Raw genomic sequence first — 72,089 nt, 5'->3', positions numbered from 1 at the left:
AGGTCGTAGGCATGGTAAGAATATTTAAGCATATCATAAACATATACATATGTAGGTAGTTAAAAAGAATCATCAGATATTTGCAATGCGCAACTAACTTTAGTGTTCTATTAAAAAAAATCTAAAGGCCTAAGAGACAAGTTGATTGATTTTTAGGATTTATATTGGAGTGGAGAGAAAGTAGAAAATAGGAATATAATGTAAATTGAAAGAAAAGAATTGCGTAAAGAATTCATTCATTACTCATTAGTTACTGTCATTGTCATGTATATATACAACCCAAGTAAACCTAAGTAAACCTAAATGGAGTGAATCAGGCTAACAACTTTCCTATAAACTCTCCATTAATTAGGTGAGTGAATAATTGATCAATATCAGATTTACAAATCATAATAATTAAAGAAGAGGCAGGCTAACAACTTTCCTATAAACTCTCCACTAAGTAGGTGAGTGAATAATGAGTCAATCTCAGATTTACAAATCATAATAATTAAAGAAAATTAAATTCTAATTATTCTTATTATTGATATCCTCGCGCAAGTTGTATGGTCTGAATGAGAGATGCAATTTGGATAGTAAGTAATCGAACTGAGGACGAAGCATGGGTTTGGTTAGAATATCAGCAAGTTGATCATCGGTAGAAACAAAGGATACGCGAAACTTGCCATGTTGAACATTTTCTCGGACAAAGTGGTATACTAAGGCTATATGTTTCATCCGAGAGTGAAATACAGGATTATCACTAAGATGGGTAGCACCGAGATTGTCACAATAGATGACTGGATTGGTTGTTGGAGTGTGGCCAAGTTCGGTGAGTAGGGAAATGACCCATAGCAGCTCACTCATCGTGTCAGCCAAGGCTTTATATTCTGCTTTTGTGGACGATCGAGCAATAGAACATTGTTTTCGAGAGCTCCAAAAGATGGGTGTGCTGCCAATATATAGTAGGTAGCCAGTGGTAGAAATATAATCATCCTTGTCGCCCGCCCAGTCCGCATCCGAGTACGCGTGGAAACTTAGTGTGGCGGTCGCCGAGATGAAGACACCTTTGTCACATGAACCCGCCAAGTATATGAGCACTCTTTTGAGCGCAGTCCAATGCGTCGTTCTAGGGTTCTGCATGAATTGGGCTAGTTTGTTGGTGCTGAAGGCAATGTCTGGGCGAGTAAGGCTCAAGTATTGGAGGCTGCCAACGAGAGCTCGATACTCGGTTGGGGAGGGTAGGAGATTGCCTGAATCCTTGAGTAACTTATATGTGGTAGACATTGGAGTGGATGTTGGTTTCGTATCTATCATGCCTGATTTATGTAGTAGATCAGTGATATATTTCCTTTGTGAAAGGAATATACCCGTAGTAGAGGAAATCACTTCGACCCCTAAGAAATAGTTAAGACATCCCAGATCTTTCAAAGAAAAGCGAGCGGCAAGGGTGTTGATGAGTGTGGAGACCTCTGCAGGAGAACTCCCAATGACAATGATATCATCAACATATACTAATAGGTATAATGTAACTCCTGGTTTGTGGTGGATGAATAAAGAGGCATCGGTTGTGGAGTTGACGAAGCCAAGGGATAATAGGAATACTCGGAGCTCCGTATACCAGGCACGGGGTGCTTGCTTTAGCCCATAGAGTGCCTTTTTGAGGCGACAGATATGACCAGGGAAGTTTTTGTTGATAAATCCAGGTGGCTGTAGCATGAATACTTCCTCCTTAAGCGTCCCTTGGAGGAACGCATTATTGACGTCAAGCTGACGAAGGGACCATCCTTGGCAAACTGCAAGTGTGAGGACAATTCGAATAGTCACCGGTTTAACAACTAGACTGAATCTTTCTGTGTAGTCACAACCAGGGCGTTGATGAAACCCTTTGGCGACTAGCCGTGCCTTGTAACGATCAATGGAGCCATCCGAATTTCGTTTGATTCGAAAAACCCATTTATACCCAACCAAATTCTGAGCAGAGGATCGACTAACAAGATCCCAGGTGTTATTGTTGTGTAAGGCATCAAATTCAGCTTGCATAGCTGAGCGCCAATCAGGGTCATGAAGGGCTTGAGTGATATTACTGGGTTCGATGCGACAAAAGGGGTAAACATGAAGGTTAAGCTTTTTGATGGGCTTAACGATGTTGTTTTGAGAACGGGTGATGATCCCACCGACGTTGGTCGACTGATTTTTGTGTGGGTGAGCAGTGGGTGGGGGCGGTGGTGGAGGCGTTAGCGATGTAGTGATGTGGGCCAACTCACTGGATATTAGAGACAGGGGCAAGGACATTTGAATGTTTTGAGCGAGCTCATTGGAGTTTGGTGAAGAGGGCGAAGACGTTTGAGTGGGTTCGGCGAGCTCACTGGAAGTTTATGAAAAGGGCGGTTGCTGTTGAGTGGTGTTGGCGAGGTTATTAGGGATTGGTGATGAGGGCGCAAACAAGTGAGTGATATGGGTGAGTTCATTTGTGATTGAAGTTGCAGGCTTTTGAATGATTTGAGTGAGCTTGTTTTGGTTTGGCGAAGCGAGCGTCGAGTCTGGAGCGAGGGTCTGTGTTTGAGTGGCAAGGGAGCTAAATGGAAATTCCGATTCGACAAATTTTACAAGGCGAAAGGTGTAAATTTTTCCCGTTGTGGGATCGAGACAAACGTATGCATGTTGATCAGCCGAGTAACCTACAAAAACACACATAGTAGACTTTGGTGCAAGTTTATGGTTAGCATATGGTTTAATCTAGGGAAAACACAAACATCCAAAACATTTTAATTTATGATAGTCCGGGCTAATGTTGTGCAATTTGAAGTAGGGTGAGTGGTACCCAAGAATGGGAGTGGGAAGGCGATTTATGAGGTAGGTTGTAGTAGTCATGGCGTGAGGCCAATAGGTGAGGGGTAGGTCTGAGTGATGGAGAAGGGCGAGACCAGTCTCGACAATGTGGCGATTTTGGTGTTCTGAAATTCCATTATGTTTAGGTGTGTCAGGTGGAGTGGTGTGATGACTTATACCATGATTGCTTAGAAAGGGACTAAGACCAATGTATTCACCACCATTATTTGTGTACAGGATTTTCATTTGTTGTTTATGGAAATTTTCAACAAGTGATTTAAATTTGGGAAATATGACTTGTACATCAGATTTGCGTTTCATTGGATAGAGCCAAATATAACGAGTGAAGTGATCAACAAACATGCAATAGTGCGGAGACCATCAATAGATAAAATGGGCGAAGTCCATACATCTGAAAAAATTATTTCTAATGGATAAGACGATATAAGAGTGAATTCATCGAAAGGAAGCTTGTGACTTTTACTAATTTGGCATGAATTACAATCAGATTGCTAGAATTTATGTGTGCCTAAAGAAAAATGCTTGGAAATAAATTTGAAAATAGAGGATGAGGGGTGTCCAAGCCTATGGTGCCATGATGTGGGTGAGTCCTTGTGAACGGTGTGAACAGAGGGTGTGGGGGCGGGCCAACGATAGAGTCCATCGACACATGAGCCTTTATGGGTTGTTTGACCAGTCTTTAAGTCCTTCACATAAAAAGAATGTGGCAAAAAGAGAACAGCTGAGTTAGTTTGTTTGGTAAGTTGGAAGACATAAATGATTTGTTGTTTCATGGAGGGAACACTCAGAACATTAGACAAGGATAAATCATTAATTAAAAGTGTTCCAGAGTGAGAGATGTTTAAATTTGATATTGACCCATTATTCACTCACCTAATTAGTGGAGAGTTTATAGGAAAGTTGTTAGCCTGACTCTTCTTTAATTATTATTATTATTGATAATATGTGTTAAAGCTTTTCTAGTCTTCAATCTCAAGGTGTTCCGAGAATAAAACTGTTAAGGCATTTTCATCATATCATATGAGGTTATGTACATCTCAATTTGTTATGTAGCATGTCAATGTGTCTAGTTGAAACCCATATAATGAGAAATGAGATTTGAAAGGAAAAATAAGCCAAAATCGTGGTAAATCACACATTAACAATCAACATTGCTACAAATTTCTTAGCTCAATGGATGAGCAAACATATAGAAATCAAATTCAATTCTATTAAAGATCAAGTAATTAAAGGCAATATCGTCTTAACCTATAACATGAAATAAGATCAAGTTGCATATGTCATAATCAAACCATTGAAAATTGAGAAATTCAAGGAAATGAAAATGATGCTTAGTGCATTTAGCTTATAGTGTTTGAAATAAGAGGAGTTGTCTGGCGATATGATTGTTTTTTTTTTTGTTAAAATAGGTTCAAGGTATTCATGTCCATTGGTATGAATTGTATTTAAGTATCTTTGTATATGATATTAAAGTTGTTAGAACATAAAACTCAAATTGAAGGTTTGACAATGGTGGAAGATAAGAAATTGGGGAAGATGAAGTTGAGAGAGAATTAGAGAGAAAAGAGTAATATTGGATGAATAGTAATTTTGGCATTAATTGGAATTGGGAATATTAGAAGAGTATTTATACATTGAGAGAATAAAATGATACAACTCAAAAATACAACTAAAGTGACTCTACAAATAAATTCTGTTAGTTTTGGAAAGGTAATAACATAATTTAATTGCATTTAACACACCACCTCACTTTAGTTGCTCCAAGTCCACCATGCTCAAGCATTTTTTTAGCCTCTTGAACACATCATTTGTCACACCCTTTGTCAACAAATCCGCGACTTGGTCTTCGCTTCGGCAATAGCTCAATCTAAGCTTTCCATCACCGACCAATTCTCTCAAATAATGAAACCGCATCTCAATATGCTTGCTCCTTCCGTGTGCAATCGGATTCTTCACAAGATTTATTACGGAAACATTGTCTACAAATAGTGTGGTGGCAACATCATCACCACATCCCAATTCCTTCAATAGATTCATAAGCCACATAGCTTGGCACGCACCTAACGACGCCGCAATGTACTCGGCCTCACAAGAAGAGAGTGCTACAACCGGTTCCTTTTTCGAACACCAAGAGATTGGTGTACTACCAAACATAAAGATGTACCCCGCCGTCGATTTTTTGTTATCTTTATCTCCGCACCAATTAGAATCGGTGTAGCCAAGTAAATTTCACTTACGCCTCGTGTCTGATGCGAGAAAGAGAATTCCGCACCCAAGAGTACCTTTCACATATCTAAGGATCCTCTTGACCGCCGCTAAGTGAGACATCTTAGGTCTCTCCATGAATCTACTCGCAATACCGACACTAAAAGCCAAATCCGATCGCGTATTGCACAAATACCGTAACGATCCAATCAAGCTCCGGTAAAGCGTTGGATCAACTTCATCCTCCTCATCACTTTTGGACAGCTGCACTCTAGCCTCATAAGGTATAATAAAAGCATTACAATGCTCCATATCACACTTTTTCAAAATATCTAGAGCATACCTCCTTTGGTGCATAAGCAGCCCCACTTTTGACTTGTGAAACTCTATGCCAAGGAAGTAATTCATGACACCAAGGTCCGTCATCTCAAACTCTCTCATGAACTCACTTTTGAACCTTGAAACAGTCTTGTCATGGCCGCCCATAATCAAGAGATCATCAACATACAAGCAAAGTATAATAACACCATCATTCGTATCTGATCTCACATAAACTCCATGTTCGGATACACATCGTTTGAAACCAATGTCAATAAGAAATCCGTCAATACGTTTGTTCCAAGCTCTTGGAGCTTGTTTCAAACCATACAACGCCTTGTGTAGCTTGTAATACTTCATCTCTTGATTTTTTATCACGAAACCGGGTGGCTGCCCCACATAGACTTCCTCAACAAGAGGACCATTCAAAAACGCATATTTGACATTCATTTGGTAAACCATCCAATTGTTGCTATGCGCAATACCAACAACCAAACGAATAGTCTCTAATCTAGCCACCGATGCGAATACCTCCTCATAGTCTATACTTTCTCGTTGCAAGAACCCCTTCGCCACTAATCGAGCTTTGTGCTTGATTACTACACCTTTGGGATTTGCTTTAACCTTATAGACCCATCGCAGACCTATCGGTTTCTTTCCAAGTGGTAAATCGACCAACTCCTAAGTACCATTTTTCTCAATAGATTCCAGTTCCTCTTTCATTGCACATATCTGTAACACCTCAAAATTTGCCCTCCTCTCTTGGGACTAGCTTAACATATTGCATATCATTTTTAGGTCATTAGGCATTGCATATTGCATATCATGTGGTTACATTGTGCAAGTCATCCTCCTAAGTCTTGGTCAGAAGATAAGAGGTGGAGATGCAAGCCTAGGGTTTCATTGGACTGGATCATTAATCATCTGAGGGTGTGGTGGTCTGAATTAGGGTTTTGTGATTCTCAAGGAGATTGGTCATTATCTTGTTTGAAATGATTCATCATCATCATCATGGTTGGTCATCATCAAGTGTTTGATCAATATACCTTGAGATTAGGGTTTTGACCACTGGTCAACCCTAATCAGTTGCATTGGGCCAATCAGGGCATGGCAATGAGGTGGGGTCTATAATGGATATGAGGATCATTTCATGGTTTTATTGAGCTTATTGAGGCTAGGGTTTCACCCTTGAGCCATTTCATCAGAGAATTGGGGCTCAGATTGATCAGTGCATTGCCAAATTCATCTATCAGTTGAAGAAGCCCACTGTGGTCAACTGTGCTTGATTTTATGGATTTGGAGGTGGGAGAGAGTTGGATACACTTCATTCATGTTGGAACAAGTGTTATTTGACATGTCAAAGCTCAAGAATGGAGAAAATAAAGTCAGAACAAAAATTGCCAAAAATAGAAAGTGACTTGTAATGGAAGTTTCCAAAAATGGAAAGTTTTTGACCACAAAATTACATGTCCAAGGAAGCTTCAAATGAAAATTTGTTCAACATGAAAGTTGTAGAGCTTGTTCTAACCTTTCCAAAAAGTCCAAGAACTTGAAAATCTCATGTATGGTTGGCAAGTTATGGTCCATTCAATTTCAAAAAAGACCTATAATCAAAGTGGCATAACTTTCACATGGAGTGTCCAAATTGAGTGATCTTTTTATGAGCAAATTCCATTTAACATGTACTTTCATGGTGCATAATCAAAAATCATCAAAAGTGGTCAATGCAAAAGGTCAATTTTCAAGTATACAATTAAAGTCCAAGGGCAAAATGGTCCAACTTGAGAAATAATGGGAATTTTGGAATGGGAGTTTTTGCAACACATCACAAATACCAAATGTGACTTGTTTCAACTGTCATAAGTGTTCAAGGTTCAATATTTGGCAAGGCTACTTTTGAACATTCACTTAAAATGCATTTTTTGGCATAACATATTGAAAATGAGAAATACAATGCCAATTGTCATGGGATCAAAGCCAACACATTCCAAATGGTATTTAGAGGATGTCTGAGCTGTCACATAGCTGTCATGAGCCCTAATGTGGAAAGTCATTTTTGCCCTTTCACTCAAATTGCACATTATGCTAATTACATGTGTTTTGCTAATTGGTGATTAAGTGAGTGATTAGAGTGGAGTATTTAATCATAATTGTAACAGAATGTTAACCACAATCACAATTCATAAGGATCCATAACTGTTTTTCCCTCCAAAAGTGAAAACTCATCAAGAACTTCATCAAACCAAATTCATTGAAACTTCATCAATTCTTCATCATTTTGCGAAATTCCTTTTGCTTCATCTTCCATAGATCATAATCTTCAACTGTTTTGGTGATTTGAAGCAAGACAACATCAAAATCGCAACTGTCCAAAGTGTGTTCAACAATGGTGAATTGAGATTTCTTTCACTTGGATCAACATTGAGCTTAGCTACGAGTTCCATTCACCTTCCTAAAGCTTCTTCTTCATCTGTTTTTGGTAATTGCGCGCGAAAGCTTCAAGATCCATGGCTGCCATCACTTTAAGGTTAGTTTTCGAATCTCATGGTTTCTTGAATTGTGATATGCGTAGCGTAGTGCATTCAATGTAGAACACGATGTAGCTTGTGGTTTGCAAAATGATTGACTGATGAGTGAGATATCTCGATTCAAAGCTTTGATGTCATTTCTTTAATTGATCGATCCGTGAGATATGTTAGGAATTAGGTTGAATTGATCACATATTCATGATCCTGGTACTTAGACGGTTCCAATGGTTACCTATTTGTTAATTTTCATTGAGATTTGTGGATATTGATTTCTGGTGATGTTGATGAAGAACGATGATGTTCTTATGATTTTCTGGAAAATTAGCTTGTTTGATCCGTTCCTTTTGCCTGGCCGTTTGAATCTTGTTTACCGCCGGTTTTAACCAATAGGAAGGCGCCACTGCATGTAAACCAAACTACGTCGTTTTGGATTAGTGGTTTAGTATTACGAAATTGCCATTGCCAGAATTAATTAATTGATTTATTTCATTTCTTTTTCATTCGTTTTTCATTTTTATGCCATGAACTTCAAAAAATCATAGAGAGCTCAAAACACATCCAAAATTAGTGAAATTTTTTGTGCCATGCTCATGAGAATGTGTAGAATTTTATGGTGATTTTTGTGAAATTTTTGCACGTGTGGAAATTTAATTGGCCTATTGATTTTGTTCATGTGTCACATTTTTGTATGTTTCACCATATCCTTCATGAAATGCTCATACCTTTAAAGAAATGAATGAAAATTTTTGTGCTTATTCTGGACATGTTGATGGTGATTTCCATGTAAAGTTTATGATTTTTGGATACTTGGTGATGGAGATATGATTTTTTGAAGTAAGGTGTGACAATTTGTGTCACACCAAGCTAGGTCAACTTTCTGATTTTATTTGCATGACCTAGGATTGTTGAATTGCTCCAATTTTTTGCATGAACGATCATTGATATGTCAAGATAACATGTGAATTTTGCTGGGATTTTTGGTTGCAGTTTCAAATTGATTGATAATTTTCTTCTCTGTATGCTCATTTGGTAACATTGTGTGATACATGTTGGCATTTTGCTTGTGAAATTCTCATAGTGTATTGGATGAAGATGAAATTTGATATGTGGATTGTAGACACATTATAGGACATCATAGTTTTGATCCCATTCATTTCTTAATTGTTGTCACTGTTTTATGAATTATGGAAGTTGATGCTTATGTTGATGTCTTGAATTGGCTTGTATAAATGTGTCTGGACTTATTGATTTTCATTGACCTACTTTCTTTTGTCCAATTGAGCTGAAAATTGACATGCCATACATTGAATATGTCCTGTTTAGGTGTGAATTTTTGTGGAATTAATTGAATTGATTTGGTATGCTTTTGAGTGAGATAGTTCTGTTTGGTTATTTGAAGTTGCAAATTGCATGATTAAGGTTAAATTGTGCATGAAATGATAATGGTGAATGGTATGAGCATGGGATCAATTGCATTTGCTTTTGAATTGTTTGAATTTGATTTTGGTTGAATTTAACTTGCTGTTTAGAATTTTTTATCCCTTTTGGACCCTAGGCTTGGCCTAGTGGTCTAGTTTCTCACATTTGGTGTGGATTTTCAGGTTGAAATGCAAAAAGGCTTAAGGGAAAAAGTGCAAGTTGCAAATTGAATTTGTTTGATGTTGTAAACTAACATTGGTTTTGTTTTGTAGGGATTGATGCTTGAGCTTGAGCTTATAGCTTGCACTTGTGTGCATTAACTTGTATTGTCTGTATAAATTAACATTTGCTGTTTATTGTTGGTTTGTCTGAGTACTGATGATACTTGATTGATTTCAGGTACATTTAGTCGCTTACAGTTCTTTAAGAACTTGCTTGCTGCTGCTTGGTTTTTAAACCACTTGAGGTAGGACTTCTATTCTCCATGTAGTCTGGAAGACCTGGCCTGTTACTTGGCCAGGCAACTGTCTGAAGTCCTCCTTAAGAGGCGATGTTTGTGGTTGTTTACATTTGTGCCCAAGCAGGTAAAGACCTCTATGAGGCAATTGGTGGATCAAAGGGATATGCAATCTATCCCCCGCTATTCTATTGAGTCGTCCCTCTGCTCACACGGCTGTGTGTTGATGCATTGGGACACAAACCCAAGATCTTGTGCTGTTGCACAATCGAGTCAGAGTCTTGAGCGTAGAAGGGTCCCTCCATTCTGGACCCACGCTCCTTTGTCTGAAGCTCTCCCTGGTCAGGGATAAGAGCTGTGAAGTCTAATCTTCACTCACCTCTTATCTGCTTCACCTTAGCCTCGCAATGGCAAGGTTAAGAGCGAATACTACCCATGTACAAAGGACTTGCTTCGGCAGTCAAACCCATTGTTTGAGCCTCACTTGATTGGCTATAGTGTGTGCTTTGTGAATATTTGTTTGCTCTGTTTGCTTGTATGCTTGTATGCTTGCTTTCTTCCTGGATAGGATTAGCTTGCAGTTGTGCAAGTAGGTAGAAACCTCAACGTAGGGCAATGATGCATGACAACACTAGGCTCGAGTACAGCTCCCTGGTAGTGTGTCTTCCCTTGGTTTCTGGCTAGATTTTCTTTCCCTTTCAGGGGAACTACATCGCCCTGATCCTCGTTCCAGACGAGGTATGTAGGCAGGAGACCGTGCGAGGTCTCTCCGGGCACCCTTTTCTTTTTTGCGTGTGTTTTGTTTGGCAGCTATCAGGCTCGAGTTCCCGACTCCCTGTTAGTCTGCGTGTGCCGTTTCTTCTGACGTCTCAGCGTCTCTTCTGGCTTGCTTGATGACTTGTAGGCTCGAGTTCCCGACTCCCTACTAGTTTGCATGTTCTTCCTTTCCCTTTAGGGGGAACTACATCGCCCTGATCCTCGTTCCAGACGAGGTATGTAGGCAGGAGACCGTGCGAGGTCTCTCCGGGCACCTTTTTTTCTTTTTGTGTGTGTTTACTTGTTATCTTCTTGTGTGTGTTTGGTTCGGATGCCGATGTAAGTCCAGTGATTGGCTTTCGGGCTCCACGTTTGCCCTTTGGTGTGTGTTTTGGTTCGGATGCTGATGTAAGCCCAGTGATTAGCATTCAGGCTCCATGTTTGCCGGTGTGTTTATTTGCTTGTTTGGCGTGCGTGAGCCGAACTACGGCAGCTCTGATTCTCGTTCCAGACGAGATACGTAGGCATAGGATGCGACGTCCTATCGAGCTCTCTCCCCCTTAACCCCGCCTGTGTTGTCTTCGGTGCGTGTGTGTGTGTGGTGTTTTAGCAACCTTTTCTTTTCTTAGAGCGTGGATCCCGTCGAGTACGACGGACGTGAGGGGTGCTAATACCTTCCCCTTGCGTAACCGACTCCCTTACCCTTTCTCTTTGGTCGCGAGACCATGCTTTTTCCAGGTTTCTCTGAGCGTTTCCTTTCCCTATCTTGGGATAAATAACGCGCAGTGGCGGCTCTGTGTTATATTTTTGTTTCAGCCCGCCGGTTGTTTTTCGCGGATGCGACAATATCCACTTAGGATCACTTAAGGCTTCTTCCTCATTTACCGGTTCAGATTCGGCCATAAGCGCGAAATGAACAAAATCACCATCATTATTCACTTCGTTGTCTTGGAATCTTTCGTAATCTCGGAGTCTATGAGGCAAGGCTCTTTACCTCACTGGTCTACCATTATTAACAACATCATTTTGCGCTACTGTAGTTGCTGGTATAGCGGTGTCGAAAGCCTCTGGATCAGTGATTTCAAAAAACTGCTGCTACTATTTTTCTGTGAGTAATCGATTACTACTATTAGGGTAATCGGTTACTGCTGCATTTTCTGCACTTTTAACTTCATTAAAAGTCACATCCCGGGTTATGACGATCTTCCGATTTTTTTCATCGAACAACTTCTATCCTCCAGTAGAGTGATATCCTACAAATATCATCTTCTCACCCTTATCATCCAATTTATTCCGAAGTTGGTCTGGTACATGACAATATGCAATCGATCCAAAAACGCGCAAATGATTCAAATTTGGTTTGAAGCCACTCCAGGCCTCTTCCGGTGTGAGTTTCTCCAGCTTCTTAGTGGGACACCTATTCAACAAGTAGGTGGCTGTAGACACGGCCTCACCCCACAATTCCTTAGGCAAATTTTTCCCACAAAGCATACTACGCACCATGTTCATTATTGTACGATTTTTCCTCTCGGCAGCCCCATTTTGTTGAGGCGTATACGGAGGCACCACCTCACGTACAATTCCCTCAAGATCACAAAACTTCCCAAACTCACTAGAGGTATACTCACCTCCACCATCCGTTTTGAGAATTTTGAGCTTCTGACCGCTTTGGCGCTCCACCATGGATTTGAAATTCTTGAAAACTCCAAATACCTCATCTTTTCTCTTAATAAGATATGTCCAAAGCTTCCTACTAAAATCGTCAATGAACGTAACAAAATATCGATTGCCACCATAAGTCTCTACTTGCATTGGTCCGCAAAGGTTGGAACATACCACCTCAAGTAAGCCTTTGGTTCTTCGACCCGCATCTTTGCTAAACACATTCTTGTGTTTTTTAGCCTTCACACATTCCTCACACAATTCAGTTGGAATACTAATGTGTGGCAGCCCCGTTACCATTTCACTTTGTTGCAACTTTCTTAGATCCCTAAAATTAAGGTGACCAAGACGGTAATGCCATAACCACTCATCTCTACTTGTCGCGGTAGCTAGACAACGATGCTGCATAACCTTTAACTCAACCTTAAAGGTTCTATTGGCAGCCATCGGCGCTTTTAGAATCAACACACCATTTGAATCCAAAACGCGTAAAATCTTATCCTCCAAACGAATTTTGTATCCTCTTTCAAGTAATTGGCCAATGCTTAAAAGATTACACTGAATTCCCAATATATACAAGACATCTTTGATCCTTGAATGTCGACCATTCCTTTTTCCGATCACAACATCTCCTACCCCTTCGGCGCTTAAAGTGGTGTCGTCGGCAAATTTGACTTTACTTTTTGCCACTTGATTGATTTGCACAAACCAATATTTTCGACCCGCCATATGTGTTGAACAACCGGAATCCAAGTACCACTCATCTCTCCCTTGGACTCCATCACGAACGGTAACCAATGCACTTCGATCCGAATGCGTTTTCTCGCTATTTTCCGGAACAGTACAGTTGATGTCCCGTAAACTGTCACTACTGTAGTTGTTGCCCGAAACATCTGTAATACCATAACTCTCCTCCGTGACCATTACTAGAAGTGTGTCCTCATCATCTACCTCTTCCCTAGCAACCTTGGCTTCATTATTGTGATTCTCATTCAATTTACCACGACACGAATTTGCAAAGTGTCCAAACTTTCTACACTTGTAGCATTGCACCTTACTCACATCACGCGTCTTAAAACCATTGTTATGACCACTATCCTTGGAGCTACTTTCACCCTTTTCACTCGTCAAATGCTTTGAATTTTGCAAATCATTTGAACCGAAATTCTGAAAATTTGATTTACCTCTCGCCGCAAATTTTCCTTTCGACCTCTTTTTCTTTTCATTGAAACGTGCTTGCAAAGCAATCTCCGCTTTGGCTTTGTCGGCGCCTCTCTCATCCATCCTTTGTTCATGTGCCTCTAACGAACTTTGCAATTCATCCTTGCTCAAAGTTGTTAGATCCTTTGATTCTTCAATAGCCACAACTATGTTGTCGAAACGCGACGTTAACGAACGCAATACTTTCGATACAACATTCTACTCAAGAATCGTTTCCCCACAAGATTTGATTTGATTAACTAATCGGGTAATGCGCGTAATGTAGTCGTTGATTGTTTCTTTGTCTTCCATTTGTGTTAACTCGAACTGTCGCTTGTAAGTTTGTAACCTTACAACCTTCGCTTTAACGACACCGGCATATGCTTTCTCCAAGATTTTCCATGCTTGCTTCGCCAATTCACAATCGCCAACTTTCTTGAAATTGTCGTTATCAACACACGAATGAATCAAGAATAGGGCTTTGTAATCCTTCTTCTTCTCTTCTTTGTGTGTAGCTCTTTGAATGTCGGTAGCCTCTGCCCCTAATTGTGTAACTCCATTGACGACGATCTCAAGCGCCTCTTGATAACCAAACAAGACCCTCATTTGTTTCGCCCATTTATCATAGTTCTTCGAATCAAGAATCGGGAGATTGGTGGGAATTCGATCATTGGAAACGGTTGCCATTGTTGCAGCGGATTAGGATCAATAACCAAGGCTCTTGATGCCAAATGTTAGAACATAAAACTCAAATTGAAGGTTTGACAATGGTGGAAGATAAGAAATTGGGGAAGATGAAGTTGAGAGAGAATTAGAGAGAAAAGAGTAATATTGGATGAATAGTAATTTTGGCATTAATTGGAATTGGGAATATTACAAGAGTATTTATACATTGAGAGAATAAAATGATACAACTCAAAAATACAATTAAAGTGACTCTATAAATAAATTATGTTAGTTTTGGAAAGGTAATAACAAAATTTAATTGCATTTAACAAAATTCTCTTGGGATCATGTAAATTTAGTTTATTGTTGCTTTGAGCACTCTTCTGACTCTCCAACAAGTTGTATCAAAGTCTTAAGTTCGGTTCGATGGAGAAAAAGTATAAACTTTTATTGTTGATCATAACTAGCGAAGTAAGACAATCATAACTAGAATATTAAAATTATTTATTGTTAAATTTTGAGAGAAAATTTTGTATTTATTAAAAAATTAAAATAGCATATTTATAGAATTTTGGAAATTATTAGGAACTAATTTGTTATGTTTTGATAATTTACGAGTCTATTTGAAATTTCTTAATGAATTTGGCCTTCACATGGCAAAGGAATTTCAAATGTCTCACTTTTAGATGTCATTTAAATTTTTTTTAATTTAACTTCAAAAGAATGATTCGTAGATTCTTATGATTTTAATATTTCTCTATATTTTTTATTTAATAATAGATTTAGTCAAATCATTTTAAACTATTTCAAAAAATTGTTTTTTATAATTAAATTATTTTATTCAAATATATTATTAGAATCTTAGATCTTTAATTCGTTGTCGTCGCTTCTCAAACTTCCTAACAAATAATAGTATAATATTGATTAAGTTTGGTGGGAGACGAAAAAGGTTTAAGTGTAATTGCTTAAGTAATACATCGATCAAAAATATAAAAAAAATTAAATATATTCAAAAAAAAAGATCATATATTTATATTTTAATTTTTTTAATAAATATATAATGTTAAATTCTCTTAAAATATTAATATTTTAGTAATTGTAATATAGAACATGAGTAAATCAATAAATATATTCTTGTTTCAAGAATGAATTCCCTTTGATGGTCTTTTGTATAATATCTCTCCTATTTTTATCCTCACTATTAAATTATACTTTCTCTAATCTTTAATATACAAAAAGTTATTTTTTAATTAATTAAATAGTTAACATATTTGAATTATAGGTAGTCTAAATACATTAATTTTTTGATAAATTTAAAAAATATTTTTTTATATTAAAGATCAAAAGAGTATATATTTTTTCTTTTACACATATCTCTCTTTTTTAATCAATGGTTCATATCCAATGGAAAGATTATGTCATTGGAGACAACCTGTCCCTACTTACTCCATATAGGTTTCCTTGAGTCAAAATAAGTAGCAATTTGCTAAGTTGGACTTTTATACTATCAATTAAAAGAAGAAAAACAGGACCTGTTTGTTTCAAAAAAAAATTAAAATGATTTATATATCATTACATATTTTTGTTAAAAAAAATTTAAATCTTTTTTTAATAAAAGTTTCAAATAAAAAGTCGGTTTAAATAATTATTCTTAAAATATTATTTTAAATATTTTAACATTTCAATATAATTTTCTTATATCAAAATTTTAAAAATTCACTTAAATTTGGAACTATTTTAAATAAATTTATAGAATTTTTTTTTAAAAACATTTAAAAAAACTGTAATTTCAATTATGTTGTAATTTTCGATAATTTATATATGTTACAATATATTAAAATTAATCTTTAAATTTAAAAAACTTCTAATAAAAAAAATTAAAAAAAATAAAATTATATATATATATATATATATATATATATATATATATTATTTAAAGTTAAAAGTTAATATATATTTTTGTATCAAATATCTAAAATGCAGAGAACTAGTGAATTTTAATTTCCACACACGTTTTATTATTATTTGAACTTTTATGCAACTATCTACCAAACTGTTTTAATAAAATTAATGAATTGTTATTCTTTTAAAAAAATAATAAAATTATTATTAGTACGAAAATTGGTTGTTAAATCTCGAAATAGAAGTGGGTAATAATGCTACATCTTTATCAATGGTTGTTTTTGGAAAATTTACATCATACCCAATCAAATATACCTATACCCGTACATTAAAAATTTTTAGACCAAAATGCCTCTCATATAAATAGGTTATATTGTTGAACATTTTCTTTTTTACTTCATTTTCGCTTCAAGACTTCCGGAACATCACTTTTGTCATTGTAAACCGAAACTCATAGAGTAAATCTTCCGATTCACAATAAACATATCGGAACTCTTAGTAAAAGACTTATGGTTCGCTCCAGATTTGAAACGTTGAACCGGAACTCTTGTTAAAAAACTTTCGATTTTCAAACTGTTTATCGGAATTCTTCTTAAAAGACTTCCGATTTTCATGTAATTCACCGGAAGTCTTACTAAAAGTGTTTCGGTGTTCAAACTTTAATTTTTTTCACACCGGAACTCTTTTTAGAAGTGTTCCTGTGCATTTTTAATTTTTTTTATAGTGGTTCGAAGACGAGGGTCGACGGTAGGATTCCATATCGTAGTTTAGGACGGGGCGCATCTACATCCGCAGCAGGGTCGGTTGACTTTCCGGGAGGGTCGTACGATACGTCTCTTTTTGTAAAGTACGAGCATCATGTTGCTCGACATTTATGGTTTGGTGAGGAAAATAAACAACGTATATTTGATATTGGATAATATTTGAATATTTTATATTGTGTTTTATAATATGTGTTTTAATTCTTTTCAGGAGAGAGGTCCGAAGAAAGAGTTGAAGGTTACTAAACACGGGCTTAAGCTGACATCGAGGGTTCCAGAAGCTCTTCCACAACAGATGGAAAGTTGGGTTTCAAGGTCTGGGTTATCTTCACTTCAAAGAACCAGTTTGACGAAGATATACACAAACCTGGTATCCGCATTTGCGGAGAGATGACATCTAGAGACATCTTTATTGCGCATGTCATTTGGTGAGATGAGCATTACTTTGGATGGCGTCTCTTGTCTGCTTCACTTGCCCATCAGGGGTGTGTTCTAGAGCCCTCAAGATGTCACTGAAGAGGTTGCTGTTGAACTTGTTGTTGACTACTTAGGAGTATCACAAAGTGAGGCACAAGCACATGTTTGTAGCTACAGGGGTTCTTACTATAAATTGGAGTGGTTATACAATTTATTCATACAACATAGAACTGCTTGTAGCAGGACATATACGACTAGAACGTATTTGTTGATGTTGGTGGGTTCCACAATTTTTGTCGACAAGACCTTTACGCTTGTCGAGACACGATACCTTTTACTATTTACGGACTTAGAGAGATGTCTGGGATACAGTTGGGGAGCAGCTGCATTGGTTACCATTTACAAATACCTCGAAGATGCTTCCATGTTCAATTGCAAGCAGCTCGGTGGATATCCTACTATCCTACATGTATTTAATTTAATTTTGTTTATTATATGTTAATTAATTTCATATAATATGTTAATTTAATTTATTTTGTTTATTATGTTTTTATACTATAACAGTGTTGGATTGACGAGTACTTTCTAACAGTTGTAAAAAGAGGAGAGAATTGGAAACCAGCTGATAATTTTGGTCTTCCTCGAGTGATGAGATGGTTCTATAAGCAAGAAGTCCTGAAGGTGGATGACTTGCGGCCTATTTTGGACGAGCTGACACCTGCCGACATCATATGGCATCCATTCGAGGATCATAGAGTATAACATTAGTTTGATGAGTTATGTCTGTACAAGGGGTGTTTGAAGTGGGGTGACATAGTTATTCCATATTTGTCTGACGGATGTATACGTCACATATATTTTTTCCCAACATATGTTTTAACTTCCAATGAGCAGATTCAACCCTAAAAATAATACACATTGAAAATATTAAAAATATCACATATAAAAAAAATACATAGTAAAAAATATAACACATACTGATTAATCGTCGTGTTACCCAAATGTAGCACTCGATTAATTCATGCTTCAATAAATCTTTGTCTATGTGAAGCCAACCATGTGTCTTTCACATAATTAATAAATCCACTAAAATCAACACATGTCTGCTTAAGTTGATGCAACCGTTGATCATACTCAACCTCATCACTAGCCAAATAACTTCCATTTATAATGTGTCGATTTCCTTTTACATGTTATTCACCACATATTGCTTGCATTTTGCACCAACATTTTTGTTAATGTGAAACCTACATAGCAAATTAATCGATCTAGGAAACATAATTTCAATTGCTTTCATCAAAGCAATATCTCTATCTGTCAAAATCACTTGTGGACACAAATCTTTCTTCACAAACAATTCTTTAAGTTTCTCCAATACCCATCAAAAAATTTCTGTCTGCTCAGACTCCATATACACAAATGCGACAATCAAAGTCAACTCGGTTGATGTCATGCCAACAATTTCAAACAAAGATTGTCTATATTTGTTTGTCTTGTAGGTGTTGTCCATGACTAACACAATAAGAAAAATATTCAACAACTTAACTGAATCGGGATGGGCCCAAAATATCTCTCTCACAACTTTCTAGTCATCCATTTTTCTACTCCAATACACATAGCATGCATCCTCAATAAGCTTAAACAAATGTTGTATCTCACTTCTAGGACCTCTTATCTCTTTTTCTATCATGCTCTTATGCTTGTATATTTGCATGATCCGAATGACATTCTCTGGATCTCGGTTTTACAAGGAAATCAATATGTGTCTAGGTGATACATGTCTCTTTGTCAAATCAACGACATTTTGCTTCTTATTCATGGTCAACCTACCAACAAATGAATGACCTTCTAATCTATCAGGTAAATCATGGTTATGGATCCCACATTTTACATCAATCTTCCAACCAGACCCATCTTTCGCCGGAGTCGATCTGATTTTAAATGGGCATCCACATCTTTTGGACGCACTTTGGATTCCACTATCAGTATCCTTGTATTTTCCATATTTATCACAACCAAATATTAATTTGTTACTTCTCCCTCTCTTGTCTGTTTTAGTATCTGAACGAGTGATAATAACGGTTACTTTATTATGGATTCCAACCTCTTTAATCCACCTGATCACCTTTTCTCGTGTACCAAATCTTTGAGTAGTTAAAAAAGCACAAGAAATATCTACATATATTTGGGGAGGAATTTCCATACCTGCTCAATAAAAAATTATCAAAAAAAATTAACAATGCAAACTGGAATACTTCAAAGAAGAATCCCGGGTCATAAAAATAACACACCGGGAGTCTTTCAGAAAGACTTCTGGTACATGTTAGTCTGTTAATCGGAACACATATGTTAAGTGTTCCAGAACGGTATTTTTAAAAACTGAACAATAATTCTTCAAGTAAGTCTTCTGGAACATGTAATACATTAAATTGAATCTCTTCCATAAAGTGTTTCGGTTTAGGAAAAAAACATACTGGAAGTCTTTTCTAATGTGTTCCGGTACAAATGTGAATAATATAATTTTCGGAAGGCTCAATTGACTAGTTAAAAGTAAAGTGGTAAATTGATTAAAACCAAAAAAAAAAAAATTAATATTTTTTTAAAAATATAAGGATGTAGGTAAAACTGTAACAGTATGAAGTAAAACAAAATTATTTTTTATGTGATTTTATTATGACCCAATGGTACTAATGGGCCATATTTTTCAACGGGCCATATTTTTCATATAATTTGTATAATTTTTGTATATGAATTGACAAATGCAATAATATTATTATAAAATATTGTATTTTTACAAATTAATTTATTAAAGAGATAAAAATAATGTATAGGATAATAACTAAAAAATATAAATAAAAAAATAATTATTATTTCTATATTAAAAAATAAGAATGACATCTATTTAAATAATTTTTTTTCTAAAACAGAGGAGTAAATATTAGGTGTAAAATGAATATCCATAATTATAAGTTATAATGCATGAATGAATTGACAGGAACAACATATAATTTGTGAATTTTTTTTAAATATCCAGGTTTTTTAAAAAAAAATTCAAAAATAAACAATTTTTCAAAAAAATTACAAAATTGGGCAATTTTTGCCCTAATTTTGTACATAGGCGCCACCCTAGTTGGCGCCTACCCTTAAAGGGTAGGGCAAGTCTCCACTAGGAGTGGCGCCTACACTCTAATCCTTTTTTTTTTTTTTGTTAATTTTGTTTTTTTTTTAATTTATTAATTTAGATTTATTATAAATGATATAAATTTATATTAATACATATATATAAATAAAATTATTTATAAGATAAATATATATATATATATATATATATATATATATATATATATAAATTTATATATATATTAATTAAATTTATAAGTAATTAATATTATTTATAAATTTTTGGGAAAATTAGGGTTAATCATGTTAAGGTTAATTTATCAAGTGCGACACTAATTAGGGTTAATCATGTTAAGGTTAATTTATCAAGTGCGACACTAATTAGGGTTAAGTAGATTGGTGTACAACTCAGATCTTTTCCTATAAATAAAGTGTTATTTCCTTGCATTTTCTTCACCACTGTTTCCTATCACTTTCTGTATCAAGTTGAGTTCATGGCATCCCTAAGACCGTCGTCATGGCAGCGAACATCATCAAGGCGCCCGGATCCTGAACCAGTAATCTTAAAAAGGGATGGGCATGTTATTTTCTCGCCTTTGAAACCCCCAATGGAGATGAAATTTTGGAACATCCGTTCGTTAGACCAACTAAAAAGGTCCTTGATGTCTTGGTTAGAGGGAGATTACCAACCTGGTGAAGTCATCAGAAGGATTCAGAGGCTTAGAACAAGGTTCTCATTTGAAACTGGAGAAACGATACGTTGGTGGGTTGAAGTTGAAAGCGACATTGATTGCATCCAAATGATGCATGGATCAGACGACATAGTGTTAACTGTTGTAATTTCTTAGATTTTAATGGTTGTTTGTCATGTTGTTGTTGTATTTGTTATTGTTCTAGTACTTGTTCTTGTTTTTGTACTTGTTTTTGTTCTAGTATTTGTTTTTGTTTTAGTAATTGGTGTTGTAATGTTAGATGTTTGTGTTTGTTGTTCAAGTGTCATCTTCTATTTGGAATAAAAAGTAAACTTAAATTTAAAATGATTTTGGTACACAAATTTATGAATATGAAAACTAAGTTGTGGAACTAGATCCACGATATGGACATTTGTTCTTATTATGCCCTAGTTGTCTACATATGCTACACTTCCTCTGCATTTTCTCTGCGACGTCCATTTCAGTTCTAATGCGCCTGCTATTTGGGCGACCACTTTTATTCCGCCGCATCGATTCGTTGTGCCAAACAATTTCCCCGTCATACTCTGGCCAATACGCCTCCAATGCTACCACCGGAAAGGGATTGTCGTATACATTGAGCAATGTTGCAACTTTGTAGATTGGAGACACTAGCGATAATGCATCGAAGTGGCTGTGTGAACACGCTGCAATGACATGGGAACAAGGCATACGATAGGCCTGAAATTGACCACAGTCGCACCAACGGTCTGGTATTAGGACCCTATACTCTTGCCTGGGCAGCCCTTGGTTGTGGTCAATTGTTTCCTTGACACTAAAAGTGTGGCCATGGCGGTCGAATTCCGTAACCCGATGGCTGCTGGCTTTGGCAGATTCCTGCCTCATAAACTTCATGTAGGCATCACTATATACTTGACTCGTCTGCAACACTTCATTCCAGCGCCTGCCTCTTGTTACGAACAACGTTGCCATCCGAAAATAGGTCGCACTCACCAATGCGGTTACCGGGAGGTTACGTATGCCCTTAAAGACGCCGTTCATTGATTCCACAAGATTTGTTGTCATGTGGCCCCACCTCACCCCATCGTCGTATGATCTAGTCCACTTCGCTCTGTCGATATTATCGATCCACCTCCCTGCATCAGAGTTTGCCAACACTATTTCCCGGCGGTAGTATTGGAATCCAGGTTGGTTTAATGCATACCCCGCGTTTATCAAATGTTGCTTCAAGAAGTTATCCTTGAACTCCCGCATAAAAGTTTGAGCAATATGCCTGATGCAGTAAACATGGGTAGACGGGGGGTCATGCCAACCATTTGCTGGATTATTGTATGCACTGTCTATTGAAGCGTGCCTGTCAGAAATCACACAGATGCCAGCTTGTGGAGTCACGTGCGTTCGAAGATTCTTAAGGAAGAAACTCCAAGCAGCAGCCGTTTCTCCTTCTACCAATGCAAAGGCTATTGGGAAAATATTAGAATTGCCATCTTGTGCGACCGCCATCAGTAACGATCCTTTGTATTTCCCATACAGCCAAGTTCCATCGACTTGAACAAGTGGTTTGCAGAATGTGAACCCGATGATGCAGGGACGGAATGCCCAGAAAAGTCTATGGAAAATTCCATTACCTTCTAGACGAGTTCCGTCAGGGGATTGTGCCGGCAAGGTCTCCATTATAGAAACCGTCCCAGGTGAATACAATCGTAGTGCAGCCAGGTAGCGTGGTAGTTGTTTGTATGATTCCTCCCAGTTACCGTATACAAGTTCAATTGCCTTGGTTTTCGCTAACCAAGCCTTTCTGTATGACGGTGTATATTTGAAAACAGCCACACAATGGGAGATAATTGTTTTGACCTTCAGTGACGGGTCAGCCTCAACTAGAGGTAATATGGAATGGCAGATCATATCATGGCTAAGTTTGCGATGATCCTGTGCCATGTTGGTGTTGACGCAAATGTGAGCTTGAGATATGGACCATATCACCCACGCATTATGTTTCTTCTTGTACGATGCCATCAACCTATACCCACACTCCGGATTTTTGCATACAATAACGTATCTTTCCGGATTTGATTTGATAACATCGTAGTCAACACAATTTTTCAAGTGCCAGTTCTTTATTGCTAACAGACACTCTTCCTTGGTCCGAAATTGGTCACCCTTCTTTAAGTCCTCATCAGACCTCATATATGGGTTGTAGAACATATCTGATGAGGGCTCATCCTCGCCCAAGTTAAGTGTTGTGAAGTGCGCAGGCGGTGAGTAGCGTTGCGCTATAGGTATTTGAGCTTGGTCTTCGTCTTCAGAATGACGGTTCACCAAGTCATCAACCACGTCTTCAGCATCATCAACCACATCGTCTTCAACGTGGTGCTCAACATCTTGTTCGTCATCAATCACAGGATCAATAACCTGTGATTGAATATTCTGAGTTGGTTGAGGTTGTTCCAACACAATGTACAACACTATGTATTCGTAACCAGAGTACTCATGGTTACGAAGCATGTATTGTGTCTCCATGTCATTTTGTATCAATGACTTATAAAACTTGACAAAGTTATTTTCTGAAAAAAAAAAGGTTGTTGATAAAAAATTTGGGACACGGGTTGTCTTAGTTTGGACTCAATCTTCCTTTTCAGATAAGAGAAGTCAGCTCCTCTATTTAGACAAAACCGAGTGCATTCGGTGTTTCTAAATAGGAAGCCAGACATATCACATTCATAAGTCTCACCATTGACGTGAGCTTTGATTTTGTATTGTGAAGAAGATGACATGTTTTGTGAAGGTTTTGTGAAGATTGCTGTGAAGATATTGTGAATGTTTTGTGAAGATTGTTGTGAAGATATTGTGAAAATGTTTTGTGAAGATTGCTGTGAATATATTGTGAATGTTTTGTGAGGATTGCTGTGAAGATATTGTGAATGTTTTGTGAGGATTGCTGTGAAGATATTGTGAAAATGTGTGTGAATATTTATACTGCAAGATTCCCACACATCTTTGCATGCATGTCTTCAACCAAGTCTTCCCCAAGAGCAACGCATGCAAAACTTGGACACGTGTAAAACATGCAAGAATTGGTGCAGGCTAGGTGGAGCTGCATGCATGTAATAATTTTGACACGTCTACTGCCTATCCATGAAATGTATTCTCCACCTAGTCTGAACTTAGTCTGCAAGATTCCCACGCATGCCAACACTACCACCTAGTCTGCACCTATTCTGCAAGATTCCCACGCATGCCTTCCACGTGTCACACCTTTGCATCATCCACTACGCCAAAAAGGTTTTTTAACAGCGCATCTTAGACAGCGCTTTTAAAAGAAAGCGCTGTCTAAGGTTAAAATAAAAATAAAACACGGAAAATGTTCTAAAAAAATAATCTTAAGTAGACCGGATACCGTGACGGAGGCATATATAAAATGTGATAATTGTCTGTCAAAATCTGGTTGAAAACAGGTAGAAATTCTGGTTTATAAACCTGGAAAAAATGTGGTTTAAAACAAAAGCTTCAAAAAATTTCGTATACCTTAGACAGCGCTTTTGTAAAAAGCGCTGTCTAAGGGGGGGATTAGAAAGCGCTTTAGGCAAAAGCGCTCTCTAAGGGGGGGGGGGGGGGGGGGGGCTTAGACAGCGCTTTTTGAAAAGCGCTGTCTAAGGTATACCTAAAAAAATTAAAATAGTAGGGTCTTAGAAAGCGCTTTTGGCCAAAGCGCTGTCTAAGGGGGTGGGACTTAGACAGCGCTTTTCAAAAACGCTGTCTAAGGTATACCTAAAAAATTTAAAATAAGAGGGTCTTATAAAGCGCTTTTGGCCAAAGCGCTGTCTAAGGGGGGGGGGGGGGGGGGGGGGGGGGCTTAGACAGCGCTTTTCAAAAGCGCTGTCTAAGGTATACCTAAAAAATTTAAAATAAGAGGGTCTTATAAAGCGCTTTTGGCCAAAGCGCTGTCTAGGGGGGGGGGCTTAGACAACGCTTTTAAGCGCTGTCTAAGGCTAAAAAAAGCGCTGTCTAAGGTCTTGTTTGTTGTAGTGATCAGATTCCACCAAGTCTTCCCCAAGACAAGACAACTCCCACCTAGTCTGCACCAATGCATGCCAACACTACCACCTAGTCTGCACCTATTCTGCAAGATTCCCACGCATGCCTTCCACGTGTCACACCTTTGCATCATCAGATTCCACCAAGTCTTCCCCAAGACAAGACAACTCCCACCTAGTCTGCACCAATGCATGCCAACACTACCACCTAGTCTGCACCTATTCTGCAAGATTCCCACGCATGCCTTCCACGTGTCACACCTTTGCATCATCAGATTCCACCAAGTCTTCCCCAAGACAAGACAACTCCCACCTAGTCTGCACCAATGCATGCCAACACTACCACCTAGTCTGCACCTATTCTGCAAGATTCCCACGCATGCCTTCCACGTGTCACACCTTTGCATCATCAGATTCCACCAAGTCTTCCCCAAGACAAGACAACTCCCACCTAGTCTGCACCAATGCATGCCAACACTACCACCTATTCTGCACCTATTCTGCACCTATTCTGCAAGATTCCCACGCATGCCTTACACTTGTCACATTTTTGCATCATCAGATTCCACCAAGTCTTCCACAAGACAAGACAACTCCCACCTAGTCTGCACCAATGCATGCCAACACTACCACGCATGCCTTACACTTGTCACATTTTTGCATATTCAGTCTACTTGAAAACGAGTATAAATAGAGGGTCATTCTTGCAAGTTTTCATCAACCACTAACACTTTTATTCAGAGAACTCCGGCGAAACTTCTCATCCACCAAGCTTCGTTCTACATTGCAGTCATGTCTCTTCTTACCATGGGCCAAGAACACAGAGGCACTAGGGCAAACATTGCCTCATTCGTAAGTTTTTCTTGAACATTGCCTCTTTCGTATGTTTGTAATTAGTTTTTTAAAAGTCCAATCTAATGATTGTTTATATTGTTTGTTTTTAAAGGATCCCAAGAAATTTCGTCAACGTTCACACCCAATGCCTTATCCAGACCCATGGTGCGTACCTTACATAGAGCGTGCGGGTTTCGGTCATGTTATGCATGTCGTAAATGCCACAATTGATGTCAAATTCATTTTGGCTCTGTGTGAACGTTGGAGACCTGAGACACACACTTTTCACCTACCAACTGGTGAATGTACTGTCACATTAGAGGACGTGTACATGCTTTTGGGTCTTAGAATAGATGGTAAGCCTGTGACCGGAAATGTTCAACAGCCTAACCAAATATGTGTTCAAATGTTGGGGGTAGATCTGGTCGAGGGTGAGGGGTCTGCCAAAGCAAGGGGTCAGGGTATTAAATTATCTAGCCTACAATTGTACCACGACTCCATAACTTTGACTGAGGAATCCTCCGAACAAGAAAAAGTCATAAAAACCCGGGTTTACATTATGCTATTGTTTGGGAACTTGCTATTTCCCGAAGGGACGGGAAATAACATAAACTTTATGTACTTGAGTTTGCTCGGGGACATTGATAGAATAAGCACATATAGTTGGGGTTCTGCAGTATTAGCATTCCTATATAGCTCTTTGTGTAAAAATGCACAAAATGAGCACTGTACATTTTCTGGATGTGCTTTCTTGCTCCAAACATGGGGGTGGTGGAGATTGCCGAGGCTAGCCCCAGAAAATCCTAATGTCTACTCCTTCCCCTACGCAACTAGGTAAATTTATGATGTTATTTCATTTTGTATATTTATTCTATAAATATTTGTAACTAATATTATTTATCTTTTTTTGTTTAGGTTCATTACAACCGGACTGGATTACAGTCTTACCCCCAAAAATAAAATTATATTTTATCGTCAACTCTTGGATCGTCTCCGAGCACAAGATGTATTACCACTAAATCACTCAGCTTCTAACTGATTTATTAATATCATGCATTCTCGATAAATAACATATTTACTTTTTTCTTTGCAGTTTATTTGGAGGCCATATTTGGGATTGGAACATCAACCCAACCCCGAAGATGCAGCTGTTTGGACAGCAAAAACGGCCATAATGCGGTTCACCACTGTGGAGATGCACCAAAGTGACCGTGTCAAGCTTCAATTCGGAATGCATCAAGAAATCCCAGGCCCCCCAATGTCTATGGAACCTTGGCATCTAAAAAAAGTCAACCACCAGTGGTATGCCCAAAATTGGAAGGAATTTGCTAAGGAGTTTCGTAAAATGTGGAAAGACCGTGCCCACTATGTTCTACAATTTCCGGTGGCGTCCAACGAAATGAAGCCAACAAGGGAATATGTGGATTGGTATAGAGCAAATACAAATCCAGAAATGATTGTGTCTGACCCGTTCTATTTGGACGATCCCCGGATGCAACAGCCATATTTCCAACAACAACAACCACCACAGTATTCCCAACAACAACAACCACCACATTATTCCCAACAACAACAACCACCACCTTATTACCAACAACAACCACCACCACCGTTTTACCAACAACAACCACTACCACCTTATTACCAACAACAACCACCACCACCATATTACCAACAACAACCACCACAACACATGTCCACCCCCCAACCAAATCAACAATACATACCACAAACTCAACCCCAATACCATGAAGACTACCAACAACAAACTCAACATTCCCACCACCATCAACACTCCCAACACCTACCACAATATCAATCCCCCCACTTCCACCAATCCCAACACTTCCATCACGACAATGTCCCGAGCTCTTCCAGTCCTCCACCTAGCCCCGACACGGGTATACAAGAGGACTACCAACAGGACTACTACACACCACAACAAACACTGCACTTTGGCCAACCGATTCAACCCTAAACTACCAAAGACCACAATTCGAGGGCGCACCCAGCAGTAGTCAGTTTGTCCCACCGAGACAAAGCTTTGAGGGCGCAGAGGGGACCCGTCTTTCCTACAGCACTGAAGGGACTTCGACCCAACCACAACGGCAAACGGCAAGGGGACGCGTTAGGGCAAGGGGTGGTAATAGGGAAGCACCACCACCACGTGAACCGTCTAGGCGAGTAACTAGACCTCCCCCGTGCGGATCGTACCAGAGACCGCATCATATGTGATTAATCATATCTTTGTAATATTTGTCTTGTCTATTATTTAAATAAAAATATTTTCTGTTTATTATCTTTATATCTTTATCTTTATCTTTAAAAATATTGTCTATCATATCTTTATATATATATATATATATATATATATATATATATATATATATATATATATATATATATATATATATATTATATATATATATATATATATATATATATATATATATATATATATATATATATATATATATATATATATATATATATATATATATATATATATATATATATATATATATATTAATTTACATGTGTATAAATATTTATTTACACGTATATAAATTAATTTTTTTTCCAAAAATTTACAAATAATATTAATTACTTATAAATTAAATTAATATATATATATATATAAATTAATATATATATATAAATTAATATATATATATATATATAAATTAATATATATATATATATATCTTGTAAAAAATTTTATTTATATATATGTGTTAATATAAATTAATATAATTAATAAAAAATATAAATTTATAAATTAAAAAAAATTAAAAAAACAAAAAAAATAACATTTATAAAAAAAAAAAAAAAAAAAAAAAAAATGGAATGGGCATAGGCGCCACTCCTAGTGGCGACTTGCCCTACCCATTAAGGGTAGGCGCCAACTAGGGTGGCGCCTAAGGGTAAAATTTGGCCAAAAATGACCATTTGTGTAATTATTTTGAAAAATGGTATATTTTTGAATTTTTTTTAAAATTTTTGGATATTTAAAAAAAAAATTCACAATTTGTAGAAATTACGATGACTCAACATAATGATAAAAAGTTATACATTGCTATAGCAACGAACTATAATTTGAACAACGACAAGATCAAGACTCCAACTATAAAAATAATAATATTTTCTAGTGAAATATTGAATACAAATAATAATTCATCATATTCATGGTAACTTAGAAAATGAGAGTTCAATTAAATTTCTCACCCGTGAATCAACAAAAAATACACCGTTAAATTTATTTAACAGCTTAGATTTATTAAAATAAAATAAAAACCATCTCATATTTCCACACACAATCTTGTCCATATTTATATTTTATTTGTGTATCTATCTCTTCATCAATGATGGAGTTTTTATAGAATCAAATTTTACATTATAGTTAAGCAATATGAATAATTCTGTATATAACCTCACATATGATGATGACAATGCCTTAATAGTTTTATTGAGATAAGATAAAATTAAATTCACTATTTTTTAATGATTAATCAAGTTGTCCGATTAATTTATCCTTAATATAATATATATCTATTTTATTAATGAGATTAATTGTTATGAACTATCAGTGTAAAAAGTTTTACACTATCAATGCATCACAATCATCCGTTTGTATTATTTTTTAAATGTTTAAAATAAAAGTCAAACCTTTCAAATAGATCAGTGGTTGTAATTAACTTATAATGTAAAAAATCTTTACATTGTCAGTGTATATCAATTAAACTCTTTATTAATATATTTTTTTATAAACACTTCCCTTAAAAGGAAATACCAAAAATATTATGGTGTGTCATTCTTTACACATTGTTGGATGCGTGAATTGGTAAAATCAACAAGATGAACAAGTCCATTACAAACATATTCACTCAACTGATCACTAAGGATCACACACCTTGAGATATTCTCAAGAACATGTTAAAGTCAGAGAATTAAAACAACAGAATAATAGGGAATAATAGAGATGCAGAAAGTGATTTCACTAAATTATACTGAAGTGGTTACAACTTAGAAATATCTCAGTGCAATACTCAACAACTATGGCTAACATGCCATTTGAAGGAATTTAATGTAAGGATAGAAAGGAAAAGATAGTAGTGAGTACTACTCCACCAACAGAATTACAGAGAGAGAGAGAATTGATTACAAAATTTTCCACACCCAATACTCTCTTTGTTGTTCCCTTTTATGCTCACTCAATAGGAATATTTTCTATTTTCCTTTCTCTCTCGTGTGCTTCTCCTCACTTGTGCCAAAGGTGGATCAATTGCCACCTGTCCATTAGTGTGATTTGCCTCTAATTCTATTATTTTGTCCTTTTTGCCCTCATGATTAATCTCAATCATAACAGAACACCTGCTTTAATCATGGTGACTGACATCATTGTTCATCCTTGGATCAAAGATTTTATAAAAATTGTATACTTAGAAGTATACTCTTACTTTGTGCAACTCCATTCATAATCATTTAAAACTTTGAGCTGCAAAACATACCAGTACAACACTAAGGTTTCACCTTTGATTCCCACTTATTCTTGGGCTCATCTGCATTAGTTCCAAAAGGTCTAAGGTTGTTACCTTTAGATCTTTTCAAATTATCAAAACAAAAAGGTTTGAAGTGGCCAACTCTTTTATAGTGTATGCACTTGTAAATTGGACGGTCTTTTTTCTTGTGATCTATGCATTTACTAGGTTTTCGATCCTTTTTAAATCCTAGTCTATTTTAGTTTATGGAAGATTTTTGACTGGATATGATCAAGTCAAGTTTTTCTTTCCCTTGGGTGAACTTACCTAGGGTTTCATTCAAAGCATTTGCTTCCTTTTTCAAGGAGACACAAGTCTCACATGTTTCTTTTGAGGTTCTAATTTTAGTTATTTCTATCTTGAAGATTTATTAACTTTTTCAAGAGATTTTAACATTTCTTAAGACCGAAGTTATGTTCCTTGAGTTTATCATTTTCTTTAACTAATTGAATACTCATTTTAAACAATTGTTCATAAGATGGTTTGATTACCTTAATAATATCCTCCTCATAGGGTGCCTTTAAGCAAACGTCATCTTCTTCGTTGCAAAAGAATTCTTTTATACTTCTCCTTGAGATTGATGTTTCTCCTCCTCTTCTATGTTTGAATATTGAAGGAACTTCTTCTTCATCATTTCTTAAATAATAGGTTTCTTTATTTGATGTTGAATTTTCTAAAGACCATTCAACTATTAAGTATATAGGCTGACACATGCAGACTCATGCAGACTCATTTTTTTTGGAAAACCTTTCTGGACAGTATAGGTCGACGCATCCGTGTTACAGGTTGATGTATAGAAGAAAATTTTCTTCTATGAGTTGACTCATGGCTTTATAGGTCGATGCATAACTCGTGTTTTCAAAAATTATATGCCTCTGGCCTTTATGGGTCGATGCATGAGTTCTATAGGTTGACTCATAGTTGTTGTAAGAACGAAGTGCGCCTAAGAGGGGGGGGGGGGGGGATTAGGTTCTTTAAAATTTTATCCGGTTTTATGATATGAAGTTGATAATATTTCTGGTTTGAAAATTTATGAAAGATGTAAAGGCGGAAAGATAAATGACACAAGGATATATCCTGGTTCCCCTCACAATCCGAGAGTACTTCAGTCCCCTTACGCAGTAAGAGATTTTCACTATGTTTGGTAACTTGCACAAGAAATAACCAAAAACCAAGAACAATCCTCTTGGACCAAGAATAATCCTCTTGGATTTTCACTAAGTCACCCTATGAGAACAATCCTCTCAATGTGACTAATATTGCTTCCTAACAATCCTAGAAAGCAATGATACAACAAGTATAATTTTTGTATAAGAGTTTGAATAGATGAAATATATCAATAACTTGATTGATCTTCTCTTTCAAGTAAAACAAATCACAAGGATAGTATTAGTGCTCAATGTGTATGAATATATGAGACTATTTTTCTGAAACATGTATGTAAGAATGTTGGAAAAATATCTCAATGAAAGTTGATGTATATATGAACACTTTGATTAAAAGTTGGTATATTTGAAGTTTGTAATTTGTATGAAAGAGGTGAGTGATAAATTTGAAAGATATAGTATATATAGGAGACTTTATACCCTTTAGAAAGGCTGCACATAAGTGGAACAATGCAATGGTCAAGGGCAAGAGATATGAATTCGTATGGCACTGAATAACAATGAAGAAGTGCCACTGGTTAAGGTGTAACCGGTTACCTGAAGGATGTAACCAGTTACATGGTTACGTTATGACCAGAAATTCAAAAAACTCGATCATGTAACCGGTTACTTAAATGATGTAACCGGTTACATCATATTGAAAATGATCAAATATAAAGGTTTTTTGCTACTGCCAGGGATGTAACCGGTTACATGATATTGGTAACCGGTTACATGAACTTAAAAGACCAAAAATAGTGTTTTGTAAAAGGGTAAGTGTTTATGGTATGTATTTGATGTTTTGGTAATGCATTTGACTAAATGTTTTGAGCACTAACAAATATCAATGCAAAGAGTTTTAGCTTGTACCCATATAAGTTGAAGATCAATAACTTTGAGTCTATAAACTTCATGAAATTTGTAAGCAAGCTTTGATCCTTATGCAATTTGTCTTGGCTCATCCTTTTTGATATTCTTGAAATATGTTGTCTTCATCAAAACAAAGTCTTTAAGCAATTTTGGAGAAGCTTGAAAATACATTCTCCCCCTTTTTGATGATGACAACCAATGAGCCTTTGAGCTTTGTTATTTTTGTCCAAGAGTATATGCTCCCCCTATCTTGATATCTCCCCCTATCTTGATAGCTTTCTTTACTTATGTATGGACTGCATAAAAGTTGGACAAAAAGCAACAATTTTTACCAACTAAACTCTTCTCCCCCTTTGGAATTATCAAAAAGGATGGGTGTAGCACCTCAAATTTGTCCTCCTCATTCATGCATTCATTTTAGGTCATTTAACATTTCATATTGCATTTCATCATGTCAATCAGAATTAGCTCCAAAATTTTGTCTTCCAAGAAGCTTGAATATCATCCAAGTCACTTGGTTTCGTTTTCAGAGGTTTTTCTTTAAAGGATCAAGCTTAATGGGCTCAGTACATTTCAAAATTCAACTGTGAAGTCAAAAGTCAACTGTTGGTCAACTGAGGGTGAAATGGCTAGGGAATGACTTGAGATACTTTCAACATGTTCAAATGGGGTCTATTCATTATTCAGAACATTAATCTTGAAGGAACAAAGGTCCAGTGCACAGGTTACCAAATTTGGAAAGATGTTCCTGAGCTGTCATGCTCGCTAGGCGAGTAGAATGGTTCGCCTAGCGAGCCCTAAAATAAGCCACCAGAGGCACCTGCGCCCAGAAGAAAACTTCCCAGAAGAGTTGCAGATGTTCGCTAGGCGAGAAATCCTTCTCTAGGCGAAGCCCACGCTTCCTCCTTCGCTCCAGCGAACCTTGATGATGTTGCTACTAGAATTGCTCGCTAACCTGCTCGCTGGGTGCTCGCCTAGCGAGTAAGTGCTAGCTATGTTTTTACCCAAGTTTGGGAGTGTTCGCTGGAACCTCGCTGAGTGCTCGCCTAGCGATCCCTTCGCTACCTCACTCGCCTAGCGAGCTTACTGATATACCAAAAAAAATCGTGGACTTGAGTTGCCTTCATTCTGAGCCCACCAAGCCACGAATATCAGAGTATAAATTCTAAAAATTCATTGGAGCAAAACCCTAAAAAAAAGAATTCGGGCAACCTCCATACACACTGAAAAAACTCACTTGCACAAAATCACCTCTATCAATTCCATCTCACATAAACCCTAACATTGCTTTGCAAACCCAACCGTGCAATTCAATTTCAATCAATCTCTCCAATCAGGTTTGCCCTATTTCCAGTACTTTATGCTTTCAATTTGAAATTTCTGAAGTATGAGACATTATGGGTGAATTTGGGAGAGTGGGTATCATTAGGTTTTGCATGTGGGTTTAGATGTGCATGAATGTGTAGAACAATGCCTTGAATGTTTAATCACTTAGTTTCTGAAATGGGTACCATATGATTTAGGGTTTTCTGAAATTGGACTGTTATCAAGGAAGAACACAGAACCCGTAGGCATTCGCTAGCACCTCGCTAGGCGAATCTGTAGCGAAGCTTCGCTAAGTCTTCGCTAAGCGAAGTAGTAACGATCATGACAGTAGTTGGTTTTTCTGTTTGCTCTCTAATATGTTTTGTGTTTGTTATGACATGCTTTCTATTGCGTCCGTGCACTGTTTACCTGACACTGTTGTTGCTATGATTCTTCTGTTTGGCGCAACTCTTGATTGCACCCCATCTTGTTATTCTAACTTGTTTTTTGAGTTTTTGTGAGGGCTCACATGACTCTTGAAGAGATAACTTGCTTGGTATTCCACTTTATTTGTGGGATACCATTTGGAGATTTATTCTGATTGCTTTGCTGACTTGCTTTCTTTGATGGTGCTAGCCTGAGAGATCTCTGGGTTTCTTGTTTCTTTAGTTGTTGTTACTTCGGATCTTAATCCGTGTGGTAGATCTCTTGATCCCTTTTACATTTTTTCAGCATTTTACCGCTTTCTTAGCTGGAAGACCTCGATATGAGGCAATGTTTTTGTGTGTTTACTTTTGTGCCCAAAGACCTCCAAGAGGATGCACCAGTGCTAAAGACCTCCATGAAGAGGCAATTGACGGATAAAAGGGATTAGTAGTCAATCCCCCGTTATTCAGTGTGTCATTCTTTATGCTCGCACCACGTGTCGATGCTTCAGAACAAAAGCCCAAGATCTTTTGTCCGGTCAGTCAGTGGAGAGGGTTCCATCTTTCTGAACCCCCACGCTTTGTCATGAGCTCACCCTGTCCAGGGTTAAGATCTATGAGGTCTTATCCTCATTACCCTTTTGATCTGCTCACCTTGACGTTCAATGTCAGTGGTTAAGAGCCCATTTGATTACCGTTCCATGGCTTGTTTGTCGAGGTTGATATGACCCCTCTTGACTAAAGCTCTACCCATGTATGCTTGATCCCCCTTGTTGGTGTGTTTACTTTATGCTATATGTTTTTGTGTGGTGTGATCGTCTCCCCATAGGACTGCTAGGCTTCGTATAGTCTCTCGTTTGCATGTCAATTAAGGTAGCACGGTTCCTTCATCTAGGACTTCCTTTTTTGCATGAGCATTCCTAAAACACAAATAAATTCTTTGATTTTCTTTTCTTAAGAACACGTTAATTCCTTCTACTACAGGTGAGTAAGTCTCCAAAGGTCGAGCGTCCGGTAGATTGCATAGTAACGTCGTTCATCTAAAAAACACAAAAACAAACAAAAATAGGTTAGCCGAGCTACGGTGCTCTGATTCTCAATCCTTCCTGAGATACGTATGCAGCAGGGTAGGGCCTGTGCGAGCAATAACTCTTTCTTTTCCCTACTTTGATTTTCTCTCTTTCACATCGCATATAGGACTTTTTATACACACACTTTAGATATGAATAACAAGCGTGGATCCTGTGGAGTACCACAGACGTGAAGGGGTGCGATAACCTTCCCTTCACGTAACCGGCCCCCTTACTCAGTTTTCTTTGGTTCGAGACTTTGTTTTATCCGTTCCCTCTTGGTTATGCAGTACTACCTTTCCCCCCTTTTGGGATAAAAGTACCTAGCTGGCGACTCTACTCCTTTTTTCCTCGCCACCTCTTTTCGCGTTTGTACTTGGATTCGGGAAATCCGGGGAGCGACAATGGGGAAAAGAAGATATAATAATTTTTACCAAATAATATAGAGGTATATTTTAACATAACACATAACTTATCACAAAGCAAAGGAGTTCAACAAGGCAAATAATAACACATGATAGATATTGTCTTTAAAGAAACAACATAGACTACAAAACATGATAACATGACAATTAAGGCATGACAACATAATAGAGCATAATATAGCATAAGAAAACATAATAATTCCTAGGCTTGGTCCTCATCCATTTCTTCTTCACTTTCGTCTTGATTTTGGTTAGCAAGAGCGGTGAGGAATTCGGTACGGAGGTTGTCAAAGCGGGTGTTGATGTTAAGATTAATGCGTTCTTCCATACCCCACATATGATTGTAAAGAAACTCATTGGAGAAGCCACCTTCCGGAACCGGAGTTGGAATTGGAGTAGGAGCCACATTTGGAGGAGGAATAGGTTGTTCAATATGCTTATAAAGTCCATCATTGTCTTTGAAAATGCCCATTTTCTTGTTTGCGGCTTTAACACTTATTTCACAAGCTCTTTCCGTCATCTCAACACAAGGTTCGCGATTGAGAGGAACATTACAATAATCCATAATGAGAGATATGATATGATCATAAGGAAGACTACCTCGAAGATTCCTTTGATGACGCATATAATGCATAATCACATATGCCCAATTAACCTTAATGTGATTTTTTATGGCAAAGATAAGCTGCATATCAACATCACTAATTTGGGAATGGTTAGAGTGTTTAGGGAGCAAAATGTACTCAATCAAGTAATGAAGCATACGGTCACTAACGGACAAGGTTGCTGAGTACAAATAAACTCTTTCTGAAGAAGCATTTCGGCTTGCAAGATCCTGCTCAGATATACGGCTTATACTAAAGTAGTAAGCAAATTTCTCATAATTCTCAAAACCTTCATCATCACACACAACACTATGACGAATACGAGCACCCTCAGATGGCACTCCCAAACATTTTCCAAAGTCCTCTAAACTTAAGACAATATCAGTTTTCTTAACATGAGAGCTTAGAGTACAATCCCTAGAAAGTGAGAGTTTTGCATAAAAATCCTTGGCTAGGTCAGGGTACACAAAAGTAGAGGTTCCAATAAAATTTGTGATACCTTGATATCTCAAAAGAGGGTTGAAATTGAAACTAGTTGCAGGAAAGGATGCAAGGTTACCGTATTTTAAGTGAGAGCTCTATTCCGGAAAGGAAATTGAAGTCTTCTTTGCATCATTGTTGGTTGAGGAGCTACACTTTCAGAATCATTGGTAGGATTAGAGGTACCTTCTCCCATTTTTGCCTTTCCTTTGAGTTTCCTTGAAGGAGCCATTGATGGAGCTTGAGAAAGTTAGAGTTTTGGCGGAAGTTGTATTTTCGTTTTTGAGAGAAAGGAGTATAAAAAGTGCTTTTGAGAATGACTTATGGTTTATGAGTGGGTAAAAGGTAATATATAGTGGTAGATTATAAGTGGGTAATAAAGAGTGATGTGGGTAAATGGTGAAATGTGAGTGGGTAGTAAAAGATAGGTTGAATCTTGACTAAGTGAGGAGGATGAATGTTGACCAAGCATTTAAGAGAATTCAACCATAATTAAAGTAGTAGAAGATAAAAAATAATATATAAAACAACATTTATGGCAAAAACGCAGTGATGTAACTGGTTACTTACTTTATGTAACCGGTTACATGGTGTGAAAAAAGAAAAACAGAATCAAATAAAATGTAAGTTACCGTGATGTAACAGGTTACCTACTTCATGTAATCGGTTACATGGTGCAGAAATGACCAAACAGAGGCAAAAAAACATATACGTATAGTGATGTAACCGGTTACAGGATGTAAAAAATGAGGATTAAAAGCAATAAAAACATATTTTTGCACATGTAACACATATAGAACCTTCACAAATGAAATTGTGAAGATTTATTAAGGTAGAGGGATATATAGCATGCACCTTAAGTGATGAATATGCATGTCATACGTCATGTTCGTCCAAAATCCCAAGTTCTCTCCGAATCTTGAAGAAGGGTTCTTTGGCAAGCGGTTTTGTGAAGATATTTGCTAACTGATTATGTGTATCTATAAAGGTGACTTCAACATCTCCTTTAAGCACATGATCGCGAAGAAAATGATGTCGAATGTCTATGTGTTTGGTATGAGAATGCATGACTGGATTCTTGGTAATATTCATCGCACTTGTATTGTCACATCGAAGAGGTATGCAACCAAGATGAACTTCGTAGTCACTAAGTTGTTGTTTTAGCCATAAGATTTGAGCGCAACAACTACCGGCCGCAATGTATTCTTCTTCAGCCGTACTAAGTGCTACACAGGCTTGTTTCTTGCATGACCATGAAACTAAAGCATTTCCTTAGATGTGACATGTTCCACTCGTACTTTTGCGGTCAGTTTTGCAACCTGCATAGTCCGCGTCAGAATAACCAAGTAAATTACATACACTACCTTTAGGATACCATAATCCGACGTTTGTTGTTCCCTTCAGATATTTCATAATCCTTTTCACCGCCATGAGATGAGATTCTTTCGGGTTTTCTTGAAAGCAAGCACACAAACAAACACTAAACATTATGTCAGGACGGCTTGCCGTCAAATACAACAAAGAACCAATCATACCTCGATATTTGGTGATATCAATTGAAGTACCGGATTCGTCTTGATCAACATAAGTTCTGGATCCCATAGGGGTAGACATTTGCTTGCAACTATCCATGTCGAATCTTTTCAAGAGTTCTTTGCAATACTTGGATTGATTTATGAAGATACCATCGTCTAGTTGCTTGATTTGTAAGCCAAGAAAATAATTCATTTTACCCATCATGGACATCTCGAATTCTCCTTGCATCATTGAGGAGAATTCTTCACACATATCTTTGTTTGTTGATCCGAATATGATATCATCAACGTATACTTGTACCAACAATGTGTTGTTCTTGATTCTTTTGATGAAGAGAGTTTTGTCAACCTTGCCTTTTTCAAAACCTTTTTCACAAAGAAAGTTGCTAAGTCGATCATACCAAGCCCTAGGCGCTTGTTTCAATCCATAAAGAGCCTTTCTTAGCTTGAAAACATGTGAGGGATTCTTGAAATCTTCAAAGCCCGGGGGTTGCTTTACGTAAACTTCTCCGTTGATGTAGCCATTAAGGAATGCATTTTTGACATCCATTTGAAAAAGCTGAAAGTTTAGTGAGCAAGCATAAGCAAGTAAAAGGCGTATAACTTCTAACCTTGCTACCGGAGCGAATGTTTCTTCGAAATCAATTCCTTCTTCTTGGTCGTAGCCTTGTGTGACCAGCCTTGCTTTGTTACGAACAATGATTCCATTTTCGTCAAGTTTGTTTTTGAAGACCCATCGAGTTCCAATGATGTGTTTATTGCTAGGTCTCGGAACAAGTTCCCAAACTTGATTTCTTTCAAATTGATTGAGTTCTTCTTGCATAGCAATGATCCATTGGTCGTCTCCTAAGGCTTCATCAACTTTGGAAGGTTCAATTTGAGAGACAAAAGCCATGTTTAAGCAAGCATCATTTAAATTCAATCTTGTTGAGACTCATTGACTAATGTCACCAATAATCTTGTCGATTGGATGGTCTCTATGAGTTCTCCATTCTTTAGGAAGATGATTGATGTTTGCGTCTTGTGGATCTTGTTCTTCATGGTGTTCCGGTTGATTTTCATTACCGGATATGAAATCTATCTCTTGAGGAATATCTACTAAATCATCATCATTATCAACAATAATATCCTCCTTGGAGGGGTTAGTTTCATCAAATGATACATGCATAGATTCTTCAATAGTTAAAGTTCTTTTGTTATAAATCCTATAAGCTTTGCTAGAGAGAGAATAACCAAGAAAAATACCTTCATTGGATTTTTCGTCAAACTTACCAAGATTATCTTTGTCATTGTTAAGGACAAAGCATTTGCATCCGAAGATATGAAAGTAGGCTATGTTTGGTTTTCTTCCCTTGAAAAGTTCATAAGGAGTTTTCTTCAAGATAGGTCTAATATTGACTCAATTACTTACAAAGCATGTCGTGCTTACCGCATCCGCCCAAAAGTATTTTGGAAGATTGGAGTCGCTAAGCATTGTTCTTGCAAGCTCAATGAGAGACCTATTCTTTCTCTCCACCACTCCATTTTGTTGAGGAGTCCTTGGTGCCGAGAAGTTGTGAGAGATTCCATTTTCATCGCAAAATTCTTCAAAGGAAGCATTTTGGAATTCTCCATCATGGTCGCTTCTTATGGAGGCAATGGTTAGTGACTTCTCATTTTGGATTTGCTTTGCATACTTCTTAAATGCTTTGAATGCGTCATTTTTCTGCACTAAAAAGAGAGTCCAAGTGTATCTAGAGAAATCGTCAACAATGACTAAGGCATAAATATTACCTCCGAAGCTCTTTGTTCTTGATGGACCAAATAAGTCCATGTGCAGCAGTTGTAATGGCCTTGAAGTGGTCACTACATTTTTGGATTTGAAAGTTGATTTATGTTGTTTCCCCTTTTGGCACGCATCACAAAGCCTATCTTTGATAAACTTCATCTTGGGCAAACCAATGACGAGGTCATGCTTGATCAACGTATACAAATGTTCCATATGAATATGTGCGAATCTTTTGTGCCAAAGCCATGAATCGTTGTTGTTTGCCATGAGACACTTTACCTTCAAAGACAAGTCATTAAGGGAAATCATAAAAATATTGTTAAGGCGTTTACCTTTTAGTTTAACCTCATGTGTGACTTCGTCTTCTATCAAGCACTCATCTTTTGTGAACTTGATCTTGAAGCCCTTGTCACATAGTTGGCTAATACTAAGAAGATTGTGCTTTAGTCCTTCGACATAAAGAACATCTTTAATGGATGTGAAAGGTGGTGCACCAACAATGCCTTTGCCAAGAATCTTTCCTTTGTTGTTATCTCCATATGTAACAAAACCCTTGGCTTTAAGCTTTAGATTTGAAAATTTGTTGATGTCTCCCGTCATATGCTTGGAACACCCACTATCGAGATACCATAAGTTTGATGTGGATTCCAAGCAAGTCTACAAAACAGATTAAGTTTTGTTAGGTACCCAAGTTGCTTTGGGTCCTTCATAATTAGTGCCTTTCTTTACCCATACGTAATGCCCATTAACAACACTAAAGTTTCTAATATAGCAAGCATTAGGTGTATGGCCTTTAATGCCACAATAAAAGCATGTTGGTTCAAAATTACTTCTATACCTAGAAGGATAAGACTTCTTCTTAACAAAGTTTTTTCTTTTTAGGATAATGATGAATTATTTTAGGTTTGTTCACTTTCTCTTGGATTGGTTGGTCACTTGCCTTAACAAAGATTGTCTTGTTTGAGCTTGGTTTTGAAAACTTTGAGTAACCAAACCCACTTTTATCATTTGAATATCTTTGTTGGCTAAGTACATCCTCCAATCCAATTTGTCCTTTTTCGTATCTTTCAAGAACTCTTTTTAGTTGGACAATTTGAAAAGAAAGTGACTCACATTTATTGCATACAAAATTTTGTTTTTGATCACTAATCATCTTTTCTTTTTCAAATTCAAAACCTTTTTCCATTTTCTCAATTTTCTCTTCCAAAACTGAGATTTGTTTCTTTTGAGATGATATAGTTTTATACAAAATTTTGCATTCATTTAATAATTCATCTATGGCACCTTGCACATCATTATCAAAAAGCAAAAAATCATTACTAACCTCATTTACTTCATCATCGGAATGGTGTGAGGCCATTAATGCTAGGTTTTCACTTTCATCACTATCCGAGTCGGATGACGAGCTTATTTCGTTATCTTCCCATGCGACATAAGCCTTTTTGTACTTGTTCTCCTTCTTGCTTTTGAATCCACTTTTCTTAGGTAGTTGAGGACAACCTGGTTTTATGTGTCCTTGCTTACCACATTCATAACATGTTACCTCTTGCATTGAAGTGGAAGTTTCTCTTTTCTTGAAGTGTTTCTTTCTTTTCGCATAGAAGGAAGGTTTGTCATTCTTACCGAAAAATTTGCCTAGCCTTTTAACAAGTAATAAGAAGTTTTCATCCTCCTCCAGATTGTCTTCTTTCTCAACATCTTTGGAGTCAACTTTCAGAGCGATGCTTTTGGACTTCTTATCTTGATTCTCATGTTTTTCAAGTCTTCCAAGTTCCGTCTCATATTCTTGAAGTTTTCCAAACAATGTAGCGGAAGTCATTGTGGATAGACTTTTCTTTTCTGATATTACCATCACTTTTGGTTGCCATTCCCTGGTTAAAGATCTAAGCACTTTAAGATTCAATTCATCATTACTTAAGGTCTTACCTAGAGCTTTTAGATGATTTGTCAAGTGCACAAATCTTTTCTGCAAGTCAAGGATGGATTCTCCGGGCTACATTCTGAACAACTCGTATCCTTGACTCAAGGTATTTAATCTTGATCTTTTAACTTCGGCAGTTCCTTCATGAGTTTCTACCAAGGTATCCCATATTTGTTTTACCGTTGTGCATGCCGAAATGCGAAAGAATTCATCCATGCTGAGTGCACTTTGAAGAAGATTTATTGCCTTTTTATCATAGAGGACCTTCTTCTTATCATCATCATCCCATGAAGTTTTAGGCTTTGATGAAACGACGCCATTAACAACCGTTGTAGGAACAAAAGGACCATTTTGGACAGCATCCCATATTTCTTCTCCTTGTGCTTCTAAATGAGCCTTCATCCGAATTTTTCAGAAGTCAAAGTATTCACCATAGAATAGTGGAGGCTTGTTATTGCTACCACCATTTCTGAAGACTAGATTATTATTTGCGGAACCCATTTTGGGTCGTCTAGAAACATATTACCTATAACCTGCTCTGATGCCAATTGTAAGAACGAAGTGCGCCTAAGAGGGGGGGGGGGTGAATTAGGTTCTTTAAAATTTTATCCGGTTTTATGATATGAAGTTGATAATATTTCTGGTTTGGAAATTTATGAAAGATGTAAAGGCGGAAAGATAAATGACACAAGGATATATCCTGGTTCCCCTCACAATCCGAGAGTACTCCAGTCCCCTTACGCAGTAAGAGATTTTCACTATGTTTGGTAACTTGCACAAGAAATAGCCAAAAACCAAGAACAATCCTCTTGGACCAAGAACAATCCTCTTAGATTTTCACTAAGTCACCCTATGAGAATAATCCTCTCAATGTGACTAATATTGCTTCCTAACAATCCTAGAAAGCAATGATACAACAAGCATAAATTTTGTATAAGAGTTTGAATAGATGAAATATATCAATCACTTGATTGATCTTCTCTTTCAAGTAAAACAAATCACAAGGATAATGTTAGTGCTCAATGTGTATGAATATATGAGAGTATTTTTCTGAAATATGTATGTAACAATGTTGGAAAAATATCTCAATGAAAGTTGATGTATATATGAACACTTTGGTTAAAAGTTGGTATATTTGAAGTTTGTAATTTGTATGAAAGAGGTGAGTGATAAAATCTGAAAGATATAGTATATATAGGAGACTCTATACCCTTTAGAAAGGCTGCATATAAGTGGAACAATGCAATGGTCAAGGCAAGAGATATGAATTCGTATGGCACTGAATAACAATGAAGAAGTGCCACTGGTTCAGGTGTAACCGGTTACCTGAAGGATGTAACCGGTTACATGGTTACGTTATGACCAGAAATTCAAAAAACTCGATCATGTAACCGGTTACTTAAATGATGTAACCGGTTACATCATATTGAAAATGATCAAATATAAAGGTTTTTTGCTACTTCCAGGGATGTAACCGATTACATGATATTGGTAACCGGTTACATGAACTTAAAAGACCAAAAATAGTGTTTTGTAAAAGGGTAAGTGTTTATGGTATGTATTTGATGTTTTGGTAATGCATTTGACTAAATGTTTTGAGCACTAAGAAATATCAATGCAAAGAGTTTTAGCTTGTACCCATATAAGTTGAAGATCAATAACTTTGAGTCTATAAACTTCATGAAATTTGTAAGCAAGCTTTGATCCTTGTGCAATTTGTCTTGGCTCATCCTTTTTGATATTCTTGAAATATGTTGTCTTCACCAAAACAAAGTCTTTAAGCAATTTTGGAGAAGCTTGAAAGTACAGTTGTTTCTTGATGAATTTTTTTTGTTATTCTTTGCACGGATTTTCTATTGTATTTCCTCTTTGTCACACACATATAAATACATTCAAGCATCTCATTTCGCATCATTGAAACCTGAAAATATACAAAGATTTCTCTTCATCTTCATTCTTCTTCTTAGCATACATTCAACATTTACACATAATCATTCTTGCTGAGTGATCTAGATTGATAGTGATAACGTCTAAGTTAGGGTTTTTAAAATCTTAATTGGGTTGGGAATCTTTGGGGGTTCCATTGATAAAATCAATTGGGGTTTTCCCTCCAAGATCGGGATAGATTTGTTTTTTTATAAGAGTTTCACAATTGGATTTCGCCGAGTGAAAGCATTAAAGAACGTCGATGTCTATCAAGGAAGTAGAGGTAACTAGAGGATCAATCAGATTTCTTGGGTTACTTGATCTTGCTTAAGATCAAGGGGAGAGAAGAAGATACGATTGACATCAAATACTGAATTTGAGGGTTTGCATAATTATTTCTTCTCTTGTATAACATTTTGCAAAAGGTTATAGAAACTATCTCAATTCCCGTTTGGAATTGGGGGAAGATGTGCCCATAGCGAGGTCAATTGGAAAACTGCCTAAACAAATCTTGTATGTGTATGTCTGTTTGTCTCTCTCTCTCTCTCTCTAGCTCTCTCTAGCTCTCTCTTTCTCTCTCTACTTTATATTTGGTACTTTTTTGAATTTATGTGAAATAGTTAATCGCATTAAATTTCTAAGTGCTGGATTGTTTTTCAAATTGGTTTTGTGAAGAGAATTTCAATTTAACAATTGCAATTTGATTCCACCATTATCAACACATAGAGAAATTTTGCTTGGTGATCATTGCACACCAAGTGTTTGACAAATTGTTCTAGTCAATTTTATCAACTTGTTTAATTGGAAATAGCTTAACAAAGTGTTATAAAGTTCAAATGTGTTTTAGAAAATCATATTGATTCTAATTCTCATCTTGGCAATGTATTAAACTTAACACAATATGGTTTAGACGCATATTCGTTCCTTTCGATAACAGATTTGGATAGACGAGTTTTTGATCCGGTATTGCTTTTGCAAAACCATAGAAAATATTTTTAAAATTGAATTTTAAATTTTGAATTTTTAAATGGCAATTTATTCACCCCCTCCCCACCCCCACCCCCAACCCCCATCTAGATCAGTTGCCATCGTCTAACAAGTGGTATCACGAGCACCAATTTATCTTGTGCTTCAAATTCACTTATTAGATTATGACTTCCGAATCTAAAGGGGTGTATAATAAATCTCCAGTTTTTAATGGTGAAAACTATGGTTATTGGATGGATTGCATGTGTATCCATATTAATTCTATTGATAGGAATTTATGGAATGCCATCCAAAATGGTCCATTTAAAATTACTATAACCAATGCGGATGATGTTGTTGTACGTAAACCAGAAACACAATGGAATACAAATGATGAGCAAAAGTATTCTTGTGATTGGAAAGTAAGGAATATTCTAATCTCCGCGGTAAGAGTTTATGAATATTACCGTGTTTCTCATTGTGAAACTACTAAAGTTATGTGGGACTCATTACAAGTTACCCATGAAGGTACAAACGAGGTCAAAAAAGCTAGAATCAATACTTTAAACCAAGAGTTTGAACTCTTTCATATAAAGAATGGTGAAACCATTGCAGATATGCAAAAGAGGTTCACTCATCTTATAAATCGTTTGAATGCACTTGGTAAGCCCGTTTCCAATGAAATTGCTACTAATAACATTTTGAGATGTCTTAATAGGAAATGGAAACCTAAGGTCACCGCCATCAAGGAAGATAAAAACCTATTGACATTAGACATTACTACTTTATTTGGCAAACTTGAAGAACATGAGCAAGAGCTCATTTGTTTAGAGAAGCATGAGAAGAAGATTAAGAAAGAAAAGAACAAGGAGGTTGAAAATAAGTCAACTGCTCTTGTGGCTTCTAGTTCTAAGTCCTCAACAAAAGAGCATGATGAAAGTAGAACTAGTTATAACGAGAAGTCAGATAATGAAATAATGAGGTTTTTTGTTAAACGGTACCATAAATACATTAAGAGAAATGGAGTAAAGCACTCTGACAACAATCTCATCAACTTTAGAAGACAAGTTAACTCCTCAAAGTAAGATGAGAATAATAAAGGAAATTCAAAAGGTTCATGTTTCAATTGTGGTAAAGTAGGACATTACAAGTCAGATTGTCCATAACTTAAGAAGGATAAAATTAATGGTCAATATAAGAAGTCTAGCAAGCTTAGAAGAGCATGTGTAGCTTGGGAAAGTGATAGTGAATCCTCAAGTGAAGGTAGCTCAAGTGAAAGTGATGAAGCGGCAAATTTTTGTCTCATGGCCCATCATCATAAGAAGAAAAATGTAAGTCACTATAAATATGAACCTATTGATGATATGTCTTATTCTGAATTACAACCCGTATTTGAAAATCTATATGGTGAAGCAGTAGACGCTTTTAAAAGATTGTCTCCAAATAAAAGAATTTTTTCATACTTAGAAGCCAAAGTTTTAGAAACGGAAAAACAAATGGAAGCTCTTAAGCAAACCATGTTAGATGCTTCAAAAGTTGATGTTGAGGAAGATAAATCTTCTTGGTTTGATTGTGAGACTTGCCATATTTGGCAAAAAGAGGTTATAACTCTATTAAACAAGGCCTTAGAACCAAAGGTCACCTTCACTATCAACCCTTCAAAATTCAAGAGATCTTTAAATGCGTCGTAAAAGAAGTACAATTTTTTGGTAAGGGAATCTAAAAGCGAAAGTCATTCACATCATCATTTGACTTGTCACTGTTGTTGTAAAAAAGGTCATACCATTGCTAAATGAAAATTTGGTAGATTTTTGGTTCCTAAATGTGTATTTAAATGGTTGCCCAAATGTAACAATATTTCGACTGATTCTCAAGAACCCAATGAAAATTGGGTACCTATCACTCTTATGTGATATTGTAGGTTGAATGTCTTTGCTTCATGGAAAGAATGTGGTTTCTTGATAGCGGTTTCTCAAGGCATATGACGGGTGATATTTCCCTATTCATTGACTTCACGCCAAAGAAGAAGGTTTTTGTAACCTACGGAGATAACAACAAGGGTGCAATACTTGGTAAAGGTAGTGTAGGTAATCCCTCTTCTACTAATATCTATGACGTAATACTTGTTGAAGGTCTTAAACATAATTTGATTAGTATTAGTCAACTATGTGACAAAGGCTATAAAATAACTTTTACAAATACTTGTTGCATAATTGAACATAATGACAAGTAAGATGATTCATTTAAGATCTTAAGGGTTAACAACATCTATATGCTTAACTTGAATGACATATCATTAACAAGTACTAAGTGTTTAGTAACCCTGAGTGACGACTCTTGGTTATGGCATAGAATCTTATCACATGTTAACTTTGATCTACTCAATAAAGTTGTCTCAAAAGATCTGGTTATCGGTCTATCAAAATTTAAATTTTCAAAAGACCACTTATGTGATGCATGCCAAATAGGAAAGCAAACAAAGGTATCTTTTAAATCCAAAAATATTGTTTCAACTTATATACCTCTTCAACTTCTTCATATGGATATTTTTGGTCCTTTTAGAAAGAAAAAAAACTTAGGTGGAAATTACTATATTTTGTTATTGTAGACGATTACTCTAGATTTTGTTGGACTATCTTTTTGCATAAAGATGAGACTTTTTCAACTTTCATGTCTTTTGCAAAGTTATCCCAAAATAAACTAAGTTCAAACATAGTTTTTATTTGAAGTGATCATGGAGGTGAATTTGAAAACCACCTATTTTAAGATTATTGTTATAAACATGACATTGAACATAATTTTTCTGCTCCAAGAACTCCATAACAAAATGGTGTTGTGGAGCGCAAAAACATAATTCTAATGGAGTTGGCAAGAACTATGATCAATGAGAGTAGTCTACCAAAATATTTTTGGGCCGATGCGATTAGCACGACGTGTTATGTTTTAAATAGGATACTCGTTCTTCCTATTTTGGACAAAACACCTTATGAACTCTTAAAAAAGATAGAAAGTCGAATTTATCACATTTTGATGTCTTCCGATGCAAAAAAACATTTCTTAAATAATTGTAAGGATAACCTTGGGAAGTTTGATTCAAAAGCTGATGAAGGTATCTTTCTTGGATACTCTCATACAAGCAAAACTTATAGTGTACAATAAGAGATTACTTATTATTGAAGAGTTTGTGCATGTCACTTTTGATGAATCTTATCCTAGAAATGTTAGGAAGTGTATTTATTTTCATGATGCATGTGTATATTCATAAGACATACTCAAAGACACCAGAAAAGGGATTGATCAACCTGAAGCGGTGAAACCCGAGGAGGAGGAAGATGACAATTCTAAAAGGGAGAAGGATGAAAGTTCAACTAAATTGGATGATCTTGATTTGGCTTGGAGGTCTTCCAAAGACCATCCAATCGACAATATTCTTGGAGACATCACCAAAGGTGTGACAACACATTATAAGATAAGTAATTTATGTTATCACTTTGCATTTGTTTCACAAGTTAAACCTAAAACATAAAAGATGCATTAATTGATGAAAATTGGTTAATGGCCATGCAAGATGAGTTAAATCAGTTTAAAAGAAATGATGTGTGGGACCTTGTCCTGCCTCCACAAGATCATTAAATTGGCACTAAGTGGGTTTTTAGAAATAAACTAGACGAAAATGGTGTGATAACCAGGAACAAAGCTTGGCTAGTGACTCAAGGATATAACCAAGAGGAGGGCATAGATTATGAGGAAACTCATGCCTCAATTGCCCTCCTCGAGGCTATATGCCTTTTACTAGCATATGCATGTTCTAAAGACTTCAAATTATTTCAAATGGACATGAAAAGTTTTTTTCTTAATGGCTATATAAATGAGGAAGTGTATGTTTCACAACCTCTCGGTTATGAAAATCATGAGTATCCTAATCATGTTTATAAACTAAAACGAGTTTTATATGGTCTCAAACAAGCCCCTAGGGCTTGGTATGAACAACTTAGTAAGTTCTTACTTGATCAAGGATACTCTATAGAGGATGTAAATATAACACTTTTCATTAATCATCAAGGAAAACATTTTATTCTAGTTCAAATTTATGTTGATGACATTATATTTGCCTCTACTAACATGCAATTGGTCAAAGAGTTCTCTAAGCTTATGCAGGGAGAATCTGAGATGAGTCTAATGGGGGAGTTGGATTACTTTTTCGGACTTCAAATCAAGCAACTTAAAGAAAGATATTTTGTGTGTCAAACTAAGTACTGTCAAGAGTTTCTTAAACACTTCAGAATGGTAGATGCATTGTAAATTGACACTCCAATTCCCATAAATGGAAACTTTGAAAGGGATGAAAATGGTAAGGATGTTGACATTAAAAGGTATAGAGGTATGATTGGATCACTCTTATATCTTACTACATATAGGCCTGACATTATGTTAAGTGTATGCATGTGTGCCCGATATCAATCTGATCCTAAGGAATGCCATTTAAAATTTGTAAAGCGCGTCCTTAGATACCTTCATGGTACTTCTAAGTATGGGTTTTCCAAGGGTAGTGATTGTAGTTTTCTTGGTTACGCTGATTCCGATTTTATCAGTTTTAAATCGGATAAGAAGAATGCTAGTGGCACTTGCCACATCTTTTAAAACTCCTTAGTTAGTTGTCATAGCAAGAAGCAGGTATTTTTTGCTTTGTCAACTATAGAGGCAGAATACATCGCAGTCGGTAGTTGTTGTGCTCAAATTTTATCTCTCAAACAACAACTACTTTACTTCGATATTAAACTTCAACGTATTCTGATAATGTGTGATAATACTAGTGTGATCAATCTAACCAAAAATTCAGTGCTACATTCTCGTACTAAACATATTGATACACATCACCATTTCCTATGAGACCATGTTGAGAAAGGCGATGTCGTGTTTGAGCATGTTGATAGTAAAAATCAACTTGCCGATATTTTTACAAAACCTCTTGTGATTGAGCTGGTTTTCCATATTCGTTGGGAAATGGGGATTCTCGATATCTCAAATCTTGCATAATATATGTTGTTGTATGTACTCTTTATATTTTCTTTTAACCTTTTTTTTAGAAAAAAAGTTTTAGTTCATTTGAGTGCATCCTCTGTCTATCATCTTATGAGGTAATATCATTCTCAAATTATCTCTTGATCTTAATTTTTTTTCTTATCTATAACTTGTTTATTTGATCATATATTTAAGATCCAAGATTATGTGATATATTTTGATGTATGATAAATTTCATGGTTGTTCATTTCCAAAAATTTCATTCATTATCCTTGAGTGTTCTCAATTTATATGTTTATAGTGACATCATGTTTGATCTCTTCATCACCTATATTTCATGCCATTAAGTCCTTACATTTGAAGTATTTTAATGGTTTTCGCATTTGAGCATGTTATTTATCATTTCATTCATGAAAAATGAGTACTTTGCATGATTGTTCTTATTTGCAACACCATGCATCGACCTATAAGACTTACAGGTCGACCTTTAAGCCACAAATTTAAGAATTTCTGATTCTGCTCATCATGCATCGATGCATGCCACTCTACAGGTTGACTCATACTGTAAATTTCATTTTTTTAAAATTCAATACAGTATGCATCAATGCATGGCCTGTATGAGTCGATGCATCGCTAAATTTTTTAAGGCTCTTTGGCTCATAGGTCGGCACACAACTTGTAGAGGTCAATGCATAGCATGTAATTCTGCATAATATCATATTTGTGTCCAATCATTCTCTCACTTTAAAATCCTAACACTTATTTCAAACACAAACCTCTTCCAGAAACCCTCTCACTTTCAATCTTCAACAAAAACTTAACACAAAAGTATCTTAAACTCCATCAACCTTATTACTTACCTAACATCTTCATCAATACAAGGCTCACAATTGGGATTATTCTAACCTAAAGCCATGTCTCCAAATCTCTTCTACCCAACATACCTACCCTCCTAAATTGTAAACTTGGGTTGTGTTCTGGTTGATTTTATTAATTGTTGGGTGATTAGAAGCAACATTACCACTTTTTGGTTAGTGGGTATACCTCACTTTTCTCAAATTCAAGCTCCTCTCATTCAAACATTATATCGAACACCTTGTATGCAACAAGTTTCAATGGCTCATAAAGGTGACCAGAGTAAGAACGCTGCTACAACTTCAACATCCATTATGGTAACTGCTCTTTCACTACTACATCCTTCTTGTTTAGAAGATTTTGAAAAGTTTCACAAGAATAGGTCGTTTCTAAAACAACATGTTTATTACCCTACGATAGCTTCTAGATTGAATATTCCTTAAGTTGTTGACATCATGAAACATCAGAAAAGTGATCTATTTTTATAGTGTTGTACTAATTACAATGAGGACCTGGTTCGAGTGTTCTATGCTAGTTTGGAAGAAAAGAGAGGTGATACATTTCAGTTCAAAATGGGTAACGACTCATATCTTATCACTGGGGAATTTTGGAATACTCTATTTGACATTCATTTGTAGAATCATGATCCATGTGTGATTGATCAAGATCAGCCTATTAGGTATGATTGGAAAAATCCTTTGAATTCCATGCTCAAGGCCCCAAGGTCTGATAAGAATTAGATATTGTGATTACTGGATACTTGAAAAGAGATTCTTGTATCTTACATTGGATAATCTCTCATATTTTGTGTCCTAAGAAAGAAGGATATTATATAATTAATCATACTGAGGTACATTTGCTTTATATTCTTCAAAAGAAGGTAAGGATTAATTGGACCCATTACTTTGTGTCTAAAATGTTTGCTCTTATGGATTGTGGAAAAAGGTAATCCCTTTGTTATAGCTCACTAATTCAAAATATCTTGGATTATTGTGGCATAGCAGTAACAACTCTCTCCTTTATTACTCTAGGTCTATCTCAAGAGTATAGTAAAACAACAATGACTCTTATGGTATACATTTGAGACAACACTAATAAGGTCTACTATTATCGGATGAAAGGCTCAGGAAAATCATCTACAACTATGATGATCCGGCTAAATTTGATCTAGTAAATTAGGAACAACCGGAGGAAGAAAATGTTCATCAAGTTGATAATGAAATGCCTGATGCAAATAATGAAGCTAATGAGGCTTAGTTGCAAGGATCTCCTTCCCATCTACCTACAAATGAACAAGGTTGGGGTCAGTGGCAACAAAACACTTGGATTGAGAATGGTACATCTTATGCGCATGATTTAGGAGATGGATCAAATGGTGATCAATCCACCATTATCGCCATGCTGGAAAATATATCCATTCAACAACAAGAGCGTTATGAAGAAGATACACGATGGCGTAACAAATTTATGGCTACTTAGGAGGAGCGCTTCAAATTATTTCAATATCATTTGACTGTTCATAGCATAACTTTTGAAAGTTTTGCATCATAAGTCGTCACACAATTCAATGCAATAAGGGAAGACATGTCATTTAATCATGGATCTACATCTACCGGGATTAATAACATGATTCATCATGAAAATGAAAATCACGCTCACTATATGCAGTTCTTCAGAGAGATGTGTGACTATATGGATGCTCAATATTGAAATGATGTACAAGCTTGGTTCAAGGGGATGAGACCTAATCCTATAGGAAGAGGGTGCTAAAGTGAAAATCTATGTTGTGGACTAAATCATCTTATCATGCATTTCTTGTTTCTTTTGTGATTGTGTTTTATGTATTTGCTTTTCTGAACAATATCTTTAAATATTATATGAATATTTTGATTTTGTTATAATTGTTATTGGGTTATTCTGATTATTTATGTTTTGTCATTTTCATCATTAACATCATTATATGTGAATGTGCGTTGATGTTCTATTTCTTGCAAACCCCCCTGAGTGCTTTATGTGTGTTTGAAAGATTACTTGATGCTTCTTACGTTTGGATGTTCTTTTTCTCTTTTTGATGTTGTTAAAAGGGGAAAGTAAATGTAGACAAATTCATCTATTTTTGGTGCACATATCAGAGGGATCTCTCAAGACATCAAATACTTTGTTAAGTTTTTCCATCATCAAAAAGGGGGAGTGCGTTAGTGCATTTCTCTTCTAGTAGTATGTGTTGATTGATGTTAAAACTAGGGCACTTAGTATTTGTGTACCTTGGACAGTATCCTCTAGTTTAGGTGTGTATTTTCATGTTTATGAGTGCATAATCATCCTAGATCCATTCTTATCCGGTTATAGTCATTTCCAAAGTCAAAAATAAGGTTTTGTGCCAAACTGAATTTTATAGGGTGACTCATGAAAGCCAAAGGTTGACTCGCACTACATAAAAAATTGGGAAACGTTTTAGAAAACCTTCGGGACAATACAGGTTGATGCACCCATTCTACAGGTCGACGCATATAAGAATTTTTCTTCTATGTAAACTCATTTTTTTTGGAAAACCTTTATAGTCAGTATAGGTCGACACATCCATGTTACAAGTCGACGCATAGAAATTGTTTTCTTCTATGATTCGACTATGGATATATAGGTCGATGCATAACTCATGTTTTCAAAAATTATACGCCTCTGGCCTTTATGGGTCGATGCATGAGTTCTATAGGTTGACTCATAGCTGTTTATTGATGAAAAAATTATGTTATTTGATGCGTGCTTTTCGCAAGTATACGAACGCGTCAGAGTAATATAAAAGATTGTCGAATCCACAGAGACCAAGTGTCAATCTATCGTTATCTATTGTTATGGTGTTTATCAAAGGCAATCAAAATAGGTGTTTTTAGAGTGTGCAATGAAAAGTAAAGTATTGAATAAAGTTTAATTAATAAAGACAGGGTCGAATGTAATTCACATAATCAATTAATAATCCAAGTACCTGCTGATAGAACTACTTATGGGCAATGTTTCCTACTTTGAAAAGAACTAATTTAACGGGAACTGTCGCTTTCGCGTATTCAGAACCGAGTTGTACTCCCTAATCAAACCCTCTCATTGTCATTTATAAAAAGGCGCACATTGCGTTAGAGTAGTAAACCTATTTTTAAGAAATATAGTATCTTCACTAAGTTGAAAAGTATTATAACCTGGATTTCTTAACCAAAAGAGGTTCTTACGAACCAGACTCTAAACTTATAAACGCGTCCAAAAATAGTTTTAAAATCTCTTTTCTTCTTAAGTTAAAATCTCCTAATGAACTAAACAAAGCACTTTCGCTGTTTTTGAAATAGTTAAAAACAATTAAGTTTAGATAGACGTTGGACGGCTTTCGATCTTACCCAACGGAATTGAAGTGCGGGAAAACTTAAGTTGAAAGTTAAAATAGCCCTTAAGTGCTTCTACGAACAATTGTACGGATTATCGGTTCGATTACGGTCCTTACATTCTAACCTTATAAATTTAGTTAGACATCGTAAAGTAAAAGTGCATTAATTTAAATAAAGGTAGTGCGAGTGCGGAAAGTAAATAAAAGTAGTGCGAGTGCGAGGAATAAATAATTTAAAGCGAGTGCGAGGAAATAAATAATTTAAAGCGAGTACGAGGAAGTAAATAATTTAAAGCGAGTGCGAGGAAGTAAATAATTTAAAGCGAGTGCGAGGAAATAAATAATTTAAAGCGAGTGCGAGGAAAATAAATAAAGTAAAGTGAGTGCGGGAAAATAAATAATTTAAAGCGAGTGCGAGGAAAATAAATAAAGTAAAGCGAGTGCGGGAAAATAAATAAGATAAAGACAAGTAATAAAAACTTGCTCCAATCGGAGGGTTGAGTAAATTGCAAAGCGGAAATGAAAATGGCGGCAGGATTAACTTCCTTCCAAAGTGCTCCAAACTCGATTACAGACTCGATCACAGACTCGATTACACAATTATGGTAACACTCCAATGCGAAGCGATTACCACTTTAAAATACTGAATATGTGCCTAAGTGAAACAAAGTTGCTCTGAGTTTGCCTCTGCTCTAAGTTTGGATGATTGGAAAAGCGATTTCGAATTTCTATTTATAAGCAAGTAAAAAGATGGAAATGACAAGGATGCCCTTCAACTTGAAAATGGGAGGGAAAACTTTTCCTCTTGTGGCGCCCGCCACAAGGCCAATCTGAGGCGCCTTAGTGGAAGTAGTGGGGAACGTGGCAGTTGAGGGAGGTTGAGCTTGAACACGTCATGGCAGGGTCTATGGCGCCAGCCATGGTGGAAGCCACAAGTACAAAATGCTGAATTTTAGGGTTTTTAGCTCTTTTTCACTCCTTTTCTCGATCGGGGCTCCGATTAAAGTAAAAACCTGAAAACAAAGAAAAACATAGTAATAACACAACAAAATAACAATAAAACAACTAGAATGCATGTGAAATCGGAGTCGAAAATACGGTAAATTTCAGTGTTATCAAACTCTCCCACACTTAAACCTTTGCTTGTCCTCAAGCAAAACATTAAAAAGCTCATAAAAGAAAAACTGATGTAAACGAGTGCTTCAGGTAAAAATTCTAAGTTCATGTCGGGATGCAGTGATAGGTACTAACTGAGTGAACTAAGGGTACCATGATGACACTAATCCGCAAATATGGACATAAACTTCATTCCTATATTAACCAACCCATATTATCCCACAATACCTAGGCCTGCCTCTTCATCTCTTTTTGTGTCCTTTTCATTCAGGTGCAATCACATTAAGCCCGTTATCCGTACATGCTTCATAATAGAGTGGTCTGTTAGTGATTATGATCTGAACATGGGGTTTCTGGCACATAAATATGTGTAAACCCTTTTATTGGACCCAACTGTAGTTGTGGGGGATCGGATCGTAATCCGCCCTACCGAGTTCAGTGCCAGATACCTCTAAACCAACTAACAGTGGGTAAGTTTTTCTTTTCCTTTTTCTTTTCTTTTTCTTTTTGTAGCAAATTTTTACAATTCTTTGGTTTAAATGACTTTGTGAGGGTCACCTATACCGGAGTTACCTTTTTGCTTTCTTTTATTTTTTTGTTTTGCTGGATCATTCACTTATTTGCATCGGTCTCATACGTAAAGGATGCGTAGGCCGGAGCTGACTGCTGAGATAAACTACTGAGGACTTATACGGAAATGATGATTAAGGCCACGGTATATGGGGTTTCAGGAGTGGTTCCTATATTTACGAAGTCTATGGTGCTAAAATAATACTGATGTTTCGCAAAGTTCTCCCAAGTCACCGCATCCTTACTTAAAACATGTCTTTAAAACCTGAAAACTTTCGGAATAACACTGTTTTCTTTTGGAAAAAAAATTCGGTGGGGCTAAAGGTATGGGGAGATTAGATTGTACTAAAGATATGCTATATTTGGTGACTCGTCAGACTCATGCATTATACTAAAAACCAAAATTAAAAACTAAAAAGAAAATAAAAATAAACAAGCTATCTAAAAACAGCAAAGAAAAGCGATAAAGGAAAGACGAGAAAGGTAATAAAGAAAAGACGATAGAGTCTCCTCCCACACTTAAATCGAACATTGTCCATAATGTTTCAAAATAAGATAAGGGAAGAGTTACCTGACAACCTATTGCTGACCACTGGTGCCTTCGCCATCCTGAGGTGGACGACGGGATCGGGTACGACGACGATCTCTCTGATCCATCCTCGCCTGCAGGGCATCCTGAGCGGTCCTCACCTCTCGAAGGTTACCCAAAATGGAACCTTGAGTGGCTTCTACGAGTGCAATATGTTGACGGTGGTGGTGTTGCTGACGGGCTTGTGTATCTGTGATCGTTTGCAGGGACTGTAGAACAGTGTCATAGGACCTGTCTGTCCTCCGCTGCGACTCTTGCATGAAGCTCATGTTATTCGCCAGTTGCTGTTGGATGGTAGAGAGTAGGTCGTCACGCCTTTGCTCTCTAGCCATGTGGTCACGCCATATCTCCTCTGTAATATAAAAGCCAGGAGTGGTACCTGCAGAAGAAGAAGATGATGCGGTGTGTGGTGGTGAAGGATGATGGGGGGACACATGGGGTACGGGAGATCTCTCTCTCCGGTCATATTCATCATCAGTGTCATGTCCCACCTCATCAGGAATGTTAGGAGGAAAAGGACCCAAAACAGGTGGAGCATCTAAAGCGTAGGTCCAATTCCTTTTATCTCGTACATCTGTACGTCTAGTGCACGGTAAAACAACAGATGGGATGGCTACACCATGAACCATAAGCATATAGCCTCCTTCTCTCCTCAAACGGCACAATTTCATGTCTCTCAGAAATTTTAGGTTAATTGTGCGAGGAGGTAAGGGGTCTAGGGTAGCCATCTCATTGTTCAGGTTAAGCGCCCGAGCAATAGACATAATTAATCCACCAAAAGAAATCGGTCCCGCTTTATTCAAAGTTAAGGTCATATGAGCAAGCATGAACGGGACCGAATTAATTCGTCTATTTGTGAGGCTTCCTTGCAAGAATAGAAGCTCTCTAACATTAACCTTATTTGGATTCTCCCGGCCAAAAATAGTACATGCCAACATATATCTAAAAACTCTGATGGTCGGGTTATGGATAGTCGAGGCAAGAACTCCCTCAAAAGAATTTATGGAAGTGCTTGACAGTCTCTGCCAGAAGGAGAACACCTCAACTGACCAATCCGAATCCAAAGGGGCCTCACAAATAGCATCGTCCCCATGAGGGATTCCTAACAAGCTTGCTAGTTCGTCGGTACTGAATTCATATTCAACAACAAACAATCTAAATCTGACAGTACCAACTTGTCGCATCCGCGAAAAACAACCGGCGGGCTGAAACAAAAACAACACAGAGCCGCCACTGCGCGTTATTTATCCCAAGATAGGGAAAGGAAACGCTCAGAGAAACCTGGAAAAAGCATGGTCTCGCGACCAAAGAGAAAGGGTAAGGGAGTCGGTTACGCAAGGGGAAGGTATTAGCACCCCTCACGTCCGTCGTACTCGACGGGATCCACGCTCTAAGAAAAGAAAAGGTTGCTAAAACACCACACACACACACGCACCGAAGACAACACAGGTGGGGTTAAGAGGAAGAGAGCTCGATAGGACGTCGCATCCTATGCCTACGTATCTCGTCTGGAACGAGAATCAGAGCTGCCGTAGTTCGGCTCACGCACGCCAAACAAACAAACAAACACACCGGCAAACATGGAGCCTGAAGGCCAATCACTGGATTTACATCAGCATCCGAACCAAAACACACACAAAAGGGCAAACGTGGAGCCCGACCGCCAATCACTGGACTTACATCGGCATCCGAACCAAAACACACGCACACTGGAACCCGAATGCCACTCGATGGACTTACATCAGCTTCCAAGCACACAACAACCAACAAGTTAATAGGGAGTCGGGAACTCGAGCCTATAACTGTCAAGCACACACACAAAAAGAAAGAAAAGTGCCCGGAGAGACCTCGCACGGTCTCCTGCCTACATACCTCGTCTGGAACGAGGATCAGGGCGATGTAGTTCCCCTGAAAGGGAAAGAAATCCTAGCCAGAAACCAAGGGGAGACACACTACCAGGGAGCTGTACTCGAGCCTAGTGTTATCATGCATCATTGCCCTATGTTGTGGTTTCTACCTACTTGCGCAACAGCAAGCTAATCCTATCCAGGAAGAAAGCAAGCATGCAAGCATCAACAAATCAAAACAATCATTTCAAGCAAATATTCACATAGCGCACACTATATCCAGTCAAGTGAGGCTCAAACAAGGGTGGACTGCCGAGGCAAGTCATCTGTACAAGGCAGAGTTAGCTCTTAACCTTGCCATTGAGAGGCTAAGGTGAAGCTGATGAAAGGTGAGTGAAGATTAGACTTCACAGCTCTTATCCCTGTCCAGGGAGAGCTTCAGACAAAGGAGCGTGGGTCCAGAATGGAGGGACCCTTCTACGCTCAAGACTCTGACACAACTGTACAAAGTACAAGATCTTGGGTTTGTGTCCCAATGCGTCAACACAGTGGTGTGAGCAGAGGGACGACTCAACAGAATAGTGGGGGATAGATTGCATATCCCTTGGGTTCCGCCGATTGCCTCATAGAGGTCTTCACCTGCTTGGCACAAAAGTAAACAATCACAGACATCGCCTCTTAAGGAGGACTTCAGACAGTTGCCTGGCCAAGTAACAGGCCAGGTCTTCCAGACTACATGAAGTATAGAGATTCTACCTCAACTGGTTTAAAAACCAAGCAACAGCAAGCAAGTTCTTAAAGAACTGTAAGCGACTAAATGTACCTGAAATCAATCAAGTATCATCAGTACTCAGACAAACCAACAGTAAACAGCAAAAGTCAATCTATACAGACAACACAAGTTAATGCACATAAGTGCAAGCCATGAGCTCATGCTCAAGCATCAAACCTACAACACAAAGCCAATGTTAGCTTACAACATCAAACAATCTCAATTTACAACTTGAATTTTTCTCCTTAAGCCTTTTGCATTTCAACCTGAAAATCCAAACCAAATGTGAGAAATTAGACCACTAGGCCAAGCCTAGGGTCCAAAAGGGATAAAAAATTCTAAACAGCAAGTGCAATTCAACCAAAATCACATTCAAACAAATTAGAAACAAATGCAATTGGTCCCATGCTCATATCCATCACCATTATCATTTCATGCACAATTTAACATCAATCATGCAATTTGCAACTCCAAAAGACCAAGCAGAACTATCTCAATCAAATCCATATCAAAACAATTCAATTAATTCCACAAAAATTCACACCTAAACAGGACACATTCAATGTATAGCATGTCAATTTTCAGCTCAATTGGACAAAAGAAAGTAGGTCAATGAAAATCAAGAAGTCCAGACACAATTACACAAACCAATTCAAGGTATCAACACAAGCATCATCTTCCAAAAATCATAAAACAGTGACAACAATTAAGAAATGAATGGGATCAAAACCATGATGTCCTATAATGTGTCTAGAATCTACATATCAAATTTCATCTTCATCCAATACCATATGAGAATTTCACAAGCAAAATGCCAACATGTGTCACACAAGATCACCAAATGAGCATACAGAGAAGAAAATTATCAATCAATTAGAAAATGACATCAAAAATTCCAGCAAAAATCACATGTTATCTTGACATATCAATGTTCATTCATGCAAAAAATTGGAGCAATTCAACATTACTAGGCCAGGCAAATAAAATCATGAAGTTGACCTAGCTTGGTGTGACACAAATTGTCACACCTCTATTCAAAAAATCATATCTCCATCACCAAGTATCCAAAAATCACAAATTCTACATGAAAATCACCATCAACATGTCCAGAATAAGCACAAAAATTGTCATCCATTTCTTTAAAGGTATGAGCATTTCATGATGGATTTGGCATGGTATATACAAAATGAGCACATGAACAAGATCAATAGGCAAAGTTAAAAATTCTCCAAGCACAACTTGAGTTATCATACCTATAAAAAAACTAGAGAAAATTATGAATCTAACAAAAAAAGTCTCACTAAATTTGGATTAAAAATGAATTTTCTATGATTTTTATAAGATTTGTGGAATTATTGAATAATTATTTAAGTTATTAAGTGAATTAAATAGCGGCAATGGCGTTTTCGTAATTATGCCAGCCGGTCCAAAACGCACTGTAGCATCATTTATTTGCTGGCAGCGTCTCATTGGACTGTTATGGTGGGAAACGGAATTTGAAAGTGGCAAGCGAACGGCATGGATTGAAACGCAGCTTTTCCAGATTTTGTGAGCTTCTTCGTCGTGTTCTTCGCTTCTTCAACGCCAGCTTCGGTTACGATCCAATCTTAACGAAAATACGCAAATGATATACGGATCTCTTCGTCTTTCAGTGCAGATTACGAATATGCAAACGAAATTTTCTAAATCCTACTGTGCTAGACGGATCGAGCGAAAGAAGGAATGGTCACAAATCTTCTAAACACGATAACTCACTCAATAGTTAACCATTTCAAAAACTACACATATCATGTTAATCTACAATGAAAGATCTATAAAAAGCACCTAATAATTTAAGCAATAGTGAGATTCGAATTTTTGCACCTTGGAGATGACAGTTGTTGTTCTTGATGTATTTTGCTCCAATTATCCAAAACAGATGATGTTTGAGGTTGAGGAAAGTGAATGCAACTCGTAGCTTGATCCAAAACAGCTCCACGTGTGAGAAATCTCAATTTGCCATGGTTGAGTTCATGATGAACAATTGCGTATCTGAAGCTTTTAGCATGAATCTCGATGAAACAGTTGGAGAAGAAGGCTCAAGGAACACGAATCAACAAGAACTTTGCAATTTGGTTGAGATTTGATGGAGATTTGGTGAAAAAAGTTTGATGAAGATTGAAGAGTTTTTTGTGAAATTGGAGGGAAAGTTAGTTACAAACCTTGTGAATTGTGATTATCATTAACATTCTGTTATGATTAGCATCTTATACTTCACCTTAATCATCCTCTTAATCACAAATTAGCAAAAATGAGTTTAATTAGTGTAATGTGAAACTTAAGTGCAAGTCCAAAAATGCCCTTGCCAAATATTACACCATGACAGCTCATGACAGCTCAAACATCTTCTAAATGTCATTTGGAGTGTGTTGCAAAAAGTCCCATTCCAAAATTCCATGTATTTCTCAACTTGGACCATTTTGCCCTTGGATTTTAATTGTTGCACTTGAAAATTGACCTCTTGCATTGACCATTTTTGATGAATTTTGATTATGCACCATGAAAGTACATGTGAAATGGAGTTTGCTCATAAAAAGACCATCCATTTTGGACACTCCATGTGAAAGTTATGCCACTTTGATTATAGGCATTTTTAGAAAATGAATGGACCATAACTTGCCAACCATACATGGGAATTTCAAGTTCTTGGACTTTTTGGAAAGGTGAGAACAAGATATACAACTTTCATGTTGAACAAATTTTCATTTGAAACTTTTTTGGACATATAATTTTGTGGTGAAAAACTTTCCATTTTTGGAAACTTCCATTACAAGTCACTTTCTATTTTTGGCAACTTTTGTCCTGACTTTATTTTCTTCATTCTTGAGCTTTGACATGTCAAATAACACTTGTTCCAACATGAGTGAAGTATATCCAACTCTCTCCCACCTCCAAATCCATAAAATCAAGCACAGTTGACCACAGTTGACTTTTTCAACTGATAGATGAATCTGGCAATGCACTGATCAAGTTGAGCCCCAATCTTTTGATGAAATGGCTCAAGGATGAAACCCTAGCCTCAATAAGCTCAATACAATCATGAAATGATCCCCATATCCATCATAGACCCCATCTCCTTGCTATGCCCTGATTGGCCCAATGCAACTGATTAGGGTTGACCAGTGGTCAAAACCCTAATCCCAAGGTATATGATCAAACACTTGCACCTCTGGATGATAACAAGACCATGATGATGATGATGTATCACTCCAACCAAGATCAAGACCAATCTCCTTGAGAAATCATGAAACCCTAATTCATAGCCCAACCCTCAGATGGCTAATGATCAGTCAATAAAACCCTAACTTGCATCATGACCTCTTCATCTCCTGATCAAGACTTATGAGGATGACTTGCACAATGTAACCACATGATATGCAAGATGCAATGCCTAATGACCTAAAATGATATGTAATATGTTAAGCTAGTCCCAAGAGAGGAGGGCAAATTTTGAGGTGTTACAGCTGCCCCTATTCAATCCACTGTGAACCTGTCGATATGAACAGCCTCGGCTTTCAGATGATCAGGATGAAGAGTGATTGAATACCAAGAACAAACGAACAATTTGCACTCTGATGGGAAAATAATTAATAACGCCTGTCAGAATCGGCGAAGAACACAATCTTGAAGAAGAATCCGTTTGGAACGGAGAAAGTTGGCCTGAATACCGAAACAGCAAAGTCGACCTGGATACCAAAATAAATGGTAACACAGGGATAACCACGGCCTGAACACCACATCCGCTGGGGATTATTATTACTCTTCTTTTTTATGCTTTTTCTTGAACCCCGAAATTTCCTGATAATTGCTCTCTTCTTTTTCATTTTCTTGAACCCCGAAATTTTCTCGCGCCAATGATCCCAGATCACTGCATCTGAACCCCGTTCTCCTGTTTGCCAAAATAATGAACCCCGTTCTCCAGAAAACACCTCGTGTCTCCTTTTCTCCATTTGGACCCCGCTATCTTCATTTTCTCGGGATAATTCCGCTGGCAACGTCGGAAATAACACCAAACACCACTCCGATGGCGACATGTCAGAGGGTACACCTTCGACCAGACATTAACTGATGACTGGGAAGGAACTCGACGTTTACTGGACATCGAACAAGGATGCTTACAGAACATCGAACAAGGATGTTTACAGGCATCAAACAATGATGTTTACAGGCATCAAACAATGATGTTTACAGGCATCAAACAAGGATGTTGACAGGACATCAAACAAGGATGTTGACAGGACATCAAACAAGGATGTTGACAGGACATCAAACAAGGATGTTGATAGGACATGAAACAAGGATGTTGACAGGACATCGAACAATGATGTTGACAGGACATCGAACAATGATGTTGACAGGACATCAAACAAGGATGTTGACAGGACATCGAACAATGATGTTGACAGGACATCAAACAATGATGTTGACAGGACATCAAACAATGACGTTGACAGGACATCAAACAATGATGTTGACAGGCATCAAACAAGGATGTTGACAGGACATCGAACAATGATGTTGACAGGACATCAAACAAGGATGTTGACAGGACATCGAACAATGATGTTGACAGGACATCAAACAATGATGTTGACAGGACATCGAACAATGATGTTGACAGGCATCAAACAAGGATCGACCAGACATTAAACAATGACTGGGAAATAACTCGACGTTTACTGGACATCGAATGATGATGTTTATTGACACCAAAGAGAACTCGACCAGACACTTACTGATGACCGGTAGATATTGTTGCTCCAAAAATCCCAATGCTGAACTCCTCAGAGTAACACCTTCAAACTTCCATCTCGCACGACAAAAATCTCTTCCAGTATCGCACTACTGGGGAATACCGTTGACCCAACGTCACAATACTAAACTCCTCAGAGTAACATCTTCACCGACTGGCAAAACCCATTTTCAGATGGTAACCACGGCCCAAGTCGCGCTGATCGCGTAACATTCCCATCTTCGTTCGACGGAAAAGCTTCCTCCAGTATCGCACTACTGGGGTACATCCTTGATTCAATCATGAGGCTAAACTCTTCGGAGTAACATCCTCACCTTTGGATAAAACCACTTCTCAAACGATAACCACGGCTTGAGACTAGCTTATGCTTGCAATGATGAATGACTTTTTCTGCGTAATGCTCCATAACTATGGAAATGCTACGCGCTTTATTATTTTTCTATGCAACATGCTATGCTATTTTTTTCATGATGAATGCATAAAAACGTCCCCCTCAAGGGATTCTGCTGGGGAGCACGAGACACTCTGTTGAGGAACTCGTCAATACTCCGATCTCCACCCCGCTGGGGAATAGCACTGCTGCTGGGAAAAGGTAACCCTTGCTGAGGAAGAACCTCCTTTGCACCCAATCCGCTCGGGAAACTGCTGGGGATAATAACCACCCACGCCCTGTGGGGATACATCGGTCTTCGACTTGCTAGGGATATCAATCCCGACTCTGCTTGGAGAAACCTCACAGATACCTGACGACTTCACTGGGAAAATGCTCACAGATACTCTACCAGGAAACAGCCACCTACAGGCCTGGCGACTGGGAAAGCATCGATCTGAAACCTGCTGGGGATAACCATCCTGACCCTGCTAGGGGAAACGAATGCTACTCCGCTGGGGACAACCCATGCAATCCACACGTAGGATACATTGCTGGAGATATATTTCATTGAAACTCGCTCCACTCGGGGATAGCAACCTTCGGGCCTGGCTGCTGAGGAAACACCGTTTTAAACTTGCCGGGGATAACCATCCTGACTCAGCTAGGGGATCCACAAACCTTGGATCTGCTGGGGAGTTAGTCCTCACATTCTGCTTGGGGACCTCGCTGGGGAAATGAGAAAAGTTGGTACAGAACACCCGTCGACTCGTCGAACCAAGGTATTCGCCTCCCAATCTCGTATCAGCTTTCCACTTTTGAGAATTCCCAGACTCGTCTGGACCTTTTCTGCTCCATCATCTTGTACTCCCAACCGCTCCGCGCTCGACGGAGAGCGAACTCCTGGGACTTATACAGACTTTTCAATTTTCCGACTTTGAAGAGTCTTCTTGATTAATTCCAAGGGTCGTCGGACGTCTCTTGGCGTCTTCTCGTCGTTCTTCTGTTCATTCGTCCCTGATTGGACTCCGCGGGGAATTTCTATAGACCTTCCAATCTTCCGACTTTGAAGAGTCTTCTTGATCATTTCTCAAGGATCGTCGTACGTCTCAACGTCTCTTCGTCATCCCTTCACTATCCATTCACTCATCCCTGATCGGACTCCATGGGGATTTCTTTTCCAACAGCTTCCACATCACAACCTGCAAGTGAGTGAAAATATCCAACAGTTCCTGCAAAACAGACCGTTAGATAAAACCATGCCCCAGGCGTGTCAAGATTTCAACACTTGGGTCACTCAACCTTCCGAATAAGATTTCAAGCTTTCAATCTTATACACATGCATTGGAAGGGACCTGTATGTCTAAAAATGCAAAATTCTTTATCACAAAATATTGGATGTTTTTGCAATCAAAGCGGTAATGAAAACAAAAACAAAATTATTTGACTGAATATGCATTTTATTGATTGGAAAAGTGTGGCTCAAATTGAGCAATACAAAGGAAGCAATTCCTGAAAAGAGGTAATTGCACAAAAGGAAAAAAACTATCCTAATGGCAATGTGAAACCCGTAATCTCATCGAGTTCCAACTCGGTTACACCCCATATGTCCTCAGACTCTCCTTCTGCCTTCTGAACAAGACGATTCTGATTGATCCCTACCGGATATTACCCATGATGCTTTAACCAAAGCGCAAACGATCATGCTGGACGCAATTGTTCGTTTCAATCCCTCTTTTGCCTGGACCGCCCTTTCGGGTTTTCAGTCCACCGGGATACCCATTTTTGCCCAAGTCGCCTTTTCAGGTTTTCGACTTGCCGGGTGTACATCTTTTCATTCATATCCCTAAATTTTGCCCGAACCTTTCTTTCTGTTTTTTTGTTCGCCGGGATGCCCATTTTTGCCTGGACTATTTTATTTTTTTCGTCCAGCGGGTCTTTTTATACGAAGTATTTTTTAACTGCGTCCGCATTCACAGGGGATGGAAAATCTTCGTCATCCGTGGTCGTTAGCAACAAGGCTTTTCCAGAGAAAACCTTCTTGACCACGAACGGACCTTCATAATTGGGTGTCCATTTGCCCCTTCGATCGTTTTGAGGAGGAAGGATCCTTTTCAGCACCATATCACCCACGTGATATACCCGAGGTTGTACCTTTCTGTCAAAAGCACGCTTCATCCTCTGCTGGTACAACTGCCCATGACAAATGGCCGCCAGCCTCTTTTCCTCTATCAGGCTCAGCTCTTCGTACCGGGTCCTTACCCATTCTGCCTCTTGCAATTTCACATCCCTCAGGACTCTCAAAGAGGGAATCTGGACCTCAACCGGTAACACTGCCTCCATTCCATATACCAATGAGAAAGGAGTTGCCCCAGTAGATGTGCGCACCGACGTTCGGTACCCATGCAATGCAAACGGCAACATCTCATGCCAGTCTTTGTAGGTTACCACCATTTTCTGCACAATCACACCGTCGGTGCATCCAAACGTTATCTGGGCAACAAAAGCTCATTCACCTTAACCTCCCCATCAGACATCAGAATCCGTTCGGATTCAGGGTCAGGCCCCTCCTCCGGGATCGGTTACTCTCAATCTTTCGATCAGAGCACCTCGAGATGTCCTCATCAGGGAACTCAAACTTCATCGGTTGATGACCTCTACAGGTTGCTGGGCGATGTAATCAGACAATACACTCCCCTTGATTGCTTTCTGAGCGGTGTACTGAATATCGCATTCAATCAAAATCATTGGCCCTTTCGCAATCCGTCCGGTTATTGCTGGCTCTTCAAAAATCTACCTGATCAGATCCCTCTCGAAATCCACAAAGTGGTATGAACCAGCATATACTGTCTCAGTCGGCGAGCAGCCTATGCCAAAGTACATCAAGTTCCCCGAGCAGTGAATGTATTGTTTCACAGTCGATAAACTTTTTGCTAAGGTAAATTGCATGCTCTTTTCGACAAGACTCGTCATGCTGACCCAATACACCTCGTAGACCCCTCGAAGGCTGTCAAGTACCAGATTAACAATCGCTCCTTCCACAGGAGGTATCAGAATCAGAGGTTCCTGCAACTTATTCTTTTATTTTCAATGCCCCTTGGCAATCATTATTTCACCTGACCGTTTGATCTCTTTTTTCTTGAATGGGTTCCCACGTGGCTGTTAGGTGAGATGTGAACCATGACATGTAGTTCAATCTACCCAGGAGACCACGAACCTCTCTTTTGTTCTCGGTTCAGGCGTTTTTTTGCTTTTTTTCCCTTCTTTTTTTTTTTAGCAGGATCAACCTCGATTCCTCTCTTACAATGAACCCCAGCAGCTTACCGGATCGCACTCTGATAGTGCACTCACTTGAATTCAACCTCAGTTTGAATTGTCTCAACCGGTCAAACGGCTTGCCCCGGTCTGCCAGATGCCCCTCTCCTGTTTGGGACTTTGCTATCATGTCATAGCATAACATTCATTTTCATGATGAATCACATCATGGAACAAAGTCACCATGGCTCTCTGATACAGGCACTGGCGTTCTGCTTCTTTAGAGGACAATCTTCTCTCCATGGCAGCTTGTGCACAACGACATCGGTATCCGACCCTGGCATATCCTGACACGACCAGGTGAAGGTACTCACACGCTCCTTCAATAGGGCTACCATTCTGCTCTCGACTCGCCTCTGAAATGGCCCCAATTTTTTTCCTTCCTGACCTCGGCGGTGCTTGGAATAACAACCTCAACCCGCTCCTCGTGCGGCTGAATCACCTTCTCCTCTTGTTTTGACAACCTGGCTAATTCCAGCAGATCACAATCTTCTTCGCCTTCTTCTTCGGCATGATAGATCGGTTTGTCGAAGTCATATGAGGTGTAACCAAATTGTTATCAACGAGATCCGGAGAATTATTTTTGAATTCGGAACGAGACAAATCAAAAGAAGAGAAAAATGAAAATAAACATTGCCATTTTTATTTGTTTTTAAACTGCAAAAATAAATGAAAAACAGGGAACACCGCTTTTTATTGAAAAACATCCATTTATTTATGATGCAAAATGCTGCAGAATGAAACATGAGGTGGCCCTTACAATGAACCATTACGTGTCGGGCAACACATATGGCTTTCATGCAAATAAAGACTAACAACAAGAAATATTACTCTTCCGGACGAGTGTCAGTGCTGATCTTTTAAGCCTTCCAGCTTCCTGGTACACACGATTTTATCCACGATTCCAGCTCGCGATCGCTGTCAGACCCTTCACTTACCGCATAGGCGTGATCTGAATCTAGCATTCCAGCACTGACAAAGGTGAACGACGGACGACGTCCTCTGTTCTGCTCAGACGAGTCTTGACCTGGATGATAACCAATCCCAAACATATTCGCCTTTACCACAATGCCTATGATCTGTCCCTAGCCTGGGATCCCTCAATTTCTCACCACTTCCACCGCCTGTTTGTAAGAAGAAATGGACGGCTTTTTCTCTTTCTCAACACCAATGGCATTTTCCACCTTGACGGTTTCAGCTGCCAGACTAGGTACTTTACCCCTTACATCGTCCATTTCTACTTTCATCTTTCTCTGGACCGATTCCCCAATTACTACACACCCCTTTGTAGCAATGGCCGCATAACAATCATCACAGCCAGGGAAATCTCCATTCTTTATCAGAGGTCTCTGAACCACAGACATCGGAGCTTTTAGCTGATCCCCATCCGTTTCATCTATTTTCCTCTTGTCTTTGGACATCATCCCCACTTTTACAGGACCATGCCTTGTCACGGGGTTAGCACTATCATCTGTCGTCGGTGCAAAATTGATTGCCTTATAATCCACCAAGTCCTGGACCACATGCTTAAAAGCTTTGCAATCCTCAACATGATGTCTAGGTGCCCCAGCGTGGAACTCACACCTGACATTCTCATCATAACTGGCAACCCTCTGATCCGGTTTCCCTGGAACCAATATCCTTGGCTGCACCAACCCAAGATCCTTCAACTTTTTAAACAAAGAGGCGTAAGTCACGGGCGGCTTATTGAAATGACGATCTGTCATCCTCCTTCTCACTTGGCCCCCAACTCTCTGTGTCCTCTGTTGAGGTGGTGGTTGCCGCTGTTGTGCAGATGAATCACCAACAGGAATGGTTACGGTGGCAGCATAAGGGTGGTAACGATCCTTACCGCATTCTCTTTTAGTCTGCACACCACCTGATTCAACTTCCTTCTCAAGATGACCATTGCCAGAGGGCTTCTTTGCTACAGAGCCAGAGGGATTTGTTACTTCGGATGACGGAGCCTTTCCCTGAACTTTCTCCTTGATCATCCAGCCCTCAATCCTTTCCAATCTCTCGGCCATGGCTTTCTGCCCCAAGGCAAGCCCTTGCACAACACTGAACAAATTCCTCACCATCTCTTTCAGTTCGAGGATGTCGGCGTTGGGAGAATCCATCAGTTTGGATTTGTTGCTCCTAGCAGGATATCTGAGCAAACAAGCTATGCGCACCGGTTGACACCTACAAAATAGCAAATGGGTTAATATGCATGAATGCAACGTCTATCCATATGAGGAAGACTCTGTCCTTTGATTCTGGCTTCATCGAGACAGATAATATTTTGACATCCATATTCTGAAATTCAAGATGTCTCTCAACCAGATTCTCAATCAATAATACTCCCCATATGGCTAGACATAGGTTTGATGCAGATGAATGCAAAATGAGAATGATGCAGATGTATGAATGCAATGCATTGTCATCCTCCCAGTCATCTGATCATTTGTTGCTCTGAATCACAGCCCTGATCTCGGAACCGATCACAACCATCTGAAGGAAAATGTAACCACAAATCCAACTTGAGATTCCGAAATAAACGGAACTGAAAGGTACATCATCATCATCACCAGACAAAACTCTGAGCAGATACCCATAATAACCTCTGAATCGGCCCGGGGAATCCTGAAATAAACAGATCCCCACTGATAAATAACATAGACAGCACTCTGGCGTCTCGGAAATAAACGGCCATAAATCCGACTTATAAATAGGACTCTGATCAACGGAACCAAAAGTCACCATTTGTCACCATCTGAACATGCATCTGAAAGAATCACCCTCCCCTCACAGGTAAATTCTAAACAGGTCATCCTAAGGCGGATAATAGTCTCGACAATCGGGCAGAGATATTCAATGGGTTTGCCCTTTCGGGTGTGCCATTGTAGCTCCCTTAAGATCGTCTAAACCAAAGATCCGGGAAATGATCGGTCACCGAAGTCAACAGCTCAAAAGAGATAACCCAACCAAAGTGGAAAACCCCACTGGAAGAGCACTTCTCAGATGAACCTCGTCCGGCTTGTGGTATGTCACGTCGCAACAATGTGCCCAACCGGCATGTGAGCGACGTGAGACCACGCTAATCCTAGGTGTATACTCGGGCCTGGGTTTTAGCCCCACTCAGAACACCCACCCCAAACAGAGGAACCACCTGCACAGAGGACGGCAACATGATAGTATGATGCATGCAAATATTTATGCAAATATATACAGTCAGAATAATAAATGCAATAAATAAACAGCACAAGCAACCTAAACTATCCTAGAACGCTAGGAGAGACTCGCTTAGGGAAGATGGACCAGCACAGGTCAACATCCGAAATTCCCCAGCAGAGTCGCCAGTTGTCGCATCCGCGAAAAACAACCGGCGGGCTGAAACAAAAACAACACAGAGCCGCCACTTCGCGTTATTTATCCCAAGATAGGGAAAGGAAACGCTCAGAGAAACCTGGAAAAAGCATGGTCTCGCGACCAAAGAGAAAGGGTAAGGGAGTCGGTTACGCAAGGGGAAGGTATTAGCACCCCTCACGTCCGTCGTACTCGACGGGATCCACGCTCTAAGAAAAGAAAAGGTTGCTAAAACACCACACACACACACGCACCGAAGACAACACAGGTGGGGTTAAGAGGAAGAGAGCTCGATAGGACATCGCATCCTATGCCTACGTATCTCGTCTGGAACGAGAATCAGAGCTGCCGTAGTTCGGCTCACGCACGCCAAACAAACAAACAAACACACCGGCAAACATGGAGCCTGAAGGCCAATCACTGGACTTACATCAGCATCCGAACCAAAACACACACAAAAGGGCAAACGTGGAGCCCGACCGCCAATCACTGGACTTACATCGGCATCCGAACCAAATCACACGCACACTAGAACCCGAATGCCACTCGATGGACTTACATCAGCTTCCAAGCACACAACAACCAACAAGTTAATAGGGAGTCGGGAACTCGAGCCTATAACTGTCAAGCACACACACAAAAAGAAAGAAAAGTGCCCGGAGAGACCTCGCACGGTCTCCTGCCTACATACCTCGTCTGGAACGAGGATCAGGGCGATGTAGTTCCCCTGAAAGGGAAAGAAATCCTAGCCAGAAACCAAGGGGAGACACACTACCAGGGAGCTGTACTCGAGCCTAGTGTTATCATGCATCATTGCCCTATGTTGTGGTTTCTACCTACTTGCGCAACAGCAAGCTAATCCTATCCAGGAAGAAAGCAAGCATGCAAGCATCAACAAATCAAAACAATCATTTCAAGCAAATATTCACATAGCGCACACTATATCCAGTCAAGTGAGGCTCAAACAAGGGTGGACTGCCGAGGCAAGTCATCTGTACAAGGCAGAGTTAGCTCTTAACCTTGCCATTGAGAGGCTAAGGTGAAGCTGATGAAAGGTGAGTGAAGATTAGACTTCACAGCTCTTATCCCTGTCCAGGGAGAGTTTCAGACAAAGGAGCGTGGGTCCAGAATGGAGGGACCCTTCTACGCTCAAGACTCTGACACAACTGTACAAAGTACAAGATCTTGGGTTTGTGTCCCAATGCGTCAACACAGTGGTGTGAGCAGAGGGACGACTCAACAGAATAGTGGGGGATAGATTGCATATCCCTTGGGTTCCGCCGATTGCCTCATAGAGGTCTTCACCTGCTTGGCACAAAAGTAAACAATCACAGACATCGC

At 38.1% G+C, this 72,089-nt stretch overlaps 1 protein-coding gene across 1 annotated transcript; it reads left to right on the top strand.

Moving 5' to 3' along the window:
* Positions 1 to 44,967: 44,967 nt before the first annotated feature.
* Positions 44,968 to 47,015, top strand: LOC127102179 (uncharacterized). The gene is made up of 3 exons (XM_051039583.1): positions 44,968 to 45,849; positions 45,958 to 46,383; positions 46,704 to 47,015. Exons 1-3 carry the CDS (start codon positions 44,968 to 44,970, stop codon positions 47,013 to 47,015), a joined length of 1,620 nt encoding a protein of 539 aa, XP_050895540.1.
* The last annotated feature ends 25,074 nt before the right edge of the window (positions 47,016 to 72,089 follow it).

This window comes from Lathyrus oleraceus, chromosome 7, assembly GCF_024323335.1.
Source record: "Lathyrus oleraceus cultivar Zhongwan6 chromosome 7, CAAS_Psat_ZW6_1.0, whole genome shotgun sequence".
Classification (NCBI taxonomy): domain Eukaryota; kingdom Viridiplantae; phylum Streptophyta; class Magnoliopsida; order Fabales; family Fabaceae; genus Lathyrus; species Lathyrus oleraceus.
Note: the sequence above shows the minus strand (reverse complement) of the source record. Positions and strands in the feature narration are given on the sequence as shown.

Excerpts from the sequence above, each read along its gene's own strand:
- LOC127102179 (XM_051039583.1), top strand. The coding sequence starts at position 44,968 with ATGACTTCCGAATCTAAAGGGGTGTATAATAAATCTCCAGTTTTTAAT. Across the intron at positions 45,850-45,957 it reads TCATCAACTTTAGAAGACAA|GATAAAATTAATGGTCAATA; the intron begins GTTAACTCCTCA and ends TAACTTAAGAAG. Across the intron at positions 46,384-46,703 it reads GCCATATTTGGCAAAAAGAG|GTTGAATGTCTTTGCTTCAT; the intron begins GTTATAACTCTA and ends GTGATATTGTAG.